This window comes from Eleutherodactylus coqui, chromosome 6 (genome assembly GCF_035609145.1).
Source record: "Eleutherodactylus coqui strain aEleCoq1 chromosome 6, aEleCoq1.hap1, whole genome shotgun sequence".
NCBI lineage: Eukaryota > Metazoa > Chordata > Amphibia > Anura > Eleutherodactylidae > Eleutherodactylus > Eleutherodactylus coqui.
This window is the reverse complement of record NC_089842.1, coordinates 13692701-13764789: the sequence shown is the minus strand read 5'-3', so window position 1 is coordinate 13764789 and position 72089 is coordinate 13692701. Positions and strand designations below refer to the sequence as shown.

The 72089-nt window shown below is 48.4% G+C and overlaps 2 protein-coding genes across 3 annotated transcripts in view; both read right to left on the bottom strand.

Annotated features, from left to right (window-relative positions):
• Positions 1–20037: 20037 nt before the first annotated feature.
• Positions 20038–52357, bottom strand: FBLIM1 (filamin binding LIM protein 1). 2 transcript variants are annotated; one of them, XM_066606304.1, is made up of 8 exons: positions 52220–52357; positions 49022–49223; positions 43829–44037; positions 43321–43438; positions 39984–40153; positions 35209–35387; positions 22410–22530; positions 20038–20498 (listed from the first exon to the last, which is right to left on the bottom strand). In XM_066606304.1, exons 2-8 carry the CDS (start codon positions 49221–49223, stop codon positions 20388–20390), a joined length of 1110 nt encoding a protein of 369 aa, XP_066462401.1. In that variant the 5' UTR covers positions 52220–52357; the 3' UTR covers positions 20038–20387. The 2 variants fall into 2 exon arrangements, with proteins under 2 accessions (XP_066462401.1, XP_066462402.1); XM_066606305.1 differs by lacking the exons at positions 49022–49223; positions 52220–52357 and adding an exon at positions 44114–44258.
• Positions 52358–66323: 13966 nt separating this feature from the next.
• TMEM82 (transmembrane protein 82) overlaps positions 66324–72089 on the bottom strand; it is an 11476-nt gene continuing 5710 nt past the window's right edge. The window contains exons 3-6 of the mRNA XM_066606303.1: positions 71143–71317; positions 70355–70763; positions 68463–68650; positions 66324–67510 (exon numbers count right to left, since the gene is read on the bottom strand). Coding sequence (XP_066462400.1) covers positions 67430–67510; positions 68463–68650; positions 70355–70763; positions 71143–71317 — 853 coding nt within the window. The 3' untranslated portion in view covers positions 66324–67429. The remainder of the gene's footprint in view (positions 67511–68462; positions 68651–70354; positions 70764–71142; positions 71318–72089) is intronic.

The window sequence follows — 72089 nt, the reverse complement described above, 5'->3', positions numbered from 1 at the left end:
TTTTTAATTTTTAGAAAATGTAAAGATTATGTGAAAACTTGTATCCCGCGTCCATAACGGTCCAGGTGATTAATAGCGCCGGCCGACCGCCATCTCCGGGGAAACGTGGAATAAAAGGTGTTACGTACGCCAACATGGTACCAATAAAAATGACAGGTCTGCACGCTAACGAGCCGCTGCACAGCGCCAAAGATGGACAATAACACGCGGCCGTCTTACCGCAGTTTTAATGCCATAAAAAAAAAAAAAAACACCAAAAAAAAGGTGAAATAGTTTTTTTTCCCATTTCACCCATTTAGATGATACTTTGAGACAACGGCAGACAATATTCTGGAGACGGGTTTTCTCTGATCCAGCGGGTTGGGATCCTGTTTGCAGATGTCCAAGATGGCCGCTGCGGTGAACTATCTGCTAATGTGCACTGTGCCCTGCTCTCTGATTGGCCAGCACTGGTCATGTGAGCAGTGCTGATTAGTTACAGCGCATTGGTAGTCTGAAGGTTGTCGGCCATCTTAGTCGGCTGCTAACCTGATCTGGTGGAGCAGAGAGTCATCGGTCCAGAAGAGCAACGGAGGGAGAGAAAACCGCCTGGCGCAATAGTCAAAACTATAAAAATAAAATCGCGTGAAAGTCACGCTTGCATTTAGTTTTTCGCCCCCAAAAAATAGGACAGCAAGAAAAAAATGGCACGTGTAAATATGGCAAATAATGGGTTTTATTTCCCTGCGAGTTTTGTGTGTTTTGCCGCTCGCAGTAATCGCATCCTTCACGCTGGCGGTTGCGATTTTGCTGTGAGAAAATCATGGCAAAATCACGCTTTTGTTCTTGTGATTTTTGAGCGTCGGCGATGCCTTCCCCTGTGGATATTATATATGCAGCGCCGCCGCGACGCCTTGTGCGAGAAATCGGGCAAAAGGGAGTAGGAGTTTCTAATGTGAAAGATGCATCAGATTGCGTGAAAATCACAAGTTCGTGCGACGCGATAAAAAGGCTGAAGGAGGACGCGGCGCAATTATTATTATTTGTTTTAATCGCAAATGTGAAGGAAATCATTGAAAATCATTGGTTTCATAATTCTGCGTTTTCGCTCACTCTCACATCACACGAACTGGCCGCAGGGAGAACACGGGCACCGTCCTGGCACTGATAGTGGGACCCTCCTGTAATGCATGGATCGGCCATCGGGGGCGCCCCACTATGAAGTCTACAGGTGCAGCATATGGACTGGGGTTGTAGGAAGAAGGCACCTTGTTGTAATCGTCGGTCCTGCGAGCGCCGCCATTGTTCTCACCGGTAGGAAGACGGCTGTAATATCGCGACCTACAGCAGCGCTTAACCCCTTCACTGCCGCAGTCATTGTGACACAGAAGGAGTGAAGTAAGACGATTTTCACGCTGACTTGTCAAACTCAGATTTCCAGTAGATAAGACAGCAGAAATCCTGAGCGCCGGTCCGGAGGTCGCGGGGTGTCGTGTTCGTGCGACCGCTGTCCGCTAGGTTATGCTCTAGCGGTGATCGTCGTCCCGCTATCAGCGTCGCTTGCTGCTTGTGTATATTCCCAGAACTACGGTCGTAGCGTGCGGTCGCTGATCTGATGCCATCCGTGGAAGCAGGAACCGCCATGTGGCAGTAATCGTTGACGGTCGGATACTCTTCATTTCTCGTGACTTTTCCCATGCGCCAGATGAAGCGCGAACTCTCTTCGGTTGTTCAGCGCGGCCGCTGCGACTGGTCCACGGTTCTCGGGAGTCACTGGCAGTTGAGCGTGGGGGCGGGGGGTACTTACTATCTGGTTAACGTCACACGGGCAAGTTCGATATCGGGCCGTGAATCGCGCTCGCCAACATGCAATTTCCCCCACGGATGTGAGGCGTTTTTGTATTCCATTTCGGGGAAGTAGCGATGATTCGCCCCTGCTGATCGCAGAGTTTCTCCCATCGCCAGTCCCAAAAACAACGGGCGCTGCGACGTAACGGCGCGCCGCAATTTTTTCCCGTGCTGCAATCTGGGGAAAAAATCTATCTTGTTTTTGCCCCTATTCAAAAGAACGGTTCATATTCGTGCGTCTCACACTGCACAGATCTTGCGCGTTTTTCTCGCCCGTGTGAAGCCAGACATAGGGTTTGTTTCACACGGTGTATCGTGTGAAACCGCGTTCCTGCCTTGACACGTTTTTTTTTTCCCCAACATAAATGTAAAAAAGCGCGTCGCCACAACTTTTTTTTTTCTTTATTTTACGCGTTCCGCTTTTGCCAAAAAACTCAACGAGATTTCAAAGTGCGCGTCACATGCGGTCCTGTCCGCTCCGCCCAGTGACCGTGTCCTTAGCGCTCAGTCACACGGCCGTATTTCAGCTCCTATTTTTTATGCTCGCAGTATGGAAGCCTAAACCCCGACTTCAGAAATACGTTTTTTAAATGCGTGAAAACAATCGCCGCGCTCTTGTGGTCCGTATCACCGGCAGACAGCGCTGGGTAAAGTCTCTGGGATGAAGTACAAACGCAGCAAATACGGGGCAGCGCGAATATTCACTGCGCTTCTATGAATGTCGGCCGGAGACGGCGGGGAAAATACTTCGACCGATCGGCCCTTCGCTAATTTTTGTTTCTTTTTTGCAGTGAATGCATGCAACTCGCACACATTATATATATATATATACACACGCGGTGTAAACCCTGCCTCTGTCCCTGTGAAGATAAGGGGCTCATTCACACGGGCGTACAATACAGAGAGCTGCATCGGGGTATTCAGAATTTACATGCGTGAAACAAAAATAGCATCGCGTACTTTTTATTTATTTTTTACCTGTATACGGGCGCCTTTCCACTCGTGTTTTTTTTTTTTTAACTCTGCGATATCGCTGTTTTTTTTTCGCGCGATTGTCAATGGGACTTTCTAATGTTAAAAACGCATCGCACAAAAATCGCAGACGCACAAACTTGCCATTTTGGTGCGTTGCGTTTTTAACATTAAAAAGTCCCATTGACAATCGCGCGAAAAAAAACGCTAGTGGAAAGGCGCCCTTACGGACTGAAGGCCGCGCGCCGCTATGCCGGGATCACAGATACAGTTACTGCGGATTTCTGCGTAATATCAATGAGGACCTGATTAGCATCTAAAACAGACAGTAAATACGGCCAGATATGGGGGAATAAGCACAATATTAACCCGAAATTGCATCCGCCTGTATGTGTGAATAGACGTCGCTCCGCCGCGAGATCCGGAATTCTAAGGGCTCATGCAAACGGCCGTATTGTCACGGTGTATTTTTCATACATGTAATACGCAGCAACTGTGTATGTTACATGCGTGTTTGCTGGGTATGTTATATCCCCACAGCTTGTAGTGTGTATTATACGTGTAACGCGCCAAAATAGGACACACTGCGTTATTTTTCACGTGGTGTGATCAGCTCAGGAGAAATCAAAGCTTTTACCGTCACGTAAATGTGCAATAACAGTACGCTCGTGAGCCTCCCGCAGCATACGCCCGTGAGCCGCCCGAATCCCCGCAGCATACGCCCGTGAGCCTCCCGCAGCCCCGCAGCATACGCCCGTGAGCCTCCCAAAGCCCCTGCAGCATACGCCCGTGAGCCTAGCAGCATACGCCCGTGAGCCGCCCGTGAGCCTCCTGAAGCCCCGCAGCATTGTGGCGCCCCCTCACATGTTGCATCGTATTTTATATCGGGTCACAAATGCTGAAACACAAAGTGATTTTATGAAATGCTCATTCGTGAGCCTCCGACGGACGCGTCCACCGCCCCTCGCGCCATTGTTGTACATCTCACAGCTCCGTTCACACCACAGTTTAGCATCCCGGTGAAAGAGAAGAAATAAACTCTTTGTGTTGGGCAGATTGATTGTTAAGGGTTAACCCCTTCCCTCCTGCAGCCTTCCGGACCAGGACACATTTTTCAAATCTGGCGTTGGAATAACCGCGGAACACTTGTATTTACGGAGGTGATTCTGAGTGTGCGAGACGCCTTGTACCTTGTGGGTGGATTTGGTGTCACAATTAGAAAAAAGAAATAGTGAACTCCTGCAGTTCTCACACCGACCACTAGGCCTAATAGTAGTCTGACCGTTCCTGTACTGTAGAGAACACTTCTCCGCTGTCATCTCATCATCACAGAGAGGAGACCCCTGTGTACAGGTAAGGGCTCCTGCCCACGGCCGGATATTGGCTGCAGAATCCGCACCGTGCCCGCAAAATCCACTAGGAGATCCAGGACTATGCAAGTATAAGAACATCTGGAACTAATTGGACTAATTATATCGGGGAGCGTCGCTGTGTGATGTCACTGAGTCCCCACCCGTGCGTCAGGCTGCCGTAAAGCGTCTCTCTAACTGCTGCTTGGATAAGATGGCCGCCCCGCAGACCCGTACAGAAAACATGAAAAATCTGCAAACAGAAAATAAAAACAAATTGGAACAAAGGAAAATGTTTCACTATCGGGTTTTAATTAGTAAGAAGATTACAGGCGACCTCCTCCCCCGCGGGACGCCCAAAGATAGGACATGACGCAATTTGTTTCCCGCAATGCGATGCAGGAAAGAAGTCCATAGTCGTGCGAGAAATTGGTCTAACACGGACACTTATCAAAAATGTGTGAGCGGAGCCCGAGGCGCGGGAGTGCGATTACTACTTCAGCCGCGACAAAATAATGCCTTACGTTCGCGGGGACATTGCACAATATTAGGCGGAGTTTCACGGCCCGATATCGCGCTCGCCCGTGTGACATTAATCTTAGGGTTCCTCTTACACAAGGCGTATTCGCTGCGGGGGTTGGCACGGTGTAAATGCCGCGCAGTTTCCACAATCTGCAGGCAAAAGTTCGCGAAGTGTAAATCCGCCCGTGTCTTACATGGCGCCATGTCGCGTCCCCCAGGCCTCTGCTGCCCCCTTCACTTCATTGCAGGGAGACGGCGCCGCAGATAAAGAGAATCGGAGCAGGCGGCGCATCGCACTAATTACACACAGGAGATTAGTGCTGCGGATCCGATGATACAGGGGGCCGCCGCCGCCCTCGGGGGGGACATGGGTGAATTTCTCTGTACTCATTATGCTGGGAAAATGCATTTCCCATGGTGCCCCGCTCCCCACGCATAGAGCCCCTCATTACACGGCCCACCGCTCTTTTCCTGCCGCCTCTCCTGCAAGTTCTAATTGATTCACAGATGACACAACTAATTAGCCAGTGCTAAAAAAAGAGACGACTCCTCCATGTAACGGACCAGAGGGGGGAGGACATTCCTGTAATCCAGCGCCGGATTACTGGGTGATCAGAGAACAACTATTTCCTCGTTAGGGACCTTTCATACGGGACAGAATTAGTCGCCCGGCCATCTCTGCGTCACAATGTCACCCCTGGGGGCTTTAATGTCTTTACTGTAAAACCGCAAGATTAGATTCTGCCGCGGCATTAAGGACGATTCTCGGAATTGTTCTTGCAGATTTCTGACATCCAGGAGATTAAAGTCCGCGGAATAAAACAAGAAATTCCGCAAGACGCGCCCAACATCCAGCGCAGCTCACATCGGGCATCCCGTCACCGCGCCGTCCGATGTACGGACCCCGCAGGCAGACTTGTGATCGGCGGCCGAGAGTTGGACAAGCTGCGATTCTGTCCGAGTAAAACAACGTCTGTCCGTGCGCTCATTCAGATCAGCGGGGGCAGAAATAGCGTCCGTCTACATTAACCCCTAAGTGGCAAGAATCTAGGGTGTGATATATTATACGGGGACGGTGTAGGAGTCGTGTGCCGGGGAGGAGAGCTTCCAGAATAATCTCATTATAGTTAGAATCCAAACCCTATCCATACGGAGGATCTTATCTACAGTCTTTGTAAACTCCGGCCCCTGGAAGAAGTTCTCATTTTGCTGCAAATTCGGCATGCAGTTACATCTAGAGTTGTGGTGATTAGATGGACGGTCTTGTCACCGGAGGCCCTATAAGTGGTTCCCCCCCCCCTTTGGCCTATAAGAGGCTCTCGGAGGCCCCTTGTGTGTAGTGACCTCTTCTGCTCGTAGAGCTTGTTGACCACTAGACGCCTCTACGACACAGGGAAGAGATTCCAACTGGACACTATGGAGGGGACCCGGGTTGCCTTCAGCGATGAATCCAGGTTTACTTTGGGCACTGACGACGGCCGTGTTCCTGTCTGTAGACCTCGGGGTGAGCGCCTCAATCCTGCCTTTGCTGTGGAGCGGCACACTGCCCCCTGGTGGTGTGACGGTCTGGGGGCCATCATATATGACAGTCGGTCCCCCCTAGTAGTGGTACAAGGGACAATGACAGCCCAGCGATATGTTCAGGACATCCTGCAGCCACATGTGTTCCTCTCATGGCGGCTTCCAAGAGGCAGCAGGATAATACTCGGCCGCACACAAGGGGGTCACTGGAGCCCCACAACAGGGTACTGGAGCCTCCATACCCACCCGTATCACATGTTGTATCCAAGCTAGAGGCGGTACAACAGGGTACTAGAGCCTCCATGCCCCTCGTATCACATCTTGTATCCAAGCTGGAGGTGGTACAACAGGGTACTAGAGCCTCCATGCCCGCCTGTATCACATCTTGTATCCAAGCTAGAGGCGGTACAACAGGGTACTAGAGCCTCCATGGGGTTTTATAGAAGGATTCTGTTAATCTGGCATAGAAATATAATGTGGAATTACACAAAACGGAGCAAAGAACTGATGATCTAAAAACCCAATAACCATATTTACATATTTCGCCTTGTCTTTTATTTTTCAGTCCTACAAGTGTATTTTCTATAGTTTTCTGTGGCTGTCAGAACATCTGATAATCCGGCACCTCTGAGGGCTGCTTGGTGGTTTTGGATGGAAGGATTTGTACCCGCTATGTGTTATGTAATAGCGCTCGCTGCCCCGTGCTCTTGTTGCCATCTGCTGGTCAGAAGTGTGTATTGCACTAATAGTTGCAGTCTTAAGTCGCACCACCCATTTTCTAGATACAATTAGCAGTAATTCATGCTAACGACGTAAGGCCTATGTGGGCTTAAAAACTTGCTAGATATGCAAGGAAACATTGCTAGAACTTCTGAAGGCTTCCTGCAGAGATGCTGATTTCAGGGAATTCTATACTTTTACGTCAAACACTGAAGATGGGAGAAGTTTCTGGAACTCGTATAGAAGTTAATGGGACTTATGGAAATGGTGAAGCGCAGCAAGCTTATTCCACAAGACGCACCTAAAGGCGCAGAAAATCCCGCCCTGCAATCTGTATACATAAACATGGATAAGGGCTCATTCACACGAGCAGAAGCTCATTTCGACCACGTAAATACGTTGCATATTAGTAGACTAAAAATGGCTTGCACCCCCGTATGTCACCCGCCTCTGTGGATGAGCTCTTCTGGAGCAGAGGTCCACAGCAGCAGATCAGGCTGCGTCTCTGGGGGCATCTTATGCCAGGCTCAAATTGGGTCCGCTGTGGAGCTGTCCATGCCCCTGCGTACAGCAGCGAAACTGTACTGCGTATAACAGCGTGTATAACGCGCATGCTGTCATGCACAGTATAACTGGTTTATATTCTCCGCCCATATGCATCCATTGACAATAATGGGCTCTATCTCACGTATACACGCAAAAAAAAAATTTGCACTTGCATATTACGCAATTCTGACACGCTAATATGATTGGAATTGTGTAAGAATGCAATGATTGCCTGCGAGTTACCGCGTATCACATGGGCGTACGGAGCCCGCATAATACATGGTAAACATATGCCAGTCTGAGCTCAGCCTTGTAGAAATATTCTGCACATGTGAAAGCACCCGTAGGCGGCTTCTGTAACTTGGTCGCTGCCATGCTGTTTTTGTAACTGCCACCTACCATTATGTGAGCTTATGGCTTCTCTCCTCACAGCGCCCGCTCCCTGCCCGACCCAGCGCATCTGGCTATGACGTATAGTACTGTACACCCAATGCAGTGAGAACCCCTGCCAGTGTTCCGGATCGGGCAGGGAGCGGGCGCTGTGCAGGGAGAAGCCGTTGGCAAGATAGAACGCTTCTCCTTTACAGCCCTGGGGGAATGGAGGTATATGAGTGGGAGGGAGAAGTGTAAAACATGGGGTGGTGGGACACAGGGCTAGTGAAAATACATTATATATAAGGCCTCATTCACATGAACGGTTTTATATGGCTAATTTAGTAGCGATAAAACATCCTGACCATCTGAAGCATTTGTTTTCAATGTATTCATTCAGATGAGCCATTTTTCAGCTGCGTAAAAAAATCACGTCACAAATAATCGCTCACGGTGCCCTATTTTATACTAGGCCAGAAAAGACAGGTCTTGACCTATCTTTTAACGGGATATGCTGGAGGCTCCCATAGACTTCTATGGGAGCTGGAAAAAAGGGAGGGGAGGGAGTGTAGCTGCTGGGGAAAGAAGACATCTGGCTCCATTTACGCATGAATAGTCATTCCGGGAGGATTCCTGCGCTGCAGCGTATATTTTCATCAATACATCGCAGCCGCCCGTGTGAAGGTCGCTGCCCCTAACACCTTTTTCTCTAACTTAACCTCTCAAAAATTGATCTGTCTTTCTGCCCTCAACCAGCCGCTCTCCCCTAACATCTGCATATTAGTATCTGGCTCCACCATAATCCCCAGACAGCATGCCCGCTGCCTTGGGGGTCACACTGGACTCTGACCTCTCCTTTACCCCCCCATATCCAATCTCTGGCTCGAACATGCCACCTGCACCTTAGGAATATTACTAAAATCTGTCCGTTCCTCACCATGGACATACTAAAGACACTCGTGGTCGCCCTCATCCACTCCCGGCTTGACTATTGCAACTTGCTATTCATCGGCCTTCCGGCACCAGACTTTCCCCCTCCAATACTAAATGCGGCAGCTAGGCTCCACTACCTATCCAGCCACTTCTCCGACGCCTCCGCACTATGCCAGTCACTGCATTGGCTGCCCATGTATTACAGAACTCAATTTAAACTCATCACCCTCACCCATACAGCTCTCCACGGCGCCGCACCACCGTACATCGCCTCCCTCCTGTCCGTACACCACCCAGCCCGCTCACTCTGATCGGCTAACGCACTCAGACGAAACACCCCTGTAATACAAACCTCACATGCTCGTCTCCAGGACTTCACCAGAGCAGCACCAGTCCTCTGGAACGCTCTACCCCAAGGCATCCGGACGCACGAAACTTCAGACGTGCCTTAAAGACGCAACTATTCAAAGTAGCACACCAAACCTCCTGATCTAGCCCTCCACCCCCACAATATGCCCCCTGCCCCTCCCTATGGCCTTCCACTTTTGCCTATCATGTACCCTTCCTGCCCCGCACCTCCCGTACTAACCCCACCCCGTTTGTGTCCCAAAAAACTGCATATCGCATGTCACCGTCACATTGCTGTGTTTTCCCCGCTCACCCCCTTTGTTTCCAAATATTTGAATACCACGTGTAACTTTTGTAATTTCTGTAAATTTCGTATTGTTTATGTTCCCCATGTGCCTCTAAAGCGCTGCGGAATAAGTTGGCGCTATACAAATAAAGATTATTACTATTATGTACGAGAAAATGCGGCTGAAGCTCGGGGTTTGATTGCGGCTATTCTTTCATGCGATTTTCAGCCGCAAGTCGACCAGCGTGAAAACGCCTCGATCGTGTGAATGAGGCCCAATAGTGACATTGACTGATAAACTGTAATCCGTGTCTGCAGCTTCTATGGAGAACGGGCGCAGACACAGCTGGAGCGCCCTCTACTGGTAGACAGCTAGGTCAAGATTAGAGATGAGCGAGCACCAAAATGCTCGGGTGCTCGTTACTCGGGACGAAATTATCGTGATGCTCGAGGGTTCGTTTCGAGTAACGAACCCCATTGAAGTCAATGGGTGACCCGAGCATTTTTGTATTTCGCCGATGCTCGCTAAGGTTTTCATGTGTGAAAATCTGGGCAATTCAAGAAAGTGATGGGAACGACACAGAAACGGATAGGGCAGGCGAGGGGCTACATGTTGGGCTGCATCTCAAGTTCACAGGTTCCACTATTAAGCCAGAATACCGGCAAGAGTGCCCCCCCCCCCAACAACTTTTACTTCTGAAAAGCCCTCATTAGCATGGCATACCTTAGCTAAGCACCACACTACCTCCAACAAAGCACAATCACTGCCTGCATGACACTCCGCTGCCACTTCTCCTGGGTTACATGCTGCCCAACCCCCCCCCCCTGCACGACGCAGTGTCCACAGCGCACACCAAAGTGTCCCTGCGCAGCCTTCAGCTGCCCTCATGCCACGCCACACTCATGTCTATTTATAAGTGCGTCTGCCAGAGGAACCGCAGGCACACACTGCAGAGGGTTGGCACGGCTAGGCAGCGACCCTCTTTAAAAGGGGCGGGACGATAGCCGATAGCCCACAATGCTGTACAGAAGCAATGAGAAATATAATCCTGTGCCACCGCCATCAGGAGCTGCACACGTGGGCATAGCAATGGGGAACCTATGTGCCACACACTATTCATTCTGTCAAGGTGTCTGCATGCCCCAGTCAGACCGCGGTTTTTTATAAATAGTCACAGGCAGGTACAACTCCGCAATGGGAATTCCGTGTGCACCCACAGCATGGGTGGCTCCCTGGAACCCACCCGCTGTACATAAATGTATCCCATTGCATTGCCCAACACAGCTGAGGTAGTAATGTCGTGCTTAATGCAGGTGGGCTTCGGCCCACACTGCATGCCCCAGTCAGACTGGGGTTCTTTAGAAGGGGAAACAGATGCATTTACAACTCCCTGTGGACCCACAGCATGGGTGGCTCCCTGGAACCCACCGGCGGTACATAAAAATATCCCATTGCATTGCCCAACACAGCTGAGGTAGTAATGTTGTGCTTAATGCAGGTGGGCTTCGGCCCACACTGCATGCCCCAGTCTGACTGGGGTTCTTTAGAAGTGGAAACAGATGCATTTACAACTCCCTGTGGACCCACAGCATGGGTGGGTGCCAGGAAGCCACCGGCGGTACATAATAATATCCCATTGCATTGCCCATCACTGCTGAGGTAATGTCGTGGTTAATGCAGGTGGGCTTCGGCCCACACTGCGTGCCCCAGTCAGACTGGGGTTCTTTAGAAGTGGACAGATGCAGTTACAACTCCGTGTGCACCTACAGCATGGGTGGCTCCCTGGAACCCACCGGTGGTACATAAATATATCCCATTGCAGTGCCCTACTCAGCTGAGGTAGTAATGTTGTGCTTAATGCAGGTGGGCTTCGGCCCACACTGCATGCCCCAGTCAGACTGGTAATATGTACCTTAACAGTAACCTCGTTGGTGGTAATGTGGTGGTGACTGCGGACCTGGTAGCGCGGTTTTATGTAGTTGGTTTTCGGAATGTGGCCAGGATTAAGTGGGCCGTGGCGGGGGGATGGTGGTGGTGCTCTCTTGTTGTGTCGTTAAAGGTGAAATTCTTGGACTGCCACTAGACGGACCAATGCAAAGGTATTTGCCAAGAATGTTTTCATTGTTGGAGGAGGAGGGGGATGTTTTGGAGGCACTATGTGTCCTCTACACGTGTCCGTGGTTATATGCACCTTAACAGTAACAGCGTTGGTGGGAAATGGCCTCGCCGCCATCATGTCTTTGTGAAGCCTCTGTTTCCACACCCCAGTGACATACCATTAGCAGCGGTATAGGCAGAGCCCAGAATTATTAACATTTCAGCAGTAGCATTAGGGACAGGCCCCACTAACATATCACTAGCAGCAGTATAGGGGAAGCACAGTCTTAGTTCCATTTCAGTAATAGTAGCACTCAAGACAGGCCCCAGTAACATTCCCATTGCAGCAGTTTAGGGAGATAACAGTCTCTTTCACATTTCAGTAGCTGCAGTATAGACAAGGCCCCAGTTACATTTATGTAGCTAAAGTGTAGGCCAACCCCACACACACTTCTGTACCATGAGTGCAGGCGAAGAACATAGAAATTACTATGATTACACTGTAGGTGAGGGCCCAAAAAAATTGGTGTACCAACAGTACTAATGTACCTCAGAAAAAATTGGCCATGCCCAACCAAGATGGCAGGTAAAACCCATTAATCGCTTTGGTTAATGTGGCTTAAGTGGTAACTAGGCCTGGAGGCAGCCCAGTTGACCGAAAAATCGGTTCAAGTTAACGTTTCAACACTTTTAAGAGCATTGAAACGTATAAAAATTGTTTAGAAAAATTATATGAGTGAGCCTTGTGGCCCTAAGAAAAATTGCCCGTTCAGCGTGATTACGTGAGGTTTCAGGAGGAGGAGCAGGAGGAGGAGGAGGAATATTAGACACAGATTGATGAAGCAGAAATGTCCCCGTTTTGGATGGTGAGAGAGAACGTAGCCTCCATCCGCGGGTGCAGGCTACGTATTGCTTAGGTATCGCTGCTGTCCGCTGGTGGAGAAGAGAAGTCTGGGGAAATCCAGGCTTTGTTCATCTTGATGAGTGTAAGCCTGTCGGCACTGTCGGTTGACAGGCGGGTACGCTTATCTGTGATGATTCCCCCAGCCACACTAAACACACTCTCTGACAAGACGCTAGCCGCAGGACAAGCAAGCACCTCCAGGGCATACAGCGCTAGTTCAGGCCACGTGTCCAGCTTCGACACCCAGTAGTTGTAGGTGGCAGAGGCGTCACGGAGGACGGTCGTGCGATCGGCTACGTACTCCCTCACCATCCTTTTACAGTGCTCCCGCCGACTCAGCCGTGACTGGGGAGCGGTGACACAATCTTGCTGGGGAGCCATAAAGCTGTCCAGGGCCTTAAAGAGTGTTGCACTGCCTGTGCTGTACATACTGCTCGATCTCCGCACCTCCTCTGCTACCTGGCCCTCGGAACTGCGCCTTCTGCCACTAGCGCTGTCGGATGGGAATTTTACCATCAGCTTGTCCGCCAGGGTCCTGTGGTATAGCAACACTCTCGAACCCCTTTCCTCTTCGGGAATGAGAGTGGAAAGGTTCTCCTTATACCGTGGGTCGAGCAGTGTGTACACCCAGTAATCCGTAGTGGCCAGAATGCGTGCAACGCGAGGGTCACGAGAAAGGCATCCTAACATGAAGTCAGCCATGTGTGCCAGGGTCCCTGTACGCAACACATGGCTGTCTTCACTAGGAAGATCACTTTCAGGATCCTCCTCCTCCTCCTCCTCCTCCTCCTCCTCCTCAGGCCATACACGCTGAAAGGATGACAGGCAAGCAACATGGGTACCGTCAGCAGTGGGCCAAGCTGTCTCTTCCCCCTCCTCCTCATCCTCCTCATGCTCCTCCTCCTCCTCCTCCTCAATGCGCTGAGATATAGACAGGAGGATGCTCTGACTATCCAGCGATATACTGTCTTCCCCCGCCTCCGTTTCCGAGCGCAAAGCATCTGCCTTTATGCTTTGCAGGGAACTTCTCAAGAGGCATAGCAGAGGAATGGTGACGCTAATGATTGCAGCATCGCCGCTCACCACCTGAGTAGACTCCTCAAACTTTCCAAGGACCTGGCAGATGTCTGCCAACCAGGCCCACTCTTCTGTAAAGAATTGAGGAGGCTGACTCCCACTGCGCCGCCCATGTTGGAGTCGGTATTCCACTATAGCTCTACGCTGCTCATAGAGCCTAGCCAACATGTGGAGCGTAGAGTTCCACCGTGTGGGCACGTCGCACAGCAGTCGGTGCACTGGCAGATTAAACCGATGTTGCAGGGTGCGCAGGGTGGCAGCGTCCGTGTGGGACTTGCGGAAATGTGCGCAGAGCCGGCGCACCTTTACGAGCAGGTCTGACAAGCGTGGGTAGCTTTTCAGAAAGCGCTGAACCACCAAATTAAAGACGTGGGCCAGGCATGGCACGTGCGTGAGGCTGCCGAGCTGCAGAGCCGCCACCAGGTTACGCCCGTTGTCACACACGACCATGCCCGGTTGGAGGCTCAGCGGCGCAAGCCAACGGTCGGTCTGCTCTGTTAGACCCCGCAGCAGTTCGTGGGCCGTGTGCCTCTTATCTCCTAAGCTGAGTAGTTTCAGCACGGCCTGCTGACGCTTGCCCACCGCTGTGCTGCCACGCCGCGCGACACCGACTGCTGGCGACGTCCTGCTGCTGCTGACACATCTAGATTGCGAGACAGAGGTTGCGGAGGAGGAGGAGGGTGCTTTAGTGGAGGAAGCATACACCGCCGAAGATACCACCACCGAGCTGGGGTCCGCAATTCTGGGGGTGGGTAGGACGTGAGTGGTCCCAGGCTCTGACTCTGTCCCAGCCTCCACTAAATTCACCCAATGTGCTGTCAGGAAGATGTAGTGGCCCTGCCCGCCTGTGCTTGTCCACGTGTCCGTTGTTAAGTGGACCTTGGCAGTAACCGCGTTGGTGAGGGCAAGTACAATGTTGCGGGAGACGTGGTCGTGCAGGGCTGGGACGGCACATCGGGAAAAGTAGTGGCGACTGGGAACTGAGTAGCGCGGGGCCGCCGCCTCCATGATACTTTTGAAGGACTCCGTTTCCACAACCCTATACGGCAGCATCTCAAGGCTGATAAATTTGGCTATGTGGATGGTTAACGATTGAGCGTGCGGGTGCGTGGCGGCGTACTTGTGCTTGCGCTCAAACACTTGCGCTAGCGACGGCTGGACGGTGCGGTGCGAGACATTGGTGGATGGGGCCAAGGACAGCGGAGGTGAGGGTGTGGGTGCAGGCCATGAGACGGTAGTGCCTGTGTCCTGAGAGAGGGGTTGGATCTCAGTGGCAGGTTGGGGCACAGGGGGAGAGGCAGCGGTGCAAACCGGAGGCGGTGAACGGCCTTCGTCCCACCTTGTGGGGTGCTTGGCCATCATATGTCTGCGCATGCTGGTGGTGGTGAGGCTGTTGGTGGTGGCTCCCCGGCTGATCTTGGCGCGACAAAGGTTGCACACCACTGTTCGTCGGTCGTCAGGCGTCTCTGTGAAAAACTGCCAGACCTTAGAGCACCTCGGCCTCTACAGGGTGGCATGGCGCGAGGGTGCGCTTTGGGAAACAGTTGGTGGATTATTCGGTCTGGCCCTGCCTCTACCCCTGGCCACCGCACTGCCTCTTGCAACCTGCCCTGCTGATGCCCTTGACTCCCCCTCTGAAGACCTGTCCTCCTGAGTAAGCGTTGCAAACCAGGTGGGGTCAGTCACCTCATCGTCCTGCTGCTCTTCCTCCGAATCCTCTGTGCGCTCCTCCCTCGGACTTACTGCCCTTACTACTACCTCACTGATAGACAACTGTGTCTCATCGTCATCGTCCTCCTCACCCACTGAAAGGTCTTGAGACAGTTGCCGGAAGTCCCCAGCCTCATCCCCCGGACCCCAGGAACTTTCCAATGGTTGGGCATCAGTGACGATAAACTCCTCTGGTGGGAGAGGAACCACTGCTGCCCAATCTGAGCAGGGGCCCGAGAACAGTTCCTGGGAGTCTTCCTGCTCCTGAGCATGTGTCATTGTAGTGGAGTGAGGAGGCTGGGAGGAAGGAGGAGCAGCAGACAGAGGATTCGGATTTGCAGCAGTGGACGGCGCAGAACTGTGGGTGGACGATAGGTTGCTCGAAGCACTTTCTGCCATCCACGACAGGACCTGCTCACACTGCTCATTTTCTAATAAAGGTCTCCCGCGTGGACCCATTAATTGTGCGATGAATGTGGGGACGCCAGAAACGTGCCTCTCTCCTAATCGCGCAGCAGTCGGCTGCGATACACCTGGATCAGGAGCTCGGCCTGTGCCCACACCCTGACTTGGCCCTCCGCGTCCTCGGCCGCGTCCACGTCCTCTAGGCCTACCCCTACCCCTCAGCATGCAGTATTACCAGTGATTTGATTTCCCAGCCAGGAAATAAATTGGCGCAAGCCTGCTGTTAAACGTAGCTGGCTGCGTATGATTTTTGTTTAAGTTCTCCACCCACCACACACGTACCCAGAACGCTGAGGACTGTCAGAGGCAGGCCAAATAGAATAGTTGCCCTTTTTTTTTAAAGGAAAGGCCCACTGACTATATTCAATCAATAAAATATGTCTTCTGGCCCTGCCTACACAATTCTGTCCCTGTAGTATTACTGCCGGGCGCAATGCTCTGCACGGCCGATTTGGAAAAAAAAAAAATGTGCAACACTGCTAACAGCAGCCTCCACAGTACTGCACACGGTTAGATGTGGCCCTAAGAAGGACCGTTGGGGTTCTTGAAGCCTACACTCACTGCTAACACTCTCCCTGCCTAACCACCACTTCTGGCCCTGTAGTATTACTGCAGGGCGCAATGCTCTGCACGGCTGATATAGCAAAAAAAAAAAAAAATGTGCACCACTGCAAAAGGCAGCCTCCACAGTACTGCACAGTGTTAGATGTGGCCCTAAGAAGGACCGTTGGGGTTCTTGAAGCCTACACTAACTCCTAACACTCTCCCTACAGCAGCTCCAACACGATACCACTGTCCCTGATCTCTGTCACAACGCATCTGAGCCGAGCCGCGGGAGGGGCCGACTTTTATACTCGGGTGACATCTGATCTTCCCAGCCACTCACAGCAGGGGGGTGGTATAGGGCTTGAACGTCGCAGGGGGAAGTTGTAATGCCTTCCCTGTCTTTCAATTGGCCAGAAAAGCGCGCTAACGTCTCAGGGAGGAAAGTGAAAGTAACTCGAACATCGCGTGGTACTCGTTACGAGTAACGAGCATCCCGAACACGCTAATACTCGAACGAGTACGTTCGCTCATCTCTAGTCAAGATGGATTTCTCAGTCCCGTCTTCACTAGCTGCATGGCAGAAGAGCGGATTGTCAGAGAAAGGCATAGAGTAGGCTGATAAAACTGACTGCAGAAAAGCTGAGAATCCGCCATTCTGGAACAGAAGACAAAAACGCCGTTCCCGGACCGCTGCTTAGAAGGAGCGCTTGTGATTTTAGATGTATCCACAGCGGTCTGTTCAAATGGTGGAATTCGCCATGGAAGGTTCCGTCTTAATTCCACCTCTAAAAACTATCAAAATCCACAACTTTGTTCCGTGGTTTTTGCGCAGATCCGCAGGCAGATTTTCCCTGTGAATGGACACAATTTGAGGGTGGAATTCTGACACGGGAAATCACGTATCCGCGCCAAGAAGCGACATGCATAAACCAGCAGATACACGTCTGAATTCAGCATGCAGGTTTTGCCATTGACAGAGCTAAATCCGCACGCCTATGCGTGGAAAAAGCTGTGAATTTTGACGCAGTTTTCAGAGGCGTAATTCATGTGGAGGATTCTACGGTGTGATCGCACCATAAAACTGCATGTATTTCCGACACCGATTCGCCCTTCTGTGCGCCACATATCTGCATGCGGATTTCTCGATGTGGATTTGGCGCAGAATGACGTCACTTCTCCCCCCCCCCCCCCCCCCCCATGCACAGATGACAAATCCCATTCTAAGTAACGGGACGCGGATTTGCATGGATTGTATATCCAATCCACAGCAGACAAACGCATGTGCAGATGGCACAGAGCAGCAGCCGCAGGGGCTATTTATCTGCTCGCGCCATTGATACACCCGTGTGACTTGGTGACAACCTCATTATGACGGGTCCGCATGCTTCATCGTCACCAGATGTGCAAGTAGTGGAAGTGAAAGGAACGTTCCTAATTCTGGTCACGTACAGCAAAACTAAAATCTAATGGGTGAAACCCGCAATAAATTCACATATTAGTACTTTCGTCCGCGCACGGATTTTGCTGCGTTCTGCTGTAGTCTCCACATTGCGATGGCGGACCTCAGTAAATGTAACTGTCGCCTCTCCTGATAGTGAAGCTTCTGCAGCCCCGAACTCATGTTGTTTCTTTCTTTCCATTCCAGGATGTCCAGAGCTGAACTGCATGTTCCAGATAACGTCGCTGCTCCGTCCCCCCAGAGCGCAGCTTGTAAGTTACGGTGCATGGCCGATATAATCTGTTCAGGATGAATGTGATTAATTAGTCTTTACCACCAGTGTACCGCTAGGGGTCGCATTCACGACCCGGACCCTTAGCCAAATGGGGCCCACGGGCCCCCGCCATATGCCGTTTAACCGTCTCAAGGAGGCAGTCGAGGATGGGAGGGCCATTACCCGGTGAGCCGACAGCCAATCACAGGCTGCAGACTCCTTGGGTGCGTGGTCCTTCTACTACTGAGGGACTGCAGTTGTGATTGGTCCGGCCGGCAGTAAACTGACAGCGTCAGGGAGCAGAGCAAAGTCAGCGAAGCATGCGGTACAGGGAGGTATGTACTGTATATATATTCATGTAGAAGATATACCAGCTGTACATATATAATTATATACAGGAGATCCCCAGGTTATACCAGCATGTATATCTGTATATCTCCCTGTATATAGTGATATGGAGCATGCTGGTATAACCTGGGTATCTCCTGTATATAATTATATATGTACAGCTGGTATAACTTATACACCCTTTATATAGTGTTCGATGCGGGAAACCAATCTTTGTGCGTGCCCTTGTATCGCATCGCCCATTGCTGTTAATCGGGCCGGCGGCAGCATCGCCCCACGTGCTGGGTGCATGCGAGTGCGATGTCTCCCTAGCAATGGGAAACCAATGGGGGACACTCTGCGTTTGCTACTTCCCCGAACTAATGTGAAGCGGTTTTGATTTCAATAAAAAGGCCTCATATCCGTGGGGATATCGCATGTTGGCGTGATAACGGGCTGTGATTCACGTCCCGATATCGCACTTGGCTGGGTGAAGTTAGTCTAAGGGGCTACAAACACATTTTCACATAGTCCAGGAAATGACTCATGTTTGGAAAGCTTATGCCAAGCGGCAGATCATGTATGTAAATCCGTATTGCAGCTGTAGGCACTGATGATTATTTGTTTGCACCACAGCGGGCCGTGTACGGGCATTGAAGGGGGCGTCCGAATATAATTTTTTTTTTCATGGCTGGGCATGCTGTAAAATAAAAGAATAGATACTTACCCCTCTTCTCTGCTCAGGTGAATGACCCCACTGTCAGCGCTGGCCAAAAGTCAGGTGACCACTGTTGCCAATCAGAGGCTGCAGCATCACCTCCTGTTCTCCTGGCATCATTGCACCCAGGATGTGAATACTGATGCCAGGAGACCAGGATAGGACAGTGAGGCCTCTGATTGGCCGCAGTGGTCACCTGACTTCTGGCCAGCGCTGACAGCTGGAGATCACCAGAGCCGCTTCCAGGGGGAAGAAGAGGGGGATAATTATCTACTATTTTGTTATTTTACAGCACACCCGGCCATTAAAAAAAAAAAAAAAAAAAAATTAATTATATTATATTCGGATGACCCTTTTAAATCAACCCAAATCTCATTGGTCGGTGGTGTTTTAAAATGCATTTGGCACAGGAACACACGGGGAAATTTATCACTAGCCGCGCTTGCCATTCATTTCTTTTTACAATTGGGGCGGCTTCCTGAATTTACTATAATTTAAGCCATAAACCGCTGTAAATTATAGTACAAATCTCCACTAGCTCGTAGCTGGCAGGGGTGACCCTCCTGGCGCAGGTAGGTAATTTATTAAAAGTTGTTTGCCTCTTAAAAAGTTAAACACAACTTACTCCAGAGCAACTTTTATCAAGACAACTACAGGGGTGTCTGTAAAGGTGACGTCACCCCTCTGTGTGTAACTGCTGCTCTGTGAGGTCACTATGTAGCATTACTGCTGCTCTGTGATGTCACCATGTATTACTGACACTTTGTGATGTCACCCTGTGTTATTACCGCTGCTCTGTGATGTCATCCCTTGGTACTGATAATAAAACATTATATGTAAACTACAATACGGATGTTACATTTTGCATTAATGACCTCCAGCCCTCCAGGATTGTGCTGTAACTTATAAGTATAAAGTCATAGATTGCCGTTACTTAGGAGAAGATGTCCTATACAGACACATCTCTGGACCATTTGAGCATGTGGCTTATTGGCCAGAGACCAGGACACATTCCTGCCCCCCCCCCCCGCCCCTCCCCCATATGTGATAACGCAGCTCGTGATGAGGAATAAATGAGCCGTCGTGTTGTGATTGTATTTATCACTGACAAGTACGGGACGTGCGGACACAAGTCATACGAGTGGTGATGATACTTTGTACAATCGGCACAGTCTATATTAAGGTGCAAGTGGAAGGCGTCCAAATTCCATGAAATGTTTTGTGCGGTGGGAGGAGTCTAGAAACGCGCCACATTGAGTCTTCTCTCCAGTAACTTCCATCCGCATTGCTGGGAGAACATCGCTCTTCCTGCTATCAGGTGTCAGATGGGATGCTTGTCATCGTTGGAGAAGGCCGGGCGCCGGCGACAACTTGCAGTTCGGACATCGGGACGTGGGGAGGACTCGGCTCTCGGTCACGGCTCGGCTGCAGTGGTTAGGACGCCTCGTTTTGCCATGACAGGTGACAGGACTTGCAGAGTAAATGGCCTTTCATGGGGAAGCAGCCGCTGTCTGTCGGCTCCAGGGACAGCAGCACACGACATCTCTGGAACAAAACATAAATGAGAACTGTGCGAACCGAACAACAGGAGCTGCTACCCAGCTTTCCCCGAGTCCAGAAGAGCAGATCTGCCCGGCTAGCACTACATCACTCGACATATTGGCCATTTAGGAGTCGGACAAAGATGGTTGACATTTGCTGTGGCATCTGTAAGCAGTAGTGGATTAGTTAGACCATAAGGGACCATTCACACGACCGTGATTTCACCACCTATTACGTGCGCGATGCACGGCCGCGTGACACACGGTGAATAGAGTCAAAGTAAATAGACTTTCATTAATCATTAGCGTGTAGATACACCCAAGAAAAGGATCGCAGCATGCTCTGTTTCTGGACATACCATTCAGCATGAGCCCCATTCTTTTCTATGGGCAGCATATAAAAAATAAATAAATCTTGGTATTTGTATAGCGCCAACTTATTACGCAGCGCTTTCAGGTAATTATTACTTAATTACCCCCCACCAAGCTGGGTTCTCATTTTACCGACCTCGGAAGGATGGAAGGCTGAGTCAACCTTGAGCCGGCTACCTGACGCATGTGGGGATCGAACTTGCAACCTCCAGGTCGTAGGCGAGAGCTTACACTCTGCGCCACACGAGGCTCTATGCAATATATTGTATACGGATACATACACAACTCCGCTATGAAACCGCTGCGTAGCTCTCATGGTCATGGGTCGTGTGAATGAGCCCTAACTCTGGAGAAGCTCTCATATTACTTGCATGAATTAGCTGACATCTGGGTGTTGCTATCTGCCTTGGCTGGTATAGGATGGTGTATGGGTACATCCTGTTGGGAAGGGGAACGGTAACACCCATTTGCCAGTTAGCGTGGAGCAACAAGGGCTGGCATGTTGCACTTAGCCAAATCACGCTCCCGACTTTGCTGCACCATCTTACAGCCATCGGCCGCTGTGGGTCAGGAGACTTCTTGCTGTATATGGCAATGGACCATGGCGGATATTTTTGTACTTTTTTATGCCGCTTGGTCGTAAAGTAAGAATCCAGCATTGAGCAGGGGGCTGGGCCCGATGAGCCTGGAGGTCCCTTCCAACTCTACCATTTTATGATAAGTCGCATATTTTTGTGCAAGTTGGTATTTGCACAAAAAGTTGCATTTTTTTTCCTTCTGTTCTGGCCCCGGCAGTCTTTGGGCGGGTCTTGGCCCAAATCAGAACATTTAATTATACCAGAAATATACGCCAGGTCGGACCTGAAGGCGCATGAAGCTGCCAGGATGTGCTTCATACATGAAGAGGTGTGTGCCTCCTTATGTACTAAGCACATCATGCGCTGGAGGAAATTGTGCTTCACCCGCCATTGGAAGTGCCAGGCTTAGTAAACTTTCCCCGTAGGCCTGAGCGATGCAGCGACATATTCTAGCACTATGTGATGGAGGGATGGTTAGTAAATATGGCGGTGGCTCCATATCTAAAATCTATTAGTTTCGCTATAAACGTCTCCATGTTGGCCAGACCTTACTTAAGGGGAGATGCCAGTTATCAGCGAACTCGGAGGCTGCAGGGGGCACAAGGTGCCGCGACTCTGCGGTGTAGGGGTGACCCGGGGCTCCATGTGCCGGAGGGGAAGCACTGAGGACAAGTTCATCGGCTCGACGGGGTTTCCGCAGTGTAAGGATTGTGGATGGAATCCCATTTACATGCTGCGACCAAAATCCGGAGCACAAACTGACCTAAAGCTACAGCGTCTCCGTTTATCATCAGTGCGCGTTTTTGCTCTTCAAATTAGGGGGTGAAATCCACACAAGTAACTGCAGAAAATCTACAGCATTTCCATCCCGTGGGAACCTACCTGAACCCTATATAATGTCTAGAAACTACTGACCTCACCGAGGGAGGGGGCGCTGTAACTGCCGATCACACGGAGACACTCACCTCACAGCGATAGCAGTCCTCGTGGTAGCTGAGTCCCATGCATTCAATTTTATAGGAATCGTGCCCCTCTCTTTTAGGTATTATGGGTTCATGGCAAGAAGTGCAAATCGGTGCATATTTCCTGCGAGACAAAATACCGAGTCAAACATGAACATGTCATTTACAAACCAAAGAGCCTCATTAATACATATGATAAAGGGTTTGTAATGGGGGGGCGGTGTGGGGGAGGGTCCGTGGGAGGTGAATAACTGGATAACGGAGGGTGAACCTATTACACTTACAAGTCTTTTTGGGGGGTTGGAAATGACTTCTGTGATCTCACAATGTCCATTTATACACTCATTGTCATAAACCAATCCCTCCCCTATAAGGAATATATATATAATTACACACTCGTTGCGTTGTCAGTAACCTTCTCCCTTCTCTAGAAGTTGTCGGGATGAAACTTTCTCTCTCTGATTGTAACGTTGATATAAGTGATTACAATATCAGAGCAAAAGCATCATTTATTGTGGAGAACCGACCCTTGTAGGGAGGCTCTAGTACCCTGATGTACCACCTCTAGCTTGGATACAAGATGTGATACAGGCAGGCATGGAGGCTCTAGTACCCTGTTGTACCACCTCTAGCTTGGATACAAGATGTGATACATGCAGGCATGGAGGCTCTAGTACCCTGTTGTACCACCTCTAGCTTGGATACAAGATGTGATACATGCAGGCATGGAGGCTCTAGTATCCTGTTGTACCGCCTCTAGCTTGGATACAAGATGTGATACAGGCAGGCATGGAGGCTCTAGTACCCTGTTGTACCACCTCTAGCTTGGATACAAGATGTGATACATGCAGGCATGGAGGCTCTAGTACCCTGTTGTACCACCTCTAGCTTGGATACAAGATGTGATACATGCAGGCATGGAGGCTCTAGTACCCTGTTGTACCACCTCTAGCTTGGATACAAGATGTGATACATGCAGGCATGGAGGCTCTAGTATCCTGTTGTACCGCCTCTAGCTTGGATACAAGATGTGATACGGGTAGGCATGGAGGCTCTAGTATCCTGTTGTACCACCTCTAGCTTGGATACAAGATGTGATACAGGCAGGCATGGAGGCTCTAGTACCCTGTTGTACCGCCTCTAGCTTGGATACAAGATGTGATACGGGTAGGCATGGAGGCTCTAGTATCCTGTTGTACCACCTCTAGCTTGGATACAAGATGTGATACATGCAGGCATGGAGGCTCTAGTACCCTGTTGTACCACCTCTAGCTTGGATACAAGATGTGATACATGCAGGCATGGAGGCTCTAGTACCCTGTTGTACCACCTCTAGCTTGGATACAAGATGTGATACATGCAGGCATGGAGGCTCTAGTATCCTGTTGTACCGCCTCTAGCTTGGATACAAGATGTGATACGGGTAGGCATGGAGGCTCTAGTATCCTGTTGTACCACCTCTAGCTTGGATACAAGATGTGATACAGGCAGGCATGGAGGCTCTAGTACCCTGTTGTACCGCCTCTAGCTTGGATACAAGATGTGATACGGGTAGGCATGGAGGCTCTAGTATCCTGTTGTACCACCTCTAGCTTGGATACAAGATGTGATACAGGCAGGCATGGAGGCTCTAGTACCCTGTTGTACCGCCTCTAGCTTGGATACAAGACGTGATACAGGTGGGCATGGAGGCTCTTGTACCCTGTTGTACCGCCTCTAGCTTGGATACATGATGTGATACGAGGGGGTTGGAGGTGTACAGATTCTGTATGGTATCCTGTGGTATATTGCTCCATGTTTGCTGTAACTGAGCCTCTAGATCGTGCAAACTTGTAGGCTGTGGAAGTTGGCGTCCCAGGTGGTCCCATACATGTTCTACTGGTGATAAATCTGGTGACTGGGCCGCCATGGAAGTGTGCCAATGTTGTGGGGGCTCCTGTGACCCCCTTGTGTACGGCCGAGCATTATCCTGCTGGAAGCCGCCATCAGAGGAACACATGTGGCTGCAGGATGTCCTGAACATATCACTGAGCTGTCATTGTCCCTCATACCACTACTAGGGGTGACTGATTGTCGTATATGATGGCCCCCCAGACCATCACACCTGCAGGGGGCAGTGTGCCACTCAACAGCAAAGGCAAGATTGAGGCACTCTCCCCGAGGTCTCCAGCTACGAACACGGCCGTCGTCAGCGCCCAAACTAACCCTAGATTCTTCGCTGAAGACAACTCGGTTCCACTCTGTAGCGTCCAGCTTCACCATTCATGACCAAAAGTCCTTCAGCCAAGCACCTGGAAATGGTTCTGACAGGCACAAGGGTGTAACAATGGCGTCCTCTGTCTCTGGATGGTGGGCAACTAAACAGCTGCAGCTGCTGGTGCTTGTTGGACGATCAGACGCTCCCCTCTACTGGTGGTCTGTTGGGGGTCCTGAGCCGGGTCACCTTGTGTGCCCTCACACATCCACCGGTCCCAACACCCCCTAACAGTCTGGTCAGACGCTCCTCTCTACTAGTGGTCTGTCGGGGGTCCTGAGCCCGGTCACCTTGTGTGCCCTCACACATCCACTGGTCCCAACATCCCCTAACAGTCTGGTCAGACGCTCCCCTCTACTGGTGGTCTGTTGGGGGTCCTGAGCCGGGTCACCTTGTGTGCCCTCACACATCCACTGGTCCCAACACCTCCTAACAGTCTGGTCAGACGCTCCTCTCTACTGGTGGTCTGTAGGGGGCGTCCTGAGCCCGGTCACCTTGTGTGCTCTTACACATCCACTGGTCCCAACACCCCCTAACAGTCTGGTCAGACCCTCCTCTCTACTTGTGGTCTGTAGGGGGTGTTCTGAGCCCGGTCACCTTGTGTGCCCCCATTCACTGGTCCTAACAACTCCTAACAGTCTGGTTAGACGTTCCTCAATGTTCGGGGGTCCCATACGGCTTCTTGCAATGGGATCACAGGGAGCCGTGCGGATGTCATAGCAGCCTGGGGCCTTCTGAAAGGCCCCAGGGCTGTCATGGCAGAATGCCTATCAAGCCATCCCCTGACAAATTGCAGGGGATCAAAGTAACACATCATTTACTGCACACGATGAACATCATCAGAAGAAGAAAAAAAAGAGTGGCAGATATGCGCTTTTTTTGGTCACCCTGTCTCCAAGAAAAAATATAATAAAAAGCGATGCAAAAGCCTATGTATTCCAAAATGGTATAAACGCAAACTACAAGATATCCCGCAAAAAATGAGTCCCTGCACAACAATGTCGACGGAAAAATAAAAAAGGTTATTGTGCGCAGAAGATGGCGGCAGAAAATAATTTTTAAAAAATTAAATATCTTTTTGTTGCAGTTTGTACGCCGTAGAAACAAGATGCACTGAACGATGGCGGAATGTAATTTTTTAACATTTTTTCTCCACTTAGAATTTTTGTAAAGTTTTTCAGTACATTATATGGTACCATTAAAAAATACAACTCATCCTGCAAAAAAAAAAAGCTCTCCTACAGCGACGTCAATGGATAAATAAAGGAGCTCTGACTTTTATTAAAGGGGGGAGGATAAAATGAAAATGGAAAAACGGAAGAAAGCTTGGTCACTAAGGGGTTAACAAAGGATTAAACACTTCTGGATGAGAAACCTATCAAAGTATTGCAATGAGTAGCAGAAGCCCGTAACTGACGAGGCTTCAATTAGTTAGAACCATTAATGATGCTTCATGACTGAGGAAACTGCAAGTATTCTAGAATAATGGCTTAGCTGTGGAGGAATAGTAGGGAGCGGAAGGAAGGAGGGAGGAAGAGGAGGGAAAGGAAAGGGAGAGCCCTGCTCTGCGGGGTCAGCATCTGGAGGGGGGCTATCTGAAGAGATTTAGAGAAGAGTTATCGTAGGGAGACGGAAAGTCGGTTTTTAGGAAGGGAGGTTCTATATTCTGTCCAAGGGGTGCCGAGTCTCAGGAATCTCCCATCTGTGATTGATAAATGTTAATTTTCTGTTAATTACATACCAGTTAATTCAGCGATTCACCTCAGAAAAATCTAAGGATGTCTTACGCCACAAATGGGCGATAGTGCGTTTAGTAGCCAAGAAGAACATGGAGATTAATCTCTAAGGATCTGTGGAAATATTTGCGATCCGTTTATTCGCCAGAGCTTCCCGAGGGTCTTTCTGTTTATTGCAATGTGTTACCAAGTAGATCAGGGAGTACACTGGGGGGGCCGGACCACCAGATGTGGGGCATATCTCAGGGGTGAGCATCCTCGAAAACAATTTGATGGGTGACCCGGCATTGCGCGAGAACCAGATACCAGCGAAGTAAAATGTTTAATTTTGTCTTTAGCCTTAAAATGTTGTGGGCGCTTTCGTTAGTCGATTTCCATATTTGGGACCAATCTTCATCAGAGAGGGTATTGCCTATGTCTTTCTCCCAGGGTGAAACATATGTCATTAGTGAGGCAGGCTTCTGATCACAGGCTGGATGGTTGCTCTCCTCTTGAGTCCGCAGGACGCGGCGGCTCTGGTTTTCCCAAAAAAATTTACATTTTGATTCATCTGACTACAGAACAGTTTTCCAATTTTCCTCGGTCTATTTTGAATGAGTTTTGGCCCAGAGAAGACGCCGGCATTTCCGCATTGTGTTGATATGTGGCTTCTGGCTTGCATGGTACAGCCTTAACTTGCATCTGTGGATTGCACAGCAAACTGCGTTCACAGACAGCGATTTCTGGAAGTATTCCTGAGCCCATGTATTACAGAATCATGCCTGGATATAATGCAGCGCCGCCAGAGGGACCGTAGATCTCGAGCATCCGATATTGACTGTTGGCCTTGTCCCTTGTGCACAGGATATTATTATGTACCGTAGATAATGGGATATTCAGAGTCTTTGCAATTCTATGTTTAATCTTGAGGAACATTTTTCTGAAACGGTTCTACAATTTTTAGACAGTTTTTGACAGTTTGGTGAACTTCTGACCAGCTTTACCTCTGAGAGACTCTGCCTCTCTAATGCTTCATTTACATGGGATGACTGTTGGCTAAACAAACGTACGGGTGGGTGACGTCGCTGCTAGTTGTCAGCGCTCATGCGGAGCGTTTAGAGAGGCAGATCGCCGCTGACTATCGCTCACATCTCGCTCTGCGCTTCACATTTGTGGAGTTTCCACGCAGCGAGAAGTAACCGAACCAGCGATGATTTTATGCTGGTTGAAAGTGAGCGACAAACAAATAGTAAACAGCGGCTTTACATTCAGACGTAACGATTATCGTGCATTTTCATTCATTTGAACGAATTTTGCAGGATAATCGTCCCATGTAAATGTCCCGTAACATGCTGTTTTTATATACAGTCATGTGACTCAGTGGAAAATTGACTTTCCAGCTGTTTTTCATTAGTATCACTTACTTTTCCAGCCCTTTGTTACCCCTGTCCCAACTTTTATGAGATTCCTGCCATCAATTTCTAAAGGAGTTATTTTTTTTTAAATAAAATGGAAACATGTCTCCCCTCCCCCCTCTGGGGGTGCTAGGTAAAATATTTCAAGTCATAGCATTCTTATGTACTATCCCGCTACTCCTGCCGGTATAATGTATCTAATGTACTACCCGACACACCATATAATGTATCTAATGTGCTACCAGACACACCATATAATGTATCTAATGTACTACCCGGCCCACCATATAATGTATCTAATGTACTACCAGACACACCATGTAATGTATCTAATGTACTACCCGACACACCATGTAATGTATCTAATGTACTACCCGGCCCACCATATAATGTATCTAATGTACTGCCCGACACACCATATAATGTATCTAATGTACTACCCGACACACCATATAATGTATCTAATGTACTCCCCGACACACCATATAATGTATCTAATGTACTCCCCGACACACCATATAATGTATCTAATGTGCTACCTGACACACCATATAATGTATCTAATGTACTACCAGACACACCATATAATGTATCTAATGTGCTACCCGACACCATATAATGTATCTAATGTACTACCCAACACACCATATAATGTATCTAATGTACTAACCAACACACCATATAATGTATCTAATGTACTACCCGACACACCATATAATGTATCTAATGTACTACCCGACACCATATAATGTATCTAATGTGCTACCGGACACACCATATAATGTATCTAATGTACTACCCGACACCATATAATGTATCTAATGTGCTACCCGACACACCATATAATGTATCTAATGTACTACCAGACACACCATATAATGTATCTAATGTACTACCAGACACACCATATAATGTATCTAATGTACTACCCGACACACCATATAATGTATCTAATGTACTACCCGACACACCATATAATGTATCTAATGTGCTACCCGACACACCATATAATGTATCTAATGTACTACCAGACACACCATATAATGTATCTAATGTACTACCCGACACACCATATAATGTATCTAATGTACTACCCGACACCATATAATGTATCTAATGTACTACCCGACACCATATAATGTATCTAATGTACTACCCGACACCATATAATGTATCTAATGTACTACCCAACACACCATATAATGTATCTAATGTACTAACCAACACACCATATAATGTATCTAATGTACTACCGGACACACCATATAATGTATCTAATGTGCTACCGGACACACCATATAATGTATCTAATGTGCTACCAGACACACCATATAATGTATCTAATGTATTACCCGGCCCACCATATAATGTATCTAATGTACTACCCGACACACCATATAATGTATCTAATGTACTCCCCGACACACCATATAATGTATCTAATGTACTACCCGACACACCATATAATGTATCTAATGTACTACCCGACACACCATATAATGTATCTAATGCATTACCCGACACACCATATAATGTATCTAATGTACTACCCGACACACCATATAATGTATCTAATGTGCTACCCGACACACCATATAATGTATCTAATGTAGTACCCGACACACCATATAATGTATCTAATGTGCTACCCGACACACCATATAATGTATCTAATGTGCTACCCGACACACCATATAATGTATCTAATGTGCTACCCGACACACCATATAATGTATCTAATGTGCTACCCGACACACCATATAATGTATCTAATGTGCTACCCGACACACCATATAATGTATCTAATGTACTACCCGGCCCACCATATAATGTATCTAATGTAGTACCCGACACACCATATAATGTATCTAATGTAGTACCCGACACACCATATAATGTATCTAATGTAGTACCCGGCCCACCATATAATGTATCTAATGTACTACCCGACACACCATATAATGTATCTAATGTAGTACCCGACACACCATATAATGTATCTAATGTACTACCCGACACACCATATAATGTATCTAATGTACTACCCGACACACCATATAATGTATCTAATGTACTCCCCGACACACCATATAATGTATCTAATGTGCTACCCGACACACCATATAATGTATCTAATGTACTACCCGGCCCACCATATAATGTATCTAATGTACTACCCGACACACCATATAATGTATCTAATGTAGTACCCGACACCATATAATGTATCTAATGTACTCCCCGACACACCATATAATGTATCTAATGTGCTACCCGACACACCATATAATGTATCTAATGTACTACCCGACACCATATAATGTATCTAATGTATTACCCGACACACCATATAATGTATCTAATGTGCTACCTGACACACCATATAATGTATCTAATGTACTACCAGACACACCATATAATGTATCTAATGTGCTACCCGACACCATATAATGTATCTAATGTAGTACCCGACACACCATATAATGTATCTAATGTACTACCCGACACACCATATAATGTATCTAATGTACTACCCGACACACCATATAATGTATCTAATGTACTCCCCGGCCCACCATATAATGTATCTAATGTACTACCCGACACACCATATAATGTATCTAATGTACTACCCGACACACCATATAATGTATCTAATGTACTACCCGACACACCATATAATGTATCTAATGTGCTACCTGACACACCATATAATGTATCTAATGTACTACCAGACACACCATATAATGTATCTAATGTGCTACCCGACACCATATAATGTATCTAATGTAGTACCCGACACACCATATAATGTATCTAATGTACTACCCGACACACCATATAATGTATCTAATGTACTACCCGACACACCATATAATGTATCTAATGTACTACCCGGCCCACCATATAATGTATCTAATGTACTACCCGACACACCATATAATGTATCTAATGTACTACCCGACACACCATATAATGTATCTAATGTGCTACCCTACACACCATATAATGTATCTAATGTGCTACCCGACACACCATATAATGTATCTAATGTACTATCCGACACACCATATAATGTATCTAATGTAGTACCCGGCCCACCATATAATGTATCTAATGTACTACCCGACACACCATATAATGTATCTAATGTACTACCCGACACACCATATAATGTATCTAATGTACTACCCGACACACCATATAATGTATCTAATGTACTCCCCGACACCATATAATGTATCTAATGTACTCCCCGACACACCATATAATGTACCTAATGTACTACCCGACACACCATATAATGTATCTAATGTAGTACCCGACACACCATATAATGTATCTACTGTACTCCCCGGCCCACCATATAATGTATCTAATGTACTACCCGACACACCATATAATGTATCTAATGTACTCCCCGACACCATATAATGTATCTAATGTACTCCCCGACACACCATATAATGTACCTAATGTACTACCCGACACACCATATAATGTATCTAATGTAGTACCCGACACACCATATAATGTATCTACTGTACTCCCCGACACACCATATAATGTATCTAATGTAGTACCCGACACACCATATAATGTATCTACTGTACTCCCCGACACACCATATAATGTATCTAATGTGCTACCCGACCCACCATATAATGTATCTAATGTAGTACCCGACACACCATATAATGTATCTACTGTACTCCCCGGCCCACCATATAATGTATCTAATGTAGTACCCGACACACCATATAATGTATCTACTGTACTCCCCGGCCCACCATATAATGTATCTAATGTACTACCCGACACACCATATAATGTATCTAATGTGCTACCCGACACACCATATAATGTATCTAATGTACTACCCGACACACCATATAATGTATCTAATGTACTACCCGACACACCATATAATGTATCTAATGTAGTACCCGACACACCATATAATGTATCTAATGTGCTACCCGACACACCATATAATGTATCTAATGTACTACCCGACACACCATATAATGTATCTAATGTACTACCCGACACACCATATAATGTATCTAATGTGCTACCCGACACACCATATAATGTATCTAATGTGCTACCCGACACACCATATAATGTATCTAATGTACTACCCGGCCCACCATATAATGTATCTAATGTAGTACCCGACACACCATATAATGTATCTAATGTACTCCCCGACACACCATATAATGTATCTAATGTACTCCCCGGCCCACCATATAATGTATCTAATGTAGTACCCGACACACCATATAATGTATCTAATGTACTATCCGACACACCATATAATGTATCTAATGTAGTACCCGACACACCATATAATGTATCTAATGTACTACCCGACACACCATATAATGTATCTAATGTACTACCGGACACACCATATAATGTATCTAATGTACTACCCGGCCCACCATATAATGTATCTAATGCACTACCCGACACACCATATAATGTATCTAATGTACTACCCGACACACCATATAATGTATCTAATGCACTACCGACACACCATATAATGTATCTAATGTACTACCCGACACACCATATAATGTATCTAATGCACTACCCGACACACCATATAATGTATCTAATGTACTCCCCGACACACCATATAATGTATCTAATGTACTACCCGACACACCATATAATGTATCTAATGTACTACCCGACACACCATATAATGTATCTAATGTACTACCTGACACACCATATAATGTATCTAATGTACTACCTGACACACCATATAATGTATCTAATGTACTACCCGACACACCATATAATGTATCTAATGTACTACCAGACACACCATATAATGTATCTAATGTAGTACCCGACACACCATATAATGTATCTAATGTACTCCCCGACACACCATATAATGTATCTAATGTGCTACCCGACACACCATATAATGTATCTAATGTACTACCCGACACACCATATAATGTATCTAATGTACTCCCCGACACACCATATAATGTATCTAATGTACTCCCCGACACACCATATAATGTATCTAATGTACTCCCCGACACACCATATAATGTATCTAATGTACTACCAGACACACCATATAATGTATCTAATGTACTACCCGGCCCACCATATAATGTATCTAATGTACTACCCGACACACCATATAATGTATCTAATGTACTCCCCGACACACCATATAATGTATCTAATCTACTACCCGACACACCATATAATGTATCTAATGTACTACCGGACACACCATATAATGTATCTAATGTACTACCCGACACACCATATAATGTATCTAATGTACTACCCGACACACCATATAATGTATCTAATGTACTACCGGACACACCATATAATGTATCTAATGTACTACCCGGCCCACCATATAATGTATCTAATGTACTACCCGACACACCATATAATGTATCTAATGTAGTACCCGACACACCATATAATGTATCTAATGTGCTACCCGACACACCATATAATGTATCTAATGTACTACCGGACACACCATATAATGTATCTAATGTACTACCCGACACACCATATAATGTATCTAATCTACTACCCGACACACCATATAATGTATCTAATGTACTACCGGACACACCATATAATGTATCTAATGTACTACCGGACACACCATATAATGTATCTAATGTACTACCCAACACACCATATAATGTATCTAATGTACTACCGGACACACCATATAATGTATCTAATGTACTACCGGACACACCATATAATGTATCTAATGTACTACCCGGCCCACCATATAATGTATCTAATCTACTACCCGACACACCATATAATGTATCTAATGTACTACCCGACACACCATATAATGTATCTAATGTACTACCCGGCCCACCATATAATGTATCTAATGTACTACCGGACACACCATATAATGTATCTAATGTACTACCCGGCCCACCATATAATGTATCTAATGTACTACCGGACACACCATATAATGTATCTAATGTACTACCCGACACACCATATAATGTATCTAATCTACTACCCGACACACCATATAATGTATCTAATGTACTACCGGACACACCATATAATGTATCTAATGTACTACCGGACACCATATAATGTATCTAATGTACTACCCAACACACCATATAATGTATCTAATGTACTACCGGACACACCATATAATGTATCTAATGTACTACCGGACACACCATATAATGTATCTAATGTACTACCCGGCCCACCATATAATGTATCTAATCTACTACCCGACACACCATATAATGTATCTAATGTACTACCCGACACACCATATAATGTATCTAATGTACTACCAGACACACCATATAATGTATCTAATGTACTACCCGACACACCATATAATGTATCTAATGTACTACCCGACACACCATATAATGTATCTAATGTACTACCCGACACACCATATAATGTATCTAATGTACTACCAGACACACCATATAATGTATCTAATGTATTACCCGGCCCACCATATAATGTATCTAATGTACTACCCGACACACCATATAATGTATCTAATGTACTACCCGACACACCATATAATGTATCTAATGTACTACCCGACACACCATATAATGTATCTAATGTACTACCAGACACACCATATAATGTATCTAATGTATTACCCGGCCCACCATATAATGTATCTAATGTGCTACCCGACACACCATATAATGTATCTAATGTACTACCCGACACACCATATAATGTATCTAATCTACTACCCGACACACCATATAATGTATCTAACGTACTACCCGACACACCATATAATGTATCTAATGTACTCCCCGACACACCATATAATGTATCTAATGTACTCCCCGACACACCATATAATGTATCTAATGTACTCCCCGACACACCATATAATGTATCTAATGTGCTACCAGACACACCATATAATGTATCTAATGTACTCCGACACACCATATAATGTATCTAATCTACTACCCGACACACCATATAATGTATCTAATGTAGTACCCGACACACCATATAATGTATCTAATGTAGTACCCGACACACCATATAATGTATCTTATGTACTACCCGACACACCATATAATGTATCTAATGTACTCCCCGACACACCATATAATGTATCTAATGTACTCCCCGACACACCATATAATGTATCTAATGCAGTACCCGACACACCATATAATGTATCTAATGCACTACCCGACACACCATATAATGTATCTAATGTACTACCCGACACACCATATAATGTATCTAATGTACTACCCGACACACCATATAATGTACCTAATGCACTACCAGACACACCATATAATGTATCTAATGCATTGTCCGGCCCACCATATAATACACTTGGCTGTCCCTGCAGCCCCTACCTGTAGTAATCCTCTGCGCAGTGAACATCATTGTACTCATCCACAGCGAAGCTCTCATCCGCGATGGTCCGATTACATACCACACACGTGAAGCATTCTGGGTGGTAACCGTTCCCTAGCGCACGGACGATGTGCTGCAGGATCAGAGTCTGACACTTGGCGCACTTCTCCAGCGTGTCCTACAAAGAAATACACACGGCCGGTTTACTGGAAGTTTACTACACTTCGGAAGATTTTTTCAGTTGCTATAAAATCAGTTTTTTCTCCACTCAACTGTAGCTAATTTTATGTTGATAAAAGGAGAATATGGGATATTTCTGTCTCACCGCCCATCGCTGTTTACATCACTTCAATCACTCATTGTTCACCAGGCAAAGATGATAAAACCCGGAGGAGACAGTGGAAATAGCTGCACTTTACACAAAAGACTGATTCCATAAAGAAGCCTCTCAATGGGCATGACACTGACCCCTGCCGGGCATGACACTGACTCCCACTAGGCATGACACTGACCCCCGCCGGGCGTGACACTGACCCCCGCCGGGCGTGGCACTGACCCCCGCCGGGCGTGGCACTGACTCCCGCCGGGCGTGGCACTGACTCCCGCCGGGCGTGGCGCTGACTCCCGCCGGGCGTGGCGCTGACTCCCGCTGGGCGTGGCACTGACCCCCGTCGGGGGTGTGACACTGACCCCCGCCGGGGGCGTGACACTGACTCCTGTTGGGCATGACACCGACTCCCGTTGGGTATGACACTGACCCCTGCCGGGTATGATGCTAACCCCCGTTAGGCATGACACTGACCCGCGCTGGGTATGACACTGACCCCCACCGTATGTATGAACAATGCGAGAAGTGAACCAGCCCCAGCTCCACAGACCATGCACTTCTCACACAGCGTATCTTAATCCTTTCCAATCCAATTTGTATCCTGGTTTTCCCAGGTGGCTTACTCTTCTTTTGCTGGCAATATACAGTAAGAGAACCCCAACGGATGTCTTCCAACATTGGAGCTGTACAGCCTTAAATCATAAGGTCTTCATAGGTTAGATAGTGGATTGGAAAGGGTTAAGGTACATTTACACAGGCGGATTATATTACGAATGCTTGTTTCTCCAATAATCGTCTGTAAGGAGAATTTGTGTATTTACCAAGGAGAAGCCAATCTCTGATCTCGTGTACAAAGCATGGGCCCTCAGGAGAAATACAAATCACACCAGCCTGTTGCGGTATCAAATGATTTCTAACGTATTCAAAGTTGCATGTGGTTTATATCTCATAAATGACATCACAGCAAAAGTACATACCCCCAAAGTAATAAGAATACATGATAGGCTACAACTAAAATGATTACGATAAGTTACACCTTTTAAGGTGAAGTAACAAAGAAACTGTTATTATTTCACAGGGAAGGAAAGCGAAGGAGGCGGTCTGAGGGACTGTCTCATCTCGCTGGTATATAGAAGAGGTTTCATTTAACCCCTTCACTACTTATACTAGCAGCATGCTATATCTTCCTCGTCTACAATCTAATAGCAAAAACAATTAACTGACACAATGATCTATAATTTTCTTCACATCGTGCAGCCTGCATGTGCAAAAGAACAGCCAACAAATGAGCAACACGCTCCGATATCGGCTGATCTGCTCTCTCATAACAGCATAAAAGTGATCGCTGGTCAGCTGGAAAAGGTGAACCCCCTGGCCAAATGGTTTTGTCTTATGACGGAACCCAACGGCGCCAACTGGACCCTATTGACTATAAGGCCTCATGTCCACGGAGAAAATCAGATCCGCTGCGGATTTGTAACTGGGATTTGGCCTGCGGATGCAGTGTAATTGTCTTATTTTTCATGCGGGAGATCAATGTAGCTCTGTGCTCTATGAGCTCTATGTGCTCTATGAGCTCTATGTGCTCTATGAGCTCTATGTGCTCTATGAGCTCTATGTGCTCTATGAGCTCTATGTGCTCTATGTGCTCTATGTGCTCTATGTGCTCTATGAGCTCTATGTGCTCTATGTGCTCTATGTGCTCTATGTGCTCTATGAGCTCCCGCTGCGCGATCCGCACTAAAATGGAGCATGGCCATTTTTTTTCATGCTCCAGAAATTTTTTAATTACCATCCGCGGGTATTTACCCACAGGTGGTCAATGCATTCCTATTGGGTGCGGATCCACATGCGGGAAAAATGCTGCAGATTTTAATTATTTTCCCCGTGGACATGAGGCCTAAAGGTCTCCGTTCAGCCGGCCAGCATTTTACTGTATGAAAAAGTCCTTCATGCAGGACCTTTTCTTCCAACATTTTGTGCCAGATCTGCGATGGAGGTTCCTATCACAGATGTGAACATAGCCTAAGCCTTTCATGTGGAACTGCCTGCTGTATCTAAGCCTTTCATGTGGAACTGGCTGCTGTATCTAAGCCTTTCATGTGGAACTGGCTGCTGTATCTAAGCCTTTCATGTGGAACTGCCTGCTGTATCTAAGCCTTTCATGTGGAACTGCCTGCTGTATCTAAGCCTTTCATGTGGAACCGTCTGCTGTATCTAAGCCTTTCATGTGGAACCGTCTGCTGTATCTAAGCCTTTCATGTGGAACCGTCTGCTGTATCTAAGCCAGCTATGTGGAACTGCCTGCTGTAATTAAGCCTTTCATGTGGAACTGCCTGCTGTATCTAAGCCTTTCATGTGGAACTGTCTGCTGTATCTAAGCCTTTCATGTGGAACTGCTTGCTGTATCTAAGCCTTTCATGTGGAACTGCCTGCTGTATCTAAGCCTTTCATGTGGAACTGTCTGCTGTATCTAAGCCAGCTATGTGGAACTGCCTGCTGTAATTAAGCCTTTCATGTGGAACTGCCTGCTGTATCTAAGCCTTTCATGTGGAACTGCCTGCTGTATCTAAGCCAGCTATGTGGAACTGCCTGCTGTAATTAAGCCTTTCATGTGGAACTGCCTGCTGTATCTAAGCCTTTCATGTGGAACTGCCTGCTGTATCTAAGCCAGCTATGTGGAACTGCCTGCTGTAATTAAGCCTTTCATGTGGAACTGCCTGCTGTATCTAAGCCTTTCATGTGGAACTGCCTGCTGTATCTAAGCCTTTCATGTGGAACTGCCTGCTGTATCTAAGCCTTTCATGTGGAACTGCCTGCTGTATCTAAGCCTTTCATGTGGAACTGCCTGCTGTATCTAAGCCTTTCATGTGGAACTGCCTGCTGTATCTAAGCCTTTCATGTGGAACTGCCTGCTGTATCTAAGCCTTTCATGTGGAACTGCCTGCTGTATCTAAGCCTTTCATGTGGAACTGCCTGCTGTATCTAAGCCTTTCATGTGGAACTGCCTGCTGTATCTAAGCCTTTCATGTGGAACTGCCTGCTGTATCTAAGCCTTTCATGTGGAACTACCTGCTGTATCTAAGCCTTTCATGTGGAACTACCTGCTGTATCTAAGCCTTTCATGTGGAACTACCTGCTGTATCTAAGCCTTTCATGTGGAACCGTCTGCTGTATCTAAGCCGGTCATGTGGAACCGTCTGCTGTATCTAAGCCGGTCATGTGGAACCGTCTGCTGTATCTAAGCCGGTCATGTGTGATACATTCTCACAGAAGCACATGAAACTACTTTCCCCATCATATAATGTCCTGGAGCTTTATATCGCGGCTCTACTGAGGAATTTGCAGTGTGCGTTCTTCTCTCAATGTCGGCTTTGTGCATTATTTGTACGGTTTTGGAGGCGAGGAATTCACAAACTTCGAAAGTGACCGTTTCACTCACGCGGTGGAGGGAGGAGGCGAAAAATGGGCAAAATGCAAGAAAAACAACCTGTGCAGAGTTAGAAGAGATGAAAACACGATGAGCGGCTCATTATCTGTATACAGTCAGGCTCACTAAGCCCAAAGCTAATGTAGCCATTTCCATCCACTACTGGTGATACAATTCACACGGCCGGATGTTTAGCCCTTGTGCCATCCACACACTCCACAGACGGCCCGTGGCGCTCTTCACACGAACAATATTTCATAGGGATCAGCGGCGCTTGTGCAAAAACCGCTGCATATCCTATGGCACATTTACACGGACAAGAATAGGACATGTAATATGTGCGGACGGCGGTCCATGTACGGTCTGATGCAAGCTGGGCCAAGTTTGGAAGTGGAAAGCAGACGGTTATAACTTGTACTGATTGTGCTTCATCCAGAGGCTGGAATCAGTCCGACCCAATGCTTCTCACAGCTGAGGGGCTGTTACTATTGTATCTAATCTAGACTGTTTGTAAGCTAAACACATCAGCAGCTCCCATGTCTCTCCGGCCCTGATAGTTTGTTACAATGTATCAGTGCAGGTAAGGATTCATTTACATTGGGGTTGGAGTGAAGCCTCCGGCACGAGCTGCTGAGAATATACCGGACGCTATTCTATTCTAGTCAGTGGTGTCCATCGGGCGCTACGTGTTTTCATCATGTGACAGATTTGTCCGTGGGTAACATTCAGTTTAGCGGAACATAAAAATGTGACCGAAGCATAATATGCGTCAGTCCAAGTTCTTTAGCTGACTGTCTACATTGGACACAAACAAAATGATGTCCAAAATGATGTTTCCAGTTACTGACAGCAAGCAGAGATCCTGAAAATGATCATGTATCGAAATACAAAAATCTATCAGAAAATCACAGAACTTTTCATTCTATAACGATGAAACTTCATTTATGTAAAACCTGAAAAGCCATTTAGCTTCGGTGTTTTACTGTCATCTCATCCACCTCCGCAGGTAGGTGTACCTTATAGCAGTGGTCACAGATGGGCTTTCCATCCTTCTGGTAGTACATCTGCCCGGCCAGGAGTCGGTGACACTTTCGACAGGTGAAACAGCTGGCATGATACTGTTTCTTCATGGCTTCGATGGTGGCGGCGTTGGGGGGGATGGTTTTATGGCAGAAGGCGCAAATGTCTAATTGGGAAAAAAGTGAAATAATTGAACTATTGCAAAGTGTAGAATATTCAGTATATATAACCAAACTCGGAGCGCTTTTAGACACTGGTCACTATTGGGTCAGCACGGCCCATACCGAACAGATCTACTACTTAGTGGCCATTTAGGTCCTTTTACATGGGGCGATTGTTGGGCGCAGATGAGCTCCACAGTCATCCCAAAGATAACCACACCGATGCTTTACACTGGAGCGATCAGCGAATGGAAGAGGAGATCGTTCAGGACGCCCACCGCCATTCACAAGAAACGAATGGCTGCCTGTTTACAGACTGATTATCTTTCAGTTTTCATGCCGGCATAAACTGAACAATGAACGATAAGCAAATGAACGTTCGGCCGCTGGGGGCAGCTACACAAACGATTATCATCCAGTGCGAATCTGAACTATGATCGACCGCATAAAAAGTCCCTTAGACATAACTCCGGTATATTGGACAATGCGGGTGCGACTGTTTGTCCTGCAGACACTGAATGATTACATTGCAGATTTACAAAAATACAGGAAAGATAGCGCAGCACGCAGAGCTATGTTGTGCAGCAAAATGCTGGACACAATAACCGAAACCCAACAGCCCCATTATAATCAGTGGGATCTGTCAGGTGCTATTAGGCCTCATGTCCACGGGGACAGATTTGCAAAGGATCACCCGCACGCGTGATCCACGGCCCATAGGGATGCATTGGACACCCACAGGTAATTAAATACCTGCAGATGTCATTTTCCCCTGAGGCGCAGATTGCACCCGCAGCATGCTCCCTTTTAGTGCGGATCTCCCGCAGGCTTCTATTGAAGCCTATGGAAGCCATCTGGATCTGCGGCACACCTGCAGCTGAATTCCTGCTCTCCGGCGACAGCAGGAGTCCAAAAACTCCCCAGCAGCTGGGGAATCCGTTATTCTCCCTTGCAGGCGAACCCCGGTCTTGCCGCTGCTGGGGATATCCCTCCAGCCCCGCTGAGATGAAGGGAAGTCCCGTAGAGAAGGGGGTTCACCAGGGCCTGTCTCTGTCTCTCTCCTAATTAAGCTCGTAGCTTGATAATGGGAAATCGCCCATTCACACTATTTTTCACGCAGTTAGCCGCAATTTTATTGCGCAGCTAACTTCGGCTTTAGTTTCACATTCGTGTCAATAAGCTCTTAGGCAGAGCCGTTAGTCTGCTGCAGTGGCCTGCTTGGTATCTTATATAGTTAATTAGAGCTCTATAAAGTGCAGTACACAGCATACTGCAGCAGCAGTGACTGATCTGTTACAGGTGGAGCAGCGCTCCCCGGTTTGCTGGGCGGGTGTCTGTATTTTTAATTTAGTCCAATAAAAGTTAGCTTTTAATTAGGGTACTCAACCGGGGTGTTTCTTGCCCTTTGGACAATTTTGGTGTTAATTTGGCCCACACTGATCAGGTAATTTCCTGTTAAATGGGTACTACTGCCGCGGCCAACATGGTATACCCGTTTAACTCCATATGGGAGTAATTTTGCTGCGACCATCAGAATTTCAAGAGTTCTGTGTACCAGATTAGTGGAATTTACTAGTAGTTAAAGGCTATGGACACCTTAAGGCTGCATTCAGACGAACGTATATCGGCTCGGTTTTCACGCCGAGCCGATATACGTTGTCCTCGTGTGCAGGGGGGGGGGGGGGGGGGATGGAAGAGCCAGGAGCAGGAACTGAGCTCCCGCCCCCTCTCCGCCCCTCTGCACTATTTGCAATGGGGAGAGGTGGGCGGGGGGCGGGGCTAAGTCCTGCGAATTAGCCCCGCCCCTCCCCATTGCAAATAGTGCAGAGGGGCGGAGAGGAGGCAGAGAGGGGGCGGGAGCTCAGTTCCTGCTCCTGGCTCTTCCATCCTCCCCCCCCTGCACACGAGGACAACGTATATCGGCTCGGCGTGAAAACCAAGCCGATATACGTTCGTGGGAATGCACCCTTAGGGGCATTTTGTGTGGTATGTGCATGTACTTTGAGTTGACAATCATTTTTGCAGTAGGGTTTGATTTAAAATGTTGCACTGTTTGCCTTCTGCAGCTTCTACATATTAATGTATACAACAAGCTGCAGATTCATCAGTCAGCTCATCTGACAGCTCAGTCTCCAGCCCCGCTCTGTCCTCTCCTGAACCTTCTTACCAGCGGATTTATGACCAACATAAGGTTTATCTTTGATCTAGTCACAAATCGGCTCATAAGAAGGTTCAGAAAGGAGGAGAGAGGGGCTGAAGACTGAGCCATCAGAGGAGCTGCAGCTTGTTGTATACAGTGATATTGAGAAGCTGCAGAAGATAAACAGTGCAACGTTTGTAGCACATTAATTGCCATGTGAGTTGTATTTACGTCAAGCTAGTTTTGAGCCCAGAGCCTCATGTTCTATATAACTCGCGACTCTTTACCTTGTTCTGTAATAAAAATACATTTTGACCCAAGGGAATTTTTTTTTTTAGTGTGACAGTCAATGTGTTAAGGGGATTCTCTGGGAATTTTTCTATCGACACGGGATAAGTCATTAAAATAGCTAATCAGGAGGGTCCGCCACTCAGGATTCCTGCCGATCAGCTGATTCTCGGGTCTGCTGTCAACATTGCAGTGGCCCAGGCTGGTACTGCAGGCACGGCTCCCATTGAATTCAGTAGGAGCTGTGCTTGCAGTACCAAACAGGGCCACTGTAATACAGACAGCGCTACCTACTTCCTGTACTGTCCACACTGACAGCAGGGATCTCAAGCCCACCCACTGTTAGGAAAGTGGCAAGACTGCTGCAAAAAGCTAAAGTCAATGTTTTGCACAAGTGGGACAATTTTTTTAGGCCAGAATTCTGCTGTAAAAGCATTGATAAATGTCCCTAAATGGTTTTGAATGCCGTCATTGCAGAGTTTGCGGCAGATCCAAGGTAATCCGCAGCTCCGTCCACAAGAATGACAAATGGCACAGATCTGTGCCGGGAACCGACACGCCTTGGATGTGACATTTGTTAACATCCCATCTACTTTGCTGCTACTGAATCCTCCTGAGTTTTCCCATGTGCATTCACTCTAAACCTGCTAATGGCATTCTTGCATCACGCTGCCCGCCAACCCGTGCTGCCAGGGGCATCTGCCCTGGCTTGTCCCTCCTGGCACTCCCTGCATTGCAGCCTACCTGCGCTCTCCTGCTTCCCTCTGTAGCCGTTCACGCTCGGCTTTCCCGGAGCCGCCTCCTCTCTTCTCTGCTGGTTATTGGGCGCAGATGGCTTGGATGATGGCGACGCCAGCGGTTTCTAGAAGTAATGGATAATAGCATCATGTGACTTGTATACGGTTCTATAGTCTGTATACAGTGCAGTGATCTCTGGCAGCCATATTGGGTGGTCTTCAATGTAGAGGCTGGAAATATTGCTCTGAATCATGTATGAGCAGAGGTAAATCATTTCCTTTCTTCATACATCACCCTGAGTTACATGACATGTTATCCTCTAGTCACATCCAGAGCTGCATTCGCCTTGCCACTGGTTTCCTGACCTCACATCGCTCCGATTGTCAGCGCCTGCGCAGCACGATGCCCCGTAGGATCATTTGTGTTAGGCAGCACAGTACTGACCAGCAGAGCGGTGCATGCAGCTCTGGGTCTAACTGGAGTAGGTTCCTGGGCCAGGAGGATATGCAGTTACCTGGGAAGGAGGTCGGGCGAGTTCCAGCTTCTGTAACTCCAGACTTAATGAGTCCGGGATAGGAGCAGGGGATGGTTCTAGGGGGACACGTTTAGGGGACAGCGGCAGAATAGGCGGTGGTGGTGGTGGAGGAGGTGGAAGGTCCGGGCTGAAACAGTCCTCTATGGCGGGGATCTCATCCAGGAACGTGCTGGGAAATGCTGGGAGATCTGGAGGAAAAAAAAGGACAAGTCGTTACGGCAGACATCACCACATTATACCGGGATGTCACCGGCGTAGTCCTACCCTGGGTCACAGGAGACCAGATATGGAGCCTCTCCACCATGACGGTAACGGCCCAGCAGGAGAGCAGTGCATGACCTGGGCGGAGGGGAACGATTTCTAGTTCCTTCTCTAGGCTTGTTTGCAGAGAGATCTTATCGGACGTGAGGAATGTGTGATGTCATTCCCGTCGGTCGGCCGCTCTCGAGGTCCTCGTCTGGGAGGACTCCTGTGTGCTCACCGCCTAGTAATGTGTCCTCAGAAAGTGCTTTCTCCCTGCAGCGTCTTCTCTAATCTGCTCACGCCGGGCGGATTTACTAATCCTGTCTAAAGGTGTCCGTAATAACTGTCGGGCGAACAATCGTTCGTTTGCCAACTATTCCGCCTCCCCCCCCGATGTTCAGCTCAGCCGTGTGTTCTGGTATCTCTGGAGGTAAGCTGCAGTCATACACTTCTGGATGTTCTTGAGGAACAAAAGAATCAAGTGTTGAAATTCAGTATGCCCGATCCTTCTTACCCCTGACATCATCTGCTGAGCCACTCCCATACACATTAGAGCGTGTGTCAATCTCAAGCCAAATCCGGCCCACCACATCATTTTATGTGGCCTTCGACGAGGTCCGGATGTAGAAGGACCGGATCTCCACTTGTAAGGGCGGCACCAGCACAGGGGGCGGCTGCTATCTTGGATTCTGAGCCCTGCGCACCTTCACACCGCTGTGTCAATAGCTCACAAATGGCAGCTCATCTCTGACAGCTCTGCCCGCCGCCCGCCAAGGTAGGAAGCTCAGTGCTGAAGGGGTGACTATTCTCTAACTGGGTTCTAAAGGACATCTTGGCCTTTTACTGACCAAGTGGCGCCATAATATCTTTGGTCGAACAACTTTCACTACTTTATCAGCAACCCACAAAAAAGGCCCATCCATCAGAGAACGCTGCTGGGACACTTGTGTAACTCCTGCCTGTTCACACCCTGCAGGGAAAAGCCATCATGGTGCATGGAGCTCCGCAGCCGTTGTAAGAGGGATCCATTGGGTTATAGCAGTACTGCTTCAGGCCAGTTTCACATCCGCCCTGCAAACTCCAATCACAGATCCGGCCCAAAATACGGGAGTAAGAAGCAAATGGACCCCATTAAAGTCATTGGGGTCCATTCGATGCTGTTCGGTCCTGAGACAGAAACATTCTGCCGCGGGGATTCCCCTTGGCTGCTCCTTAAATGCAGCAGGAAAGGTGAACCCCGGGGTAGATGTGAGACCAAAGAAAAGAGGAACAACCTCCAGACTGAACTATGTGACCTGTTAGATGCCGAACGAGGACAGATCTCGGCAGACGGACACGTGCTTGGGGAGATTTACTCATAAGATTAATCATGTATAGACCTCCAAATGATTCTTATACATGTTGGCGCTCCTCGGGTCTCACATATAAAAATAAGGAAGTCTCTTCAGAACCTCAAACTGTGACTCAGCCACGTCTGCGCTGTCTGCGAGGTCCTCTCTCCGGGGCGCTGTACGGATAATTGGGCTACAATACGCTTTGTGTATTATCCAAGCTGACCCGGATACTCCATCGCCGTGGTAAGGAGTAGTTACGATTAGCGCTCATTCACACGGGCGCACCCAGTTTCCGTCCATGAAATACGCAGCATTTTCACAGACCGAAGCGGTATATTTACTGCGTATTTGGACTTTCTCGTGTTTTTTTCTTGCATGCGTACTCGCTGTGTTTTTCACGTACAAGAAGGTCCCACGGCTTTCCCCTGCCTTCATGCGTAAGTATGCAGTGAATACACCCCTCTCACACGTATTTACACAATCCCATTGACTTTAATGGACAATTTTGGTCCGTAATACGGTAAATTGGACATGCTTAAAAAAATTTCACACACATAAAATACACGCGTGAAAACCGCTTGTCTGCTTACCCCGATGCACAGAAATGGGGCTGAGGCTGTCTATATTATGTGTGTAATACAGAGCGCAAATACGCCACTGTGAATGATCCCCTATAGACCAGACCAGAATGCTGATGTGGCCCTCGGTGACTATGAGTGTTACACCCCTACAGCAGGGAGTTGGCAGGTCTTGCTGTTATCGGTGGGTTCTGACAACTAAAGGCTCGTTCATGGCCGGGTCGGAGGTTTCATTCAGAGCCGCCAGAGCTGAACTCTGTTAAAATGCAGGAGGAAATGTCGCTGCGTGCCGCACTATCCTGTCCTGTCCAATGCCAGGCGGCTGGACAGAAAGCAAATGGACTCTATTAGCCGGAGGTTCTGACTCCGCAGTGACATCGCTGTGATGGCTGAGCATACACAGTCAGCGCTAGATTCATTTCAATGGGGTAAACGGAAATATCCGAGCAGCACCCACTTGACTTCTCAAAAGTCCCATTGTGTGTCTAGTACTCCATTCAGTCTACTCCTGACTGCAGGGGATGCAGTAACCCCACAGCGAGGAGGTAAGGGGACATGGGACCCCCATTCTCAAGATCACCAATCACCAAGTTACCCCCCCCCCCCCTGTGTATAGGAGATAACTTAAAATCTGCACAGGTGATCATTGCTGGCCAATCAAAGAGCAGATCAACGTACCTCAGTCTACCGCTGCACAGAACGCGTTAATAGTTGTAAGACTGCGGTGGTCCTCTTGGACGAGTCAACACTAGGCCTGGAAGCGGCGCAGATGATATGGCTTCCCCCTCCAGGACCGCAGCAATGTTTTGTCTCAGAACTGGAAGGATTCTATTCAGTGCAATTATTGCAAAATTCCCATATGCATAAATATCCGGCAGTGATGATATTGATCTGCTGATTGACTTCCATAGATTCCCCCTACCCATTATATAAGGTTTCCAGTCCAGGGGGAAGGGGATCCATTCCTGGGGTGTCTATGTGGGGCAGACACAGTACAAACATGTAAATTATGTGGGACGATGGTGGCCCCTGCTTGTCCTTCAGGCGTCCTCACAAGATACACTACCAGCCCTAATGTGGTAAGTAGTTCTATGACAAGTACCTCAAACCCCCAAGGCTGTTATTATACACATTAAGAGCAGACGATGAGGATGGCAAGTACCCCCTGAGACACGGCCTGTACCCTGCAGATGGAGGATCTTACTGTTACCTCATCAGAGCTTCCCCCGCAAACCGGATGCCCTGCGCCAAATGCAGGACTCAGAAGAAGCCCCAATCAGGACCAAATATTCCCTCCAGGAGTGATGCAGTCTGTATGGGGACATGCGTCTCCTACTGTACATAGCAAGTCAATGGGGCGTCCCAGGGCAGCAGGTGCATTATTCACATCACATGATTATTATTAATAGGCCACTAATCTTTATACCAGTTCTGGGGTAATAAAATAGTGATTATTGGGAGGGCGGCAAGGTGGATTCTGCACTTCCTTAGCAGAATTCAGCTTGCAGCATAAATGCTGGACAATGAGCAGATCGATGATCGTTCAGTGTAAATAGCAGCTGTTCAGTACTGAACGGCCGCTATGTTAAGTCAATGGAGAGGGGTGGGGGAGAGCGGGGAAAGAAATCTCCTCCAGCCGCCCGGCAGTGAGCCAGCGATACTAGCTCCTGTGTAGCAGCACTGCAGCGAGTATGTGCGGGGGAGAGTATCGGGCATCATTTGTCCATTTGTCCCGTCTAAATGGAGTCTATCTCTCATCCCAGCCTGAAATGGCTGATAAAGGGAAACAATAGCTTTGTATCTAACCTACAGTCAGCCACTCCCCACCCTAAAATGGCTGATTACAGGGAGCGGTAGATTGTATGCACAGACAGACTTCTGGCTTAACCTGCCCATAGACATCAACTCTCAGGTATTTCTCATTAACCCTTCCCCCTGGCCCGCCCCCCTCATACACATGCTGAGGCAAGTGTGCATATTTTATGAGGGAGGACCCTATGACTGTTGGGCACATAGGCGCCCGTGCCAGCGATAATGGCGCCTGTACTTTCACACAGGACCACTCAGTACATGGAGGGGGTGCGGGCCGGGGATTGTTCTGCACGCCCGCCTCTATTCACAGTATGCAGTCATTCATAGGTGGACAACTACCTGTTTTACGGCCGATCGTCATTTGATTTTTATGGCTGCACGATCCAACCGGCGAATGAATTGCCCAGATCATGTCGGCATTTACACTGAACAATCCAATGAGAATCTGAACGATAATCTCTAGTGTAAAAGGGCCCAAAGTCAGACTCCCCCACCCCCCATGGGGATGGTATGTCTCTCCTGAGATTAAAGGGATCACACATGTCGAAATCCAGCTGCCCGATCCTTCTTTCCCCCATTTGCTGTTGGGGCTCACCCACACACATTACACAGTTGTTTGGTCCCAATAAAATGGGCAGGTTCTGCCAGCTTTAAAGCGGTTGTACCAAGATCACAAGCATACCCCCTATCCACAGGGAGGAGGACTTAATATTGATGGTCTCACTACTGAGACCCCCACTCATCCTGAGCACAGGGGTCCCGTGTCCCCCGTCCTCCTCACTGCAGGCTTGCTGCACAGTCCGTAGTGAGGAGGAGACTGACTGGTCTAGCGCTCCATACACTTTCAATGGGACTGCCGGAGATAGCCGGGCGACAAGCTTTCGGATATTTCCATCACCCCATTGAGATGAATTGGGCGGCTGCCACACTTGCTCAGCCAACATCTCCATTCATTCTGACTTCACTGCAGGGGGTGAAATGGCCCCGCAGTCACAGGCAGAGGGGGACACAGGAGTCCCGTTCTAGAGATCAGTGGGGGGTCTCAGCAAGTTATCCACGGGATAAGGGATAACTTGTGATCCTGGTACAACCCGGATGTGTATGGCCATGGGCGTCCCCGGCAGAGCCTGTATATTCCATCTGCGCTGTGTATGGCGCCAGTATAGTGAACGTCTGCCTATCACATCAATGATATCCAGGCATACCTTGATTGTGGAGATCCTCGGGGTCCAGTCGGGTGTCATTGTGATAAGGTTTGAGACTGGGAACCTCAGGAGGAGAATCCGACCTCCGCCGCTCAGGTTCTGTATTCTGGACAGGCATTTGGTTCTGTCGTGAAAGTTCTGCTCTCCACGGAGGAGCCAACGTGATCTGAACGGAGGACACCATGCGCTTAGTGGACGACATCTGTCGGGGGACAAGAGGACATCAATGAAGGGCCGGTCTAATCAGAACTGTATGATGCAAACTATCTCATGTTCTTGTTACAGTTGTATAAACAAACTGATACATTGTAGCCAACAGTCAGGATAGAGATTTGTGTTGCTGAGTTATTTAGCTCACCAAGGATTGTCCACACTAATACATTGTAACAAGTATACATAAGACGAGCTCTCAGCCTCTACATATAACCAGTAATGTTTCATTCACTGACAGCAAGCAGAAATCCTGAAACTGGAGAGGTATCTACATAACACCTATAAGAAAGTGACACACGCTTTCATTTTCCACGTCCTCATAATGAGGTGCTCGGTCTGTGTATAGCAGACATATGGTACGTATAGACAGCGACAGCGCCCCCTTGTGCTTAATTCAGTCTTCCTGGTTGCAGGCCAATGGGTGTGCCGAGGTGTGTGTGTTTACTGTGCCTGTATACGACATCCCTGCTTGTCACCACATACACAGTATGACCTTTGCCTTCTGACACTGGGATTATATCGATGTATCTGCGGGGCCCCTGAGGTGCATGTGGGGCCCCAGCAATGCCCATCCTGGTCCCCCCACCACACACTGTACATGGAAGGAGTCTGCAGGGGGTTGAATCCTGAGACCAAATAAGAAGTTGAGTGAAAGTCCAGAGTCCAAAGTACCCTTCCTCTGGCCCTGAAACGGTAACCCATTGAGCGCTGGAAGGAAAGGTGCCGGCGTCCGATTTAGTGTCATCGGTACTTCCCAAAAATGGTGTCCATAATTTTGGTTATAAATGGTCTCAAAATGGTGCAGTGACAATTATGATTAGTTCATAATCTACTTGAAGACCGCACCAAAGGAATACCCATATATATCATTGATTACACTGTGGGAGGAGCTGTACCTCAAGTATACATGTATACATTTAGAGGTAGGAAAGCATCTGGTGCCCTAGGCTGTGGTTATAGGGGTCCCACCACCCTGACTGTTCATTAGACCGCCTCCAGTCATCCCCCACCCATCTTATTTATAAGGTTATGGTGCCACAGCAATGTGGGCAATAACCCTGCCAGTGATTCAGGCCCACGCAGCTTGCTAATAATTTGTGTTCACCAGCTGTGGGTTGTTAAATGGGATAACCTGCTGATTGTGGGGGTCTCATTGCTGAGACCCCAGTCAGACTTGAGAAGGGGAGTCCCATGTCCCCTATCTCCATCACTGCTGAGACCCCAACCGATCTCAAGAACGGGGTCCATTGTCTTCTATCACCCTCACTGTGGGGTTACTGCACCTCTTGCAATGAGGAGGAGCTGAATGAAGCGCTGGTCACACAAGCTTAGCCATTTCCGTCACCCCCCTGTAATAAATGGAGTGCTGACGGCCCACGCTCGGCCCATGCTCCCTACATTCTGACTTCACTACGGGGAGAGAAGCGACCCCCAAAGTGACAGGTAGAACGGGATCCCCACCAATCAGCAAGTTATTTCCTATCCTGTGGATAGAGGATAGCTTGTAATCTTGGTACAGCCCCTTTAATATCTGCATTTAAATGGTCAGCAAGATGCACAAGCCTATAACCGAGGCAGGATTGTTGGTCCCATCGCTGCTCCAAGCCAGCCATGCAGCGATCGCTACATGGGACCATACCCCCTCATTTCTCTCCTCCTATACCTTTCAACACTTCAATTCCCAATAGAAGGCTGGTTGCCCCCCAGTAGGGTCTGCAGCCCCTTGCTGGCTCCATCCACACTCCTCCTAGGAATATAGAAGGGTACCGTGCAACATGATGGCACTTCATAAATAGCGTACATATGTAATAACATACACGCGTGCGGACTGGAAACAGTCTCTGCCATCCAAAAATTATAAACAGCCATCAAATGTCAGGAAGGAAACTGATTACCGTCTGCTTCCCTGCCGCCTGCACCCCGATAATTATCTCATCCCAAGGAAAATATACTAATTACCTGGAGGTGTAAATATCCACTCCTCTACTACAGATATCGTGTGTTACCAACTCCTTAGCTGCTGTATCTAAGCCTATTACGTGTGATACTGTCTGCTGAGCTGTGTATCTAATCCCATCATGTGTGATACTGTCTGCTGAGCTGCTGTATCTAATCCCATCATGTGTGATACTGTCTGCTGAGCTGCTGTATCTAATCCCATCATGTGTGATACTGTCTGCTGAGCTGCTGTATCTAATCCCATCATGTGTGATACTGTCTGCTGAGCTGCTGTACCTAATCCAATCATGTGTGATACTGTCTGTGGAGCCGTGTATCTAATCCCATAATGTGTGATACTGTTTGTGGAGCTGCTGTATCTAAATTTATCATGTGTGATACTGTCTGCTTTGCTGCTGTATCTAATCCTATCATGTGTGATACTGTCTGTGGAGCCGTGTATCTAATCCCATAATGTGTGATACTGTCTGCTGAGCTGCTGTATCTAATCCTTTTATGTGTGATACTGTCTGCGGAGCTTCTGTATCTAATCCTTTTATGTGTGATACTACGGTATCTGCTGAGCTGCTGTATCTATTACCATATTCTGTGATACTGTATTGTATCTAATCCTCTCATGTGTGATACCAGTGAGTGGATGATATGGCGTATCTCCTCCTCTGATCACATGCCGTATACAGACATTTATCCTGTGGTTGGGGGTCTCCTATAATTGGGGATCAGCAGCCGGTTAATGACCCCCTGCCTGGCCCGAGGGTCTGACTACAGAGGACACAGCTCGGCAGGCATGATGGGACTTGTAGTTCCCCAGCTAGCAGTAACTTGATACATTGCTCATATGGGTAGAGTTGGCAGGAAACACAATGGTGGCCGCAGAGCTGGTGATCTCTGTACAACGGGGCAGAATATGGGTGCGATATAGAAATATTCACAAGGTCACGTCAGGAGATGAAGCGCTGACAATACAAGGTAAGCCAAGATACAGTCACCCCTCCCAGGGTCCCATCCTTGGGGGAAATCTCCTACCTGGCTGCTGGGGTGGGTGGGTCGCTGCCCCTCTCCTCAGAACAATAGGCACCCGGTGTCTGCAAAGTATTGTACAGGGGTCAGTGACTGAGGCAGAGCCTGCTACTGACATCACCCACCAGTCCCCACACTCCTCCCAGTCCTGCTCCGAATCATCCTGTTACCTGCCCCCTACCCTCCCTGTCCTGCCCCTATTCATCCTATTACCTGCCCCCTACCCTCCCTGTCCTGCCCCCATTCATCCTATTACCTGCCCCCTACCCTCCCTGTCCTGCCCCCATTCATCCTATTACCTGCCCTCTACCCTCCCTGTCCTGCCCCCATTCATCCTATTACCTGCCCCCTACTCTCTCTGTCCTGCCCCCATTCATCCTACTACTTGCCCCCTACCCTTCCACACTCCTTCCAAACCTGCCCTCTACCCTCCCTTTCCTGCCCTCTTCCTGCCTCCCATCCCTATCTTCCTCCTACAAGGTGGGGACAGGATGGGGGTGGGGTCGCCCTGTACCTGCCTGCAGGACATCCAGCTTGTGTATAATGTCCAGTCTGCTACGATCCCTGCCGAGCCGGAGGGTTTGTCCCCAATCACTGACCCCTCCTCATATTCTCGCATCTACCAGTAATGAGAAGAATGTTCTGTTCTTTAAGGCGTCTTCACATGAAAAGAGCGAATTGAAATGCTAGTTGTTTGGTGTAAACACGGCCACCGACAGGGTGATAAGTGATAGGTCCCTAGTCATGTCAGCTTACCAATAAGTAGTCGCTGGCTGATGAAAAGTTGTCTGCTATAAAGTCACAGTTGTTCGTATTTGAGCAAGGTGCGGATGAATCTGCGTGGAGATCCCTACTATGAACGACGTCTCGGCAAACAGCTAACGAACAACAAGCGAGGGAGCGACTGTCCATCTACTCAGGGGCCGCCTGGACGCTACGTGCTCCGTGTCACCTTCACACGGTGACATTCGCCACAACGTTTTCTCCCGATGTGATAAAACACTCATTTATTGCTGATTGCATCTTTTATGGGGCTGAGAAATTGTAGTTTATTGTCAGCAAATCCCCTCGTGTGTACAGGGCTAACGGACGGTGGCTGGGGGAGGGGATCCAACGACCCCACTGATAGAACTATATATGATAGTCAACAATCAATGCTACCCACCCATCCACCTTCCTTTATGGGCCGCAGTGGAAACTGGATGTGCCGCCGCCGCCGCCAAACGCTAATTGTTATGCAAAAAACAGGATCCAGTGTTATATCGTCCGATCGCTCTGCGGCGACCAGGAATGATATTTATACAAACGATCATTCGGGCGACTATCGCTCCACGTAGAAGACCCTTTGTATCCCACAGTTCTTGACAAGCAGCAGTGCAGTGATCGTATGGCCTTTTGTACCCTGCAATCAGGTATTTTGGGGCTGGGAGGGACTGACTGTAGGACCAGGGAGTATCTACTATGTACGGGGAACAGCCCAACCCTTATCTGACAGCAGATTAAGGCTGGGTTCTCACAGGGTGGATTCTCGGCGGAAATCTCGCGGTTTGGCCATAGCGAAAAACCGCGAGATTTCCGCCAGGAGAACTGCTGCTTCAAAACCCGCGGCGGTTTTGAAGCGGCCCGGCCGCTTGCTCTTTTGCTGCGGCTGGCGCTCCCATAGAAGAGAGCGCGGCCACAGCGAGAAAAAAACGGACATGCTGCGGTCGGTAAATCCGCGCCGCAGCGACGGCTTCTGCCGGCTTAGCCGCAGCGAATTTGCCGTCCCGTGTGGACGAGATTTCCATCTGCGGCGGCGAAATTCCGCACGCAATTTCCACGGCAAATCCGCCCTGTGTGAGCCCAGCCTTAGGGGGGAAGGATCAGGCAGGTGGATTTCTAGGTTACTGATCTTTTGTACTCAAGGGAGATAAACCACCTCCAAAGGGGTCTGGAAGAAGATAGAGGCGTCTAGAGGGGGACGGAGGGGTCTGGAGGGGGATAGAGGCGTTTGGAGGGGGATAGAGGGGTCTACAGGGGGACAGAGTGGTCTAGAGGGAAACAGAGGGACTGGAGGAGGGATAGAGAGGGAGAGAGGGGTCTGAAGGGGAATAAAGGCATCTGGAGGGGGATAGAGAGGGGCAGAGGAGTCTGGAGAAGGATAAAGGCGCCTGGAGAGGGACAGAGGGGTCTGGAGGGAGGAGGATTAAGGTGTTTGGAGGGGGATAGAGGGGGACAGAGGGGCTTGAGGGGAATGGAGGGAGATAGAGGAGACTGGAGGACAGAGAGGTCTGGAAGAGTTAGAGGGGTCTGCAGGAGACAGAGGGGTCTGCAGGAGACAGAGGGGTTTGGCAGCGACTTACCTCCCCTTTTATTATTGAGAGCACAACTATGTTCTGCATGTGTATGAGAGAGCCGGGGCGGATTCGTTGCCGATCTTGCTTGCAGACCGTCCGCAAAGAAAATCCGCGGCATTTACAGAAGCAGCAATGTGGATGAGATTTTCATTATTTCGTTCACACGCTGCCAAGAAAATAAGCCCAAAATCTGTGCAGAAATTGACAGGCGGTGTGGAACGTAAATCCGCAACCTGCCAGTCAGCTGCAGCGGATTTGTGGTGTTGATTTCACCTCCTCAGATGACGGGGGTGAATTCTGCCCAAAATGCTGCGAATAACTTGGATTTTGTGCTGCGAAATGTCTGCTGTGGAGTTTCTTCACACTAGCGCTAAAGCGTTCTGCTTTTTTGCTCCATTTTGGAAGCAGGGAAATGCCCCCCAGAGGCTGAATGGAACATACGACAGAACAGAGGAGTGGTGAGCGGACCCCACTATTCAGTTTCTGTCCCTATGGCATTTTACAGGATGAAATGGTTTGGAAGTTGGCGATAGAGGTTCTGAATGGAACCTCAAATGCTGATGTGAACAGGTGAGGTATATACCTCATAGTTCTGCGGCCGACCAATAATTAGCACTGGACCAGAAGTATGCCCAGCTGAAGGGGGAGTGGGCATACTGGCTGTCACCCGCAGGCGGTGGGTAGAGGAGTGAACGTGCAGGATGTGAGCTCATAAATCTTCCTGACTCAGCTCTGTCCGGGTAAAGACACTTTTCCCACACAGCATTCCAGAGACGCAGGAGCAGCCTGCGGGCATCTTCCCTGCCAACGCCTCCTGAGCCTGATGCAGCAATCTGTTTGCCAGAGCAAGTACCCAACAATCCTCTGGGAAACACATGTAATACCCCCATCATCCTCACTGCTGTGTAATACTCCATCACCTGCAGCTGCATATAAAATGTGATCATCTTCCCCTATCCATAATACCACAATCCTCCTCACCGATCTATAATACTCCCATCCTCCTCACTGATCTATAATACCCTCATCATCCTCACCGATCTGTAATATGCCCATCCTCCTCACCGATCTGTAATACCCTCATCCTCCTCACCGATCTATAATACTCCCATCCTCCTCACCGATCTATAATACCCCCTCCTCCTCACCGATCTATAATACCCCCTCCTCCTCACCGATCTATAATACCCCCTCCTCCTCACCGATCTATAATACCCTCATCCTCCTCACCGATCCATAATACTCCCATCCTCCTCACCGATCTATAATACCCCCCCTCCTCTTCACCTATCTATAATACCCTCATCATCCTCACCGAACTATAATACTCCCATCCTCCTCACCCATCAATAATACCCCCATCCTCCTCACCCATCTACAATACCCTCGTCGTCACTGATCTACAATACCCCCATCCTCCTCACCGATCTACAATACACCAATCCTCCTCACCGATCTACAATACCCCTATCCTCCTCCTCACCGATCTATAATACCCCCATCCTCCTCACCGATCTATAATACCCTCATCCTCCTCACCGATCCATAATACCCCCCTCCTCCTCACCGATCTATAATACCCCCTCCTCCTCACCGATCTACAATACCCCCATCCTCCTCACCGATCTACAATACACCTATCCTCCTCCTCACCGATCTATAATACCCCCATCCTCCTCACCGATCTATAATACCCCCTCCTCCTCACCGATCTATAATACCCTCATCCTCCTCACCGATCCATAATACCCCCCTCCTCCTCACCGATCTATAATACCCTCATTCTCCTCACCGATCTATAATACCCCCCCTCCTCTTCACCTATCTATAATACCCTCATCATCCTCACCGAACTATAATACTCCCATCCTCCTCACCCATCAATAATACCCCCATCCTCCTCACCCATCTACAATACCCTCGTCGTCACTGATCTACAATACCCTCATGCTCCTCACCGATCTACAATACACCAATCCTCCTCACCGATCTACAATACCCCTATCCTCCTCCTCACCGATCTATAATACCCCCATCCTCCTCACCGATCTATAATACCCTCATCCTCCTCACCGATCCATAATACCCCCCTCCTCCTCACCGATCTATAATACCCCCTCCTCCTCACCGATCTACAATACCCCCATCCTCCTCACTGATCTACAATACCCCCATCCTCCTCACCGATCTACAATACCCCTATCCTCACCGATCTATCATACTGCCCCCCTCCTTAGGTGTATTTTCACTTCATGTTTGCGTCTGTAATATAGAAGTGTCCCCCGACCTGACCGTGGGTCCCCTGAACCGAACTCTGAGCATTAGAGGAATATTACAGATGCAAACACTGATCTCACTGATCTATAATACGCCCCTCCTCCTCACCGATCTACAATACCCCCATCCTCCTCACCGATCTACAATACCCCCATCCTCCTCACCGATCTACAATACCCCCATCCTCCTCACCGATCTACAATACCCCCATCCTCCTCACCGATCTATCATACCCCCATCTTCCTCACCGATCTACAATACCCCCATCCTCCTCACCGATCTATCATACCCCCATCTTCCTCACCGATCTACAATACCCCCATCCTCCTCACCGATCTATCATACCCCCATCTTCCTCACCGATCTACAATACCCCCATCCTCCTCACCGATCTATAATACCCCCATCCTCCTCACCGATCTACAATACGGCCATCCTCCTCACCGATCTACAATACCCCCATCCTCCTCACCGATCTATAATACCCCCATCCTCCTCACCGATCTATAATACCCCCATCCTCCTCACCGATCTATAATACCCCCATCCTCCTCACCGATCTACAATACCCCCATCCTCCTCACCGATCTATAATACCCCCATCCTCCTCACCGATCTACAATACCCCCATCCTCCTCACTGATCTACAATACCCCCATCCTCCTCACCGATCTACAATACCCCCATCCTCCTCACCGATCTATCATACCCCCATCTTCCTCACCGATCTATCATACCCCCATCCTCCTCACCGATCTATCATACCCCCATCTTCCTCACCGATCTATCATACCCCCATCCTCCTCACCGATCTATAATACCCCCATCCTCCTCACCGATCTATAATACCCCCATCCTCCTCACCGATCTATAATACCCCCATCCTCCTCACCGATCTACAATACCCCCATCCTCCTCACCGATCTACAATACCCCCATCCTCCTCACCGATCTACAATACCCCCATCCTCCTCACCGATCTATAATACCCCCATCCTCCTCACCGATCTATAATACCCCCATCCTCCTCACCGATCTACAATACGGCCATCCTCCTCACCGATCTACAATACCCCCATCCTCCTCACCGATCTACAATACCCCCATCCTCCTCACTGATCTACAATACCCCCATCCTCCTCACCGATCTACAATACCCTCATCCTCCTCACCGATCTATCATACCGCCCCCCTCCTTAGGTGTATTTTCACTTCATGTTTGCGTCTGTAACACAGAAGTGTCCCCCGACCAGACCGCGGGTCCCCTGAACCGAACTCTGAGCATTAGAGGAATATTACAGATGCAAACACGGAGCTGAACTACACGTCTGTTCCTGGACTTAGGCCGGATTCACACTAATGTATTTGCGCAGCATATTATGCACTAAAAAGGTGCGCAAATTATAGAGTGAAGAGCGCTTTGTTTGTGCAGAAAGATACGCAGCGGGCTTTATTTGCGCAGGGAAAGAGCGTATATTGAAGTAATTGCACTAATTGCCGATTAGAGCGCAGCTGCACAGTCTCATGTACAGTAAAACACACGTCTGCACAAATACACAGAGCTAATGTGCGACAGCGGCCCAAGGGGGATTCACACGGGCGAGAAAATCGTGCGATTGGGTTAATTACAACGAGTGATATTTCCGTCTGACCGAGAGTCCAAGATAGAAAAATCCCAGCATGTCCCATCTTAGGAAAACATCTACAGGAGGAAGAAAGTCTCCCCGATGCATCTGATGTGCAGCGCTTTACCGTTAGAAAGATTGGTACTTGTTATGCATTTTTGTCGCAAAACCCATCGCATTCGCAGAAAAATCACCGGTTTACAAGTGCGATATGTGAGGAACATTGCAGCCGCTCGTGTGAATGCACTGGAGGACTCCGCTTGGGATCGCCCGGAACGCCTGCCGCAGGTCGCACCTTTAGTGCCAGCAGCCGGGACGCCATCTTCCAAACTCAAAGTGACATTTCAGTTTCTTGACTTGAGACGCAGCTTTCCAGATAACGGCCTCGTCCCGCATTACTGCAGAAGTAGTCCCCCTGTCCGTCTGTAACGTGACATGAGCAGCCCCCGCTACCGACTGCTGGGCGACCCCCGTCCAGCCTCACAGTACAAGCAGTCCATATAGACGTCCGGTCCACACAGTGTAGCAGCTCCACAGCTTTGGGTGTCTGTCTGTAACACGGGCGTATGTGTCCTGCGTATTACGCGTGCCAACCTATGCCGCCGCACACATATTTACATCCCTGTCCCCTATAGGGCTCACAATGTAAATTCCCTATCCGTATGTTTTGCAAACTCCATATAGATGTTGCCTTCGATTAAATTTGAACCCAGTGCCCCATAATGCAAGACACCAGTGCTAACCACTGAGCCACCATGGGGCTCTGAATACATAGCAGCACTGAGCCGACTCTCGGGGTGTCATGTCACCAGATGGGGATCTACGCCTCACACAGATCTCACCATTGCTGCAAGGGAGCTGGACCCCAGAGCTTACACTGTACAGATGTCAGAGCTGGCTCCTCCCACATTCATGTAAAGGGGAGGGGCTTCACAATTCACTCTGCAGAGAGAACAAGTGTTTGCTTTCCATTGAATATTAACTCTTTTGTGTCTGGAGATGTCTTCAGGAAGGCAAATATTCAACTCAATTTCCATGGCATAATGCACTACTCTGATTGTCCATTAGGGGGCGGCTCAGGTAGTTGATACATTGTTGCTTCTCTAGGAACCTGATCCGTTGTTACATCACATTCAGTCTTCACTAGCAACAATATGAATGACTATTCTGGAAATACGATCTATCATAAGTAGCGGGATGTGAATCAGCAGGTTATTCCCTATTCTGAGGACAGGGGGAACTTGTAATTGTGGTACAACCCCTTTAAGGCCATATTTCCTAGCCATGTGCTGTCCATGTATTTCACATGGTCCAATGATCCATGTGAGGGGGGGGGGGGGGGAATCCCCGCGTGTTCCATTATGGTCTGTATTCTGGATGAGAATAGGATATGTAACGTCTGCGTCCGATGCAAGTTGTGCTCAAGGTTCTCGGCCATCTGAATGCAGCTTTACATGTCGCCTTCGCCGTCCTCCCGCCAGTTCTCGGTTTATTCCGCTTTTTGGTCCACATCTGTGTTTTGTCGCCATTCCCCCTTCTGGTGGTGTCGTATATCCAATCAGCCTCTTTCTCCGTCACCACTTCCTGCGGCGTGAGATCAGAGTCCTCACAGGTTGATAATCTGCGCCAGATGTAAAACCCGTTCAGGAGGAATGAAGCCTGGCACCCGGAAAGAGGTGTGGAGCGCGGTGGGAGGCGGTGTAGGGTGTGTGCATATATACATATATATATATATATGCGCAGATTATTGTGGGGCTCACAGTGTAATGTAACAATCCGCACAGCCAACTTCTCCCCAGGGATGGTTCCAGTTTCCTTAACCCCTTCAATGCCAGGAAGCTGCTCAGGCCGGTGGTTCACTGTGAGGGACCCAGCAGTCACAGAAATGGTTAAAGTAACAAATCAGTCATTTCCGCCACTGGATTCCTGGCCGATTACTGTTCCCAGATGTGAGAGGAGAAACAGGATCCTCGGGGAATGCGAATATTTATAGTGAGAATGGACGTAGAGGCGCACGTGCTGCATGTCTGGTGTCATAGAGACCACATCTAGTGGCGCGTTGGACCACTTTTGGCCCCCAGACCTGTAGCAATTCGCCGTGGTGTAGATTCAACTAAGTGATAAATTGCTTAGCATATCGGCCCCTGCGGACAGCAAGCTTCTTGCAAAGGTCACCGATTAGATGGAGGTGCTGACATGTTCTGACCAGCTGAGAGGAAGGGGTCATCGATTCATGCTGCTTGCGCCAAATTCTAACCTCCCATCAGCATGGGGCAACAGAAATCTGGATCCATCTGACCAGGAGATGTTCTTCCACTGCTCAGCGATACAAGTTTTGCGCTCTTTTGCCCGCTGGAGTCTCGCCTTTCTGTTTCCGTGCTAAGAAATGGCAAGCTGTGACATCAGACTTATTAGTTGGAGCCCCAACGTCATATTCAGCTGCTCTTCACTGTGCAGCACCTGTTGGTCAGAATGATTCCTGACATCCTCCTTTGACCCCTTTCAGTGATGCATTGTTTCCGTCCACTGAATTCCCTTGCACTGGATATTTATCCTCTATTGCGCCATTCTCTGTATACTCTCCGTACCGTTATATGAGAAATTCCAACACAGTTGGTAGTGAGGTCCCGGTTTGTCCAGCACCGATGACCCGGCCCCGTTGGAAGTCGCTCAGATCGCTGGATTTTCCCATCTAATGTGGATTCACACTGACTGATCCGCGGAGAACTTGTCCCGTGATTTTATGCTGCTCTCCGGGGTCTTTGGTATAAACTTGTTTTGGTGATCGTTATCTTTTGTCTGACCCCACATTACTCCCAGCAATTTCTCAACAACCACTACATGGCCCAGCAGGGCAAATACTGACATACCAGTGTGTGACTCCAAGGAGCAGGCCAGAGACGGCATTACACGGAGACGACATTACACGGAGACGGCATTACACGGAGACGGCATTACACGGAGACGGCATTACACGGAGACGGCATTACACGGAGACGGCATTACACGGAGACGGCATTACACGGAGGCGGCATTACACGGAGGCGGCATTACACGGAGACGGCATTACACGGAGACGGCATTACACGGAGACGGCATTACACGGAGACGACATTACACGGAGACGGCATTACACGGAGACGACATTACACGGAGACGGCATTACACGGAGACGGCATTACACGGAGACGGCACTACACGGAGACGACATTACACGGAGACGGCATTACACGGAGACGGCATTACACGGAGACGGCATTACACGGAGACGGCATTACACGGAGACGGCATTACACGGAGACGGCATTACACGGAGACGGCATTACACGGAGACGGCATTACACGGAGACGACATTACACGGAGACGGCATTACACGGAGACGGCATTACACGGAGACGGCATTACACGGAGCCGGCATTACACGGAGACGGCATTACACGGAGCCGGCATTACACGGAGCCGGCATTACACGGAGCCGGCATTACACGGAGACGGCATTACACGGAGCCGGCATTACACGGAGCTTTTAGAGCGGACGATTATCGTTCACCTTTCATTTTATGCAGGCATAAAAATCCTTGTTCGGTTTACACAGCGCTCATTCAGTTCCTCTCATTCAGTTCCCCAGCTAATGTAAAGGACTGAACTATTCTCTTCTTGAACGAGCTAACGATGTATCTGCCTATCAACAGGCTGCGCAAATGCAAACGAGTCAGCGGTGACAGCACTCGCTCGTTCAAACGATAATCGCCTCGTCTAAAAAGACCCTTAGATATGCATTTCACATCATAGATACACAGGTCAGCAGATAGTATCACACACGAGGGGAATATATGTAGCCTCTCAGCAGACAGTATCACACATGATGGGATTATATGAGGCAGCTCCGCAGACAGTATCACACATGATGGGATTATATGTAGCCTCTCAACAGACAGTATCACACATGATGGGAATATATGTAGCCTCTCAACAGACAGTATCACACATGATGGGAATATATGTAGCCTCTCAACAGACAGTATCACACATGATGGGAATATATGTAGCCTCTCAGCAGCCAGTATCACACATGATGGGAATATATGTAGCCTCTCAGCAGACAGTATCACACATGAGGGGAATATATGCAGCCTCTCAACAGCCAGTATCACACATGATGGGAATATATGTAGCAGCGCAGCAGACAGTATCACACATGAGGGGAATATATGCAGCCTCTCAGCAGACAGTATCACACATGATGGGATTATATGTAGCAGCGCAGCAGACAGTATCACACATGATGGGATTATATGTAGCAGCTCAGCAGACAGTATCACACGTCATGGAATTATATGTAGCTACGCAGCAGATACTATCACACATGATGGGATTATAAGTAGTGCTCAGCAGACAGTATCACACATGATGGGATTATATGCAGCCGCTCAGCAGCCAGTATCACACATGATGGGAATATATGTAGCCTCTCAGCAGACAGTATCACACATGATGGGATTATATGTAGCAGCGCAGCAGACAGTATCACACATGATGGGATTATATGTAGCAGCGCAGCAGACAGTATCACACATGATGGGATTATATGTAGCCGCTCGGCAGACAGTATCACACATGACGGGATTATATGCAGCCGCTCAGCAGCCAGTATCACACGTGATGGGAATATATGTAGCCTCTCAGCAGACAAAATCACACAATGTGGGATTATATGTAGCTGCTCAGCAGCCAGTATCACACATGATGGGATTATATGTAGCAGCGCAGCAGACAGTATCACACATGATGGGATTATATGTAGCAGCGCAGCAGACAGTATCATACATGATGGGATTATATGTAGCCGCTCGGCAGACAGTATCACACATGACGGGATTATATGCAGCCGCTCAGCAGCCAGTATCACACGTGATGGGAATATATGTAGCCTCTCAGCAGACAAAATCACACAATGTGGGATTATATGTAGCCGCTCGGCAGACAGTATCACACATGATGGGAATATATATAGCCGCTCAGCAGACAGTATCACACGATAAGATTATATGTAGCAGCTCAGCAGCTAGTATTACACATGATGGGATTATATGCAGCCGCTCAGCAGCCAGTATCACACATGATGGGATTATTTGTAGCCGCTCAGCAGCCAGTATCACACATGATGGGATTATTTGTAGCCGCTCAGCAGCCAGTATCACACATGATGGGATTATATGCAGCCGCTCAGCAGCCAGTATCACACATGATGGGATTATATGCAGCCGCTCAGCAGCCAGTATCACACATGATGGGATTATATGTAGCCGCTCAGCAGCCAGTATCACACATGATGGGATTATTTGTAGCCGCTCAGCAGCCAGTATCACACATGATGGGATTATTTGTAGCCGCTCAGCAGCCAGTATCACACATGATGGGATTATATGTAGCCGCTCAGCAGACATAATCCCATCATGTGAGATACTATGTAGCCGCTCAGCAGCCAGTATCACACATGATGGGATTATATGTAGCCGTTCAGCAGCCAGTATCACACATGATGGGATTATATGTAGAAGTGCAGCAGTCAGTATCCCACATGATGGGATTATATGAAGCCGCTCAGCAGACAGTATCACACATGATGGGATTATATGTAGCCGTTCAGCAGCCAGTATCACACATGATGGGATTATATGTAGCAGCTCAGCAGACAGCATCACACATGATGGGATTATATGTAGCTGCTAGGCAGCCAGTATCACACATGATGGGATTATAAATAGTGCTCAGCAGACAGTATCACACATGATGGGATTATATGAAGCCGCTCAGCAGACAGTATCACACATGACGGTATTATAAATAGCGCTCAGCAGACAGTATTACACAGGATGGGATTATATGTACACGCTGGGCAGATAGTATCACACATGATGGGATTATATGTAGCCGCTCAGCAGCCAGTATCACACATGATGGGATTATATGTAGCCGCTCAGCAGCCAGTATCACACATGATGGGATTATATGTAGCTGCTAGGCAGCCAGTATCATACATGATGGGATTATAAATAGCGCTCAGCAGACAGTATTACACAGGATGGGATTATATGTACACGCTGGGCAGATAGTATCACACATGATGGGATTATTTGTAGCCGCTCAGCAGCCAGTATCACACATGATGGGATTATATGTAGCCGCTCAGCAGACAGTATTTCACATGATGGGATTAAATGTAGCCGCTCAGCAGCCAGTATCACACATGATGGGATTATATGTAGACGCTAGGCAGCCAGTATCACACATGATGGGATTATATGTAGCCGCTCAGCAGCCAGTATCACACATGATGGGATTATATGAAGCCACTAGGCAGCCAGTATTTCACATGATGGGATTATATGAAGCCGCTAGGCAGCCAGTATTACACATGATGGGATTATATGAAGCCGCTAGGCAGACAGTATCACACATGATGGGATTATATGTAGCCGCTAGGCAGCCAGTTTTTACACATGATGGGATTATATGTAGCCGCTAGGCAGCCAGTATTACACATGATGGGATTATATGAAGCCGCTAGGCAGACAGTATCACACATGATGGGAATATATGAAGCCGCTAGGCAGACAGTATCACACATGATGGGAGCATATGTAGCCGCTAGGCAGCCAGTTTTACACATGATGGGAATATATGTAGCTACGCAGCAGACAGTATCACACATGATGGGAATATATGTAGCTACGCAGCAGACAGCATCACACATGATGGGATTATATGAAGCCGCTAGGCAGCCGGTTTTACACATGATGGGATTATATGAAGCCGCTCAGCAGCCAGTATCACACATGATGGGATTATATGTAGAAGTGCAGCAGCCAGTATCACACATGATGGGAATATATGTAGCTACGCAGCAGACAGCATCACACATGATGGGATTAAGGTGGTCAGACACTTTAGACATCTATCACTAAAAGGTTATCTTCATACAGGATGTTTGAGCTGCAGAATTTATGTTGCGATTCAACAGCTGGGCGGAGTTAACGAGTATTGCGAAAAAAATCACAATATTATTCTAGTTGCGGATTTTGGGCGTTTTTTTGTTTCGCATTGATCTCTATGGAGAAAATGTGCAGCTGATACACGCAGTTTCCACATCACGAATAGACATGGTGCAGATTTGTTATCCACAGCGGTTTCCAAGTTTCTTGAATATCCACAGCAGGAAAAAAATCCAGGAGGCTGGAGGAGCGTTTACTGTAAAGACTGGAGCGACCACAGCGATTCCGCAAGGGGAAAAATCGTTGGGACGCAAGCTGTTCCTCGTGCCCAGCGCATGTGCAAACATCCGCCAGCAGGAGAAAGTCTTATCGCCTTGAGTCTACATTCACACAAGTGCCTTGCGAGACGCGCAAATATGAACTCCATTCTTTTGAATGGAATCACATGCATGGGCAATGTTTTTCCTCATAGCGATGCTGCGCGGTAAAAAATGAAGTCGCTGCATATCCTATTTTTTCACTTCCCTTGAAACGCATCGCCCGTTGATTTCAAGTGGACAGTCGAACGCATCACATGACGTGTAATGTGAGGTTTCCCATTATAATTAAAACACTTGCCAATCTTCCATCATGCATGAAACCAGCTCCGGAGGATCACAACTTCACAGAAGCAATGCATGAAAAACACCTCACATCTGCAGGTAAAATGCGCGGTGACAAGCGCAATATTGGGTCGAGTTTTTTGGCCTGATATCACGCTCCCCGTGTGAATGTAGCCTTAGTTCCTTAGTTAGCAGACAATATCCCATAGGATGAGATTAGATACATGGCACAGCAGATGGTATCACACATGAAGAGCTTAGATACAGCAAACACTTTATTCACACATAGATGAGTTTTACACAACTGTTAAAGGGATTTTCCTTGACTCCACTGATACCCTCTACTCAGGATAGATCGTCAATAGTTGATTGGTGGGGGTCCGCCCCTCTGGATTCTTGCGGATCAGCTGATTGAAGACGTGGCGCTCAGGTGTGCCCCTTAGGTTGACGATGTCACATTCATCGGTCACATCGCCCGAGAACGGCGCTATCCAAGTGACTGAAATTGTGCTGCTATACCAGGCACAGCCACTATACAATGTACGGCACTGTGACCAGTATGTACTGAAGTGACAGCAGTGCTCAGCCAAATACCGCTGTCCCTTTAATCAGCTGGTGGGTGGGGATCCCAAGCGGCAGACCCCTGCCGATCAACTATTGATGAGCTATCCTATGGAGAGGTAATCAGTAGTCGTGGAAAACCCCTTTAACAATCAAGGCCGGACACCACGTGGACTGTCATACCGTTCGCTCTCGTGTGACATACAGCTTGTTAGGTTTAGAGTGCAGCACAGGGAGAGTGCCCCCTATAGACGTGATCAGTGTAGTGCACAAGATGGAGCTACATCACATAATAAGACCCCAGAACCCAAACACAGAGAGCGAACCACTAAACGTGCCTAGATAGGAAAGGCCTCACGCACACGGACGGATTGTGTATTTTGGTCATGTGAACACGCAGCGTATTCATGTGAACTACGCAAATTCTTCAGTGCAGATGGTAACGGTCCCTTAGATCGCCACAGGGTTTGGCACCTTAGATATAAACAGGAATGGTTCCATTAACTGACAGCAAGCAGAACTGTTGATCAGGTTTGATAAATTAAACCAAAGTCTATTAACAAGTTGCAGGTGATACAACGATGAGTTCTTCCATCCACCATTGTGATCCACCAGTCCCTTCCCTTTAAATGAGGATGTTCCAGGAGGTACGAGGTCTTACGTCACCTCCCTCCTCCCAGACGTCTGGACCCTCCTTCACTGTCCACACCAGGCTATAGGGTCAGTGCATCCCACATTCAGTCACTACATGACACCTCAGACTGTCCCGAGCAGGTGGGTCTCAGTCCTCCGGGGTGGTCTCAGTCCTCCAGGGTGGTCTCAGTCCTCCGGGGTGGTCTCAGTCCTCAGTCTTCTTGGCCTCGGGCTGGTTTTGAAGGTTGATAACCTGGTCGCATAATCCTAGAGAAAAGATAAAGGCAATACAGGAACAAGGCCCTTAAAGAAATCCCATCCCAGACAGAGGTGGTCACACTGGAGCCCCCTGTATTGTCCTGACTATGTATGTTCTACTACTCAACACCAGACTGTGGCTGTGTGCCGCCATCTAGTGTCCAGCCTGAGAAGTACAATAAAAATAATCACTCGTCAGCTGTCCAGCAATAAAGGGGGCGCTAATTCTAACTGGATGCCCACCATTTCGTATAGGGGGTCTACATGAGGGTAATAGTCCCATGTAACGATTTTGTACCGGAACCCATAATCTTCAGGCCTTGCCGCTATATGAGCAGCTTTAATAGACATGCTTTGCAGAAGAAGGGAGGTAAGACTGGATGTAAGACGAAGAGGGGATTCTTCTGTTACTGCATGAGAGACAGTAAGGCTACGGGGGAACGCGGCCGCGCAGCCAAGAATCGCAGTGTAGCCCTTCCACATCCCAATCTAATAGAAGTCAATGTGGGTCCCATTGCTTCTCGGGAGTCGCGTTAACCACAGATTGCAGGAAATCCAACTTTGCCAGACTTCTTGCGATCTGTGGTCGCAGCAACTTGTAAGCCTCACTGCGACCACGTAGACTTCAAGTACTTAAAGATTGTGAGATTCCCGGGCTACACTGCGGCCCTATGTCAGGGCCGAAGAGACTGTCCAGCTCCAACCGTATTGTGACACACGGAATATCCCGAAGGGGAACATTCATCAGCTGGCGCAGTCATACGCAGAAAGTAGACGGGTGGAGTCACTGGTGGCGGAAGAATCTGTCGCAAAACTGCATGTCATTTGCTAATCCACATCGAGATCCGCACGGGAGACATGCTTATTTCTCTGATACGGGCGAGTCCCCCGTACGGGTGTGAAGCGCGGATTTCACCTTCTCAGGTAGGAATGGAGGGGGGGGGGGGGGGGGTTGTCTCACCTCCTGTCTGCAGATGTCCAGCATGACGCCAGCGTGCGTCAGACACCACAGCTCTCCGACCAGCGAGATGAAGATGTGTAGGATATCCGCCCATCGCCCCACCGTCATCATCAGGATAAGGAGGCCTCCCATGCGGACAAACACGGTCTGGTAGGCCATCTGCTCCGTCGGGTTCTGGTGCTGCTCCTCTGCCAGACAGATATCAGAAGCATGAAGACCCCGCAGGTACAAGCATCAACACCTACCCAGCTTCCCCAGACCGCTGAACGGCAAGTCATCCTAGTCATAGCGCGTAAGGCTGGTTTCAGGCGGCCATGTTTTCCGTCCATGTGCCGTCCTTGTATTTCACGGACAGCACACAGACACATTATAGCCTATAAGACTACTCGCACGAGCGCTGGTATAGACGGACCCAAGCGCCATGCGGGGAACGGAAAAAGTGAATGCATTCTCGTCCGCTGCCCCCACGCAACTCACAAATCCTCTGTGTCAGGCGCAACTCATACACGGCCGTCAGGGGCTCATTCACAGGGGCGTAGTCGCACAGCTTAAACCCCATTGAGGTATTCAGATTTGCGGAGAAAGCAAAAAAAAAAAAACCAAAAACGCAGCATTTCCGATTTTGGTCCATATTACGAACCAAAATTGGCCATCAAAGTCTACGGGATCGCGTAAAAAATAGCGAATAGGCATGAATGTAAGAGAGATCAACGGGACAGGCTCGCTTCTTTTTGGGTATGTGATTACGCACGCAAAACCCCCCACAAAATACGCAGTAAATACACAATTTCAAGACTAAAACCGCAGGCGCTCACGTGAAGGAGCCCCGGGGAAGGTTCACATGGCGAAATCAGCCTTTGCTGCCTCTGCGCAGGTAAAACAATGGCAGAAAGCTTCTGCCGAGCCGCGTATTTCTGCCGTGGATCCACACGGCCATCAATGAATCCACGCCAATAACGGACAGCACTATTTTTTCCCACCTGTACCATTTGCTGTCAATATTTCCACTTAGGCTAATTTCACATGTGCGAGTGCGACCGAGTTTCACGCTCCCGTGATGTCCCCATGGATGAGAGTCCAAAAAATGCCTTCCATCACTTCAGCAAAGCTGCAATCCTCCGGCGCAGCTTTCAGATCGCCAAACGTTTCCCATTGCCTTCAATGTGAAACCTCGCATGCACCGCGCACGCAATGGCGTGTGTTATTAAAAACAATAGGCGAGGCATTCCGAAGGAATGCCCATACCCTGTTTCCCTGAAAATAAGGCATACCCTGAAAATAAGACATAGCATGATTTTGCAGGCTTTTTGAGGATGCTTGAAATATAAGCCCTATTCCAAAATTAAGCCCTGCTAACAGTTTATTTAAAAGTCAATTTAAATAGTGTCCAGGCAGCTATACATGTAAAAAGGTTAAACCTTTTTGAACAAAAATTAATATAAAGACACTGTCTTATTTTCAGGGAAACGCGGTAGATAGAAAATGCTGTGATTTTTTTCCTGCAATGTGGGGGAGGGGACACTCATGTACATGACCCCAAGGACGGGGGTTCATATTAGTGTGTGTCGCAACGCAAAAGTCTCGTACGCTTTTCATGGCCGTGTGAGCGCCGCCTTAGGACAGGTTTGCATGATGGATTTTTTTCAGCACGGATTCTGTGGCCAAGATGAATATTTCTGCCGCCGTTTTGTCCTTCTTTATGCCACAAATCTGCATGTGAAATCCCCAACTGGGATCTGTTGCAGAATCGAAGTCAAGAAGCGACGCGCAGTACAGACCCCACTGGTTGTGCATGTGATGTGAAATCCACAGCAACATTCTGCCATGTGATCCCTTACAGGGGGGGGACCACCGTATGGTCGCCCTGCGGGGCTGATGGTGGGGGTCCTCACCTTGCATATATATCACCAACAGCGTGTAGCAGATAGTCAGTGGGGTCCAGAATCTCACAGCCTCCGATGTGCTGAGGAAATCCCGGTTAATCACAGCCACGGCAGCCAGATCGGACACCAGGAACGCCACTTTCAGTCCCCGGCCCAGCACAGCAGGGATGTCATGCCAGCAGGCCACCAGAGACAGGCAAACCCCACAGTAGCGGTTACTGCTGTGCAGCTGGTACATTACTGCCACGTGGCGGCACATCCTCCTCGTCTGCCATACAATCAGCCCGGACAGGCCCACCGCCAGCAGCAGGTTCCAGGTTCGGTGGGGGGCCCCTTCATGCAGGTAGTCCAGGCTGCAGGCGACCCCACATCCCAGCGAGAACTGGCAGAGGAGGAAAAGCTGCGAACTCTGCATGCCCTGCGGAGACAAATACACAGTCTTATCACTTATACTCCAGTCACCTCCAAAGCTGCATTCAGGCTATGACCGATGCAAGGTTGATTCCATACTCTGTTCTGTGGACCACGTAGGGCCGTCCATTATGGGCGCTCTACGAGTAAATACGTATGTACTGGAATTACAGCACTGACCAGATCTCATCCGCAGGGAGCAATGAGCCCGCGCCATCAACAGCGGATGCCAACTAACGGTCTGGCTGCTTAACCCTTTCTATGCTTGTAGTCAGCCATATTTCTACATTACAAAAGCAGCAAAAAATATAGTTAACCCTTCAACAGTGCGATATCCGTGTACCATGGAGGAACGTGACATCAACACGTCACCTTCTTGTACGCACCTTCTGTAGAGACAAGATCATGGAGACCGCACGAAGGGAGAACTCCAAGACCACCAGAGCGCCGACCCGCGGCCCCAGCAGAGAGAAGATGAACGTGAGGAGCAGGAGATGGAGGAGGTCACCGAGTCGGGACATGGAGCGGAGCTCGGTCGCTGACTTCTGTCTATCAGGGTCACTGTAGGTGAGAAAGAGATGGTGGCTGTAGTGTGGAGTGCGCCGCTAGTGGTCCATCGATGCAGATTGTAATAAGGCGGCCATGGAGAGGGATGGTGGGTGATCGTAACACAAATGATCGTTCACGTTGGGCGATCACAGATCACGGCCCGTTTGTCCTGTTGGAGAATTTCAGCCAGCTGAAGCCAAAATTGTGGTCATAGCTCCCACCATTACCAGAAAAAGGAAAAGTCACCCGCCGACGCTCTCGATCCTCCGCTGGTCTTCACGTCCATCGCAGGGTCATGTGACCTTTGCAGCGGAGGCAAAATCCACATTTTTGTGCTGCATGTTAATTAGTGCATGCTAACTATCCAATGGGTGGTTCAAGTTCTCTCCCCCCTCCATCACCGCCAACCACTCCCTTTTGTTTGAGGTCTCCAGCTCCCTTTAGTACTCCTCCGATGCCATGGAGGAGGGCACAATAATGTGCCAGTTCTGGAAGTACGGTGAACGCATGGTGTCTCCAGCTCAAAGAGGCGTAGCTAGCGGCGATGAAGGAGGGGAGAACCCAGATCAATTTAGCAAGTGAATCACCCATTGGACCATTACAGCCAAGCAGTGGAAAAAGGTGGATTGATTGTAGGTTTAGGCCCCTCTCTGGAGACTCTCTATTAGGCAGTTCGGATTAGCTATATGTACAGATAATCTTCCCTCGAACACGGAAAGAATACGGTCAAGTACATAAGGCTACCTACATAAGGCTACCGCCGAGAAACTCGGCCCAATATTGT

What these genes read in the sequence shown, in the direction of transcription:
- FBLIM1 (XM_066606304.1), bottom strand. Translation starts at nt 49,223, where the DNA reads ATGTCGTCCACTAAGCGCATGGTGTCCTCCGTTCAGATCACGTTGGCT. An exon ending in CGAGGATCTCCACAATCAAG is followed by an intron (nt 44,038 to 49,021) that starts GTATGCCTGGAT and finishes TTTTTCCTCCAG; the next exon opens with ATCTCCCAGCATTTCCCAGC. An exon ending in AGGGAAGCAGGAGAGCGCAG is followed by an intron (nt 40,154 to 43,320) that starts GTAGGCTGCAAT and finishes TTTCCCAATTAG; the next exon opens with ACATTTGCGCCTTCTGCCAT.